This window comes from Cynocephalus volans, chromosome 8 (assembly GCF_027409185.1).
Source record: "Cynocephalus volans isolate mCynVol1 chromosome 8, mCynVol1.pri, whole genome shotgun sequence".
Classification (NCBI taxonomy): domain Eukaryota; kingdom Metazoa; phylum Chordata; class Mammalia; order Dermoptera; family Cynocephalidae; genus Cynocephalus; species Cynocephalus volans.
The window spans coordinates 72,231,925-72,304,013 of record NC_084467.1 but is presented as its reverse complement, the minus strand read 5'-3'; positions in this window follow the sequence as shown (position 1 = coordinate 72,304,013).

Genomic DNA, 72,089 nt, shown 5'->3' with positions numbered 1-72,089 from the left:
TACCAGACAGTTTCATGACAAGTGAAACATCAGTTCCCTAAAAGTGAAAGAGGGCCAGGGGTAGCAACCTCCATCATAGATTCTGTCTTCTTGTCTTGGTCCATTTTGTGTCGCTATAACTGAATAACTGATACTGGGTAATTTATAAAGAACAGACATTTATTTCTTATGGTTCTGGAGGCTAGGAAGTCTAAGACTGAGGGGTCCCCATCTGGCAAGGGTCTTCATGCTGCATCATCCCATGGCAGAAGATGGAAGGGTGAGAGAAAGAGAGAGCGCAAAGGGGAACCAAACTTGCCCATGTGTAAGGGAGCCACTCCCACAATAACAAACTCTCTTTTATGGTAATGCATTAATCCATTCATGAGAGCAGAGCCCTCATGGCCTAACCAGTCTTAAAGGTCCCACCTCTTAATACTGATACAATGGCATTGAATTTCAATATGAGTTTGGGAAGGAATAAACATTCAAACCATAGAAGTTCCTTAAAATCACAAGAGAAATGAAATGATATTGTATTCACCTCCAACAATTTCTGTATATAAAATAAATTACTATTTAATAAAAAAATCATTTATTTAAAATAAAATTAAAATTCTATTTAATAAAAGAAATGACGGTGGCACTAATACAACTCATGGGAGGAGAATAAATGGGAACCATGGAAACTTTGTCACATAATAGAAATCTTTTGATCTACAGTAGATCGTAATGAGACCATTCATCAAGTCAGTTTGGCCACTGATTCTCTTGTCGCTAATGTGAGCTGCACTGTAAATTAATTTAACACTCATTTTATAAATTTCAGTCTCAGTACTATTCAGAGTAGTGAACCTGACTTTGCCTAAAAGAACTGCCCTTTCCAGTACCAATAATGTCTCTAATCAGTCTGTTAATGTAGGTGCCCCCGACTTTTAGTTTCAGCCAATTACTTATAGAAAAGTTGATGCACTGCCTCACTTAAGACTGAATAATAGCGAATAGCACCAGGGCAGATAATTTAAATCTAAAGCTTCTTAAGCCAGCTGCTTCATTAAGAGGTAAGCCAGTAACTGATATTTTTAATTTAACACTCTTTTCTGGAGATCCTCCATCAATTAGGATGTGTGCCAGAGTAATACCCTCATAAAGGAAGAGGTAAAACAGGCTGGAAACAGTGCAGTGAAGAAATAAAAGAAATTGATCTAAAGTTATTTTTCACAATCCAAATGATTCAGTTGGTAGTCACCCAATACTAAACCTAAATTCAAATGCTTTGAAAGAGAGGAATTAAAAGATTGTAAAAGGGGATATGAAGGCTATGGAAATTCCAGTCAGAAGCAAAAAGAAGGGAATCATGGCCAAAAATTGGCACTCTCTGCAAGTAAGCAGGATAAAGAGAAACCCAAAGATATTTCTGTATATAAGTTTATTATCTGTTTTGTAGATGACTCAGACATTAAAAGTATATTGAGGCCACATTATTATGCTATGAGTTCAGCATAGGGCTGGATACTATAATTGATCCAGATGGAGATAAAACTGAGGAAGAGGGAACAATTAATTAATACAAGATGGGATGCATTAACTTGCCGAGATAGATGCACATAAACAGAATACGTACAATCACAGTTCACAGAAGAGACCGCATAGACTGGGTAGGTCTTAAAAAAAATGATTGCTTACATACTGGCTAAAAGACTCTTCATCATGCTTAATTGGTTGCATAGAATACAGTTTCCGGTATATTATAAGAATTAGCATTTATTAAATGAAACAGCTAGATCATTTTGCTGAAAGTGTTCAAAAGAATCTAAATAGCACGGCAATCTGATATCAAACAAATCCATTTTAAAAGTTACATAAGCAAGCTTTCCTCTGAGTCAGAACTTTTGTATTTTTTTCACTCCTTGAATGCACATTTCCATTTTGATTACCATACCAAATTGTATCTTAATGTAACATATTTTATACTTGTCTTCCTTGTCACAAAAATATAAATTGAAATTTGTATTTTATTAATTTTCTTTTGACTTTAACAGTTATTAATATTACATATTTGATCAAACAATATTTCAGTAGTTATCTACTAAATATAAAAAGTAAACTTTATTAGAAATAACTTCATGGGCTGGTGGATTAACTCACTTGGGAGAACATGGTGCTAATAATTGCAAGGTCAAGGGTTTGGATCCCCATACAGGCCAGCCGCCAAAAAAAGAAAAAATAATAAAATAAAATAAAACACAAAAAAATGAAAAACAAATAAAAAAGAAATGACTTCTTAATGAAACGGGTAGAATTGTCATTTTCAATTAGCACATGCATCATAACAAAATACAACTTACTGATAAAATATCCATGGAATTATTAATAATTCTATTCCTATTTTTGGTTTGTTTGCTTTAAAAATATATGTGTTGAGAAAAATTGTTCTTGTAAATAAGTAGATTTGCATAGAAGGAGTTTTGTCATGGCAACACCACTCAATTCTTTGGACAGTTTCTGAGGTATGTGTCAAAATTACATTGTGGTCTATTATTTTTAATGATCATTCAGTTGACAACTCGGGTAGGTCTTTCTTCAATTTTGTTGAATGCAATGAATGTTTCAATAAATGCTTGTTATTCAGTCATTAGAATCTTTTACTTTCTCTGCTTCAGAAAAGGGTTTACTAACACATCAAAAACTGTTTTTTAGATCTGTTTCTCTTCCACTTAGAGGCACCTCATTTAAAATGATAACTACAAAGTTAAAAAAATAAATTAAAAATGCTTTTATGTCATCAAAAAATATAAATAAAAAATTATTTTATGTCATCATTCTTTTATGTATGTTTTAAATACAATTTCATCAAAAGCTTGGAGCTGCAGATTTAGTTTATTCAGTTTTTAGAAAATATCCACCATAAAATGTAATTGGTATAAAAATAAATACCAGCTAGAGCTGGTATTCATTTTCCAACCAACCAACCAAGTCGGATTTAATTTCCAGTACAACAATCTGACTTTATTTTTTAATCCAAATAATATGTTAATATTCATGCCTATGACAAGCATCTAACTTCTGAAATCTCCAAGTTAATAGGTAAATAGATGACAGATGACCCATAGATAAGGCATGGAACTCTGTCATAAGTTGGTTGTTGGACAAAATAAGTCAGTTCAGTATTTCCAGAGCTTTCATTGGTCTCTCGCTGAAGACTGATGCAGTCTTTAACCACAGTCAGGAGATGAAATAGGCAAGGTGGTTAGAGAGAAATTGCCACCATTCCCACAGCTCCTCATTCAAATAAGACATACAAACACATTCTAAAATATTCCAATTCTAAGTCTACATTTTTCCTTTAATAGAAATATGTATGACAGGAATAATACATAATATTCTATGCCTCTACATATAATTTCATTGATGTTCTACGATTCTTGATTATCCATGTCCATTAAGGGAGATAATGACAGAAGAGTGCCAAAATGGCAAATGAACTAAATATGTCACCTTGGAATATATGATTTAATCATTAAAATGATTATACTACTATTACTCTACATGTGCAGAATGCTTATAATCTGTAAAGTCCTTTCCCATCAGTATTAGTCAGGCCCAGCAAAGAAATAGAAACTCTCTTGGTCTTTCACAGAGAAGAAATTTAATACAGTGACCTGGGTATATAACTAATGGCAGAACTGAGAAGTCATATAAGAGATGGTGAAGGAACTAAGAGATGGGCAAATCTGGAAGCTGCTACCCCTAGGGCTGAAAGGACAGCAAAAAGAGGTGGTAATAGCAGAGCCCAGAAGAAGAACCATCTAGCAAGAATCCAAACCCCTTGGGGACTGTCCTGCCAGAAATGGGACCATGGAGGAAATGGCTGGCTGGCGTGAGTTGGAACCATGGAGGAGCCACAGGCAGACATGCCAGCTAAAGAAGAGAGGAAGGAAGAGAAACACTCAGGCCTTTCTGCAACTCATGTCGTTGAATTTTCTAAAAGTGCTTCCCATTGGCTGAAATGGTGCAGAAGTCAGACTGCAAGGAAGCATGAGATTTCAGTTTCCTGCAGTACAGAGGAGCAGGTAAAAAGTTGATAACGAATCAGGAAGAGACAGGTATTTAGTAGTCACAAGATCAATTATTTCAGTTGATTCTTACAGCAATTTCATAAGATCATCAATGTACTGCAAGGATTCTTTTGTTTGTGCTCTTTTTTTAAAAAAAGATGAGACCATTGGTGTTTGGAAAGGTCAAACTGCCGAAAAGAGTTGAGTCTGATCTTCACACTCAGGTCTTTTATTGTAGGGATCTTTCAAGAACAGCACAGAACTTAATATACCATCTTGATCTCTCAGATTTAGGCTTATGAGGGGAAATGTGCCTTGTGTATATGAACATGAGTTCAAAATAGGGAAATGGACAGGACAAAGTGAACCTAACTGTGTTGAGTTTGTTGGTTAACTGTATGGAAATTATCCATTGCTGCTTACAAATCAATTACCTAACTTTAGAATTAGTAAGTAAGTATATGGTAAACATTTATAGTGTTAAAGAACTTCTGTCCAGGACTATTGTTTGTCTTCTCAGCAGAGAAAGTAAAACCAGACTCACTAATGACTTAATGCTGTCCAGCATTCTAACTAGGCTATCACCACAAAAACATGTTCTCATGGGTATTCTCTGAAATAATATAAAGGTGGTTAACTATTGAGACAGATTGGGAACAGTTTCTCTTAGAAGCTCTTCTCTCTGCAGGAAAATGTAACAGTCTACAAGAGAAGAAATAATATTAACCATAATAATTCTTAAATAGGAACCTAAGTGCACCTAAAATTGTGTGTGTGTGTACTTGCTTGCATGTATGTATTGTGGCTATATTTTAATTGCAATCTGCAGTAATTATTGCATTGTTAGGGTGCATAGCAAAGATTCTATATTGAATAATTCTTTTGCTTTTATCACACATTTCATTCTGACCTAAACTTGGGAAATTTTGAGTTCTCCTATAGAGAAGAAAAAAAGGAAATGTCAGATACTGGTTGCTCATTTCTTCACTGGTTCACCATGCTACAGACCCCACCCAATTTTATACGACATAAAACCATTCTCGGCTCTGGACTCCCAAGAGTTGTTAAAGGCGGGTATCCATATGATTCAATATCCTGCCAAGCAGAGTCTTCTAAACCAGGAGAAGCAAGGAGCAATATCACTGGTGCTCAGAATTGTTGTCTAAATCACATCCATTACTGTCTGCTGTTGACACTCAGGGGCTTACACTCAGGGAATGGTGAGTTTGTGGAGAGGGTAATGCAAACATTGCTGCAATTAATTTTTATCCTTTTTGAAGGGCTTTGGGAACAGAACCCATTGTCAGAAAAGCCTAAGCCCCCACAGAATGCAGCTGCATTCAACATTTTTCCAACGGTGTATGGGGCAATGCACAGTTTTTTCAATCAAGGAAAGGATTTTTAGCATCCCTTACAAGCCTGAAACCTGTGAGCAGTGAAGACAATTGCGAGACATGCCTAGCCAATTTCTTGCAAAGTCATTTGAGAATGATTGGTAGCGTCATTGTCAAAGATAATAGCATCTGTCTGAACAACAGAAGGAAGCAAAATGATGAAACTCTTGTTTTCCTTTTTAATTAGCAATATTACTTGGGGCTACATAATTTTTTTCATTTACCACAAATGATATCATGTTTTGTGGGCTGTTATAAGTTTGCAGCCAGATTTCATTAAATGAGAAGAGTGACTATTCTCAGTTCAATTTATTCTGCATGGATCAAACCAAGTTGTTTTGGTATTAGTTTTCTAATGCTGCTAACAAGTTCCCATAAACCTTAGTTGCTCCAAACGACATGAATGTACACTTCATAGTTTCTGTGGGTCGGGACTCCAGGTGTGAGTTAGCTGGAGCCTCTGCTGAGGGTCTCACAGGTGGAGTTGAAAGTGTCAACCAGACTGTGATCTCATCTGAGGCTTGCGGTCCTCTTTCAAACTCAAAGTTGTTGGTGGGATTCATTTCCTTGTGGTTGTATGACTGAGGTCCCTGTTCCCTGTAGCTATCTGCTGAGGACCATTCCTGAGGCTGCCCTCAGATTCTTGCCATGTGGGTGCATCTTCTCACAACCTGGCTGTATACTTTCCTCTGGTTCAGCAGGAGAAGATCTGATATTTCTCCTTAATGTAATGGGCTCATTTGATTGCATCAAGATCACCTGAGTTGATCTTGATTCACTCAGAATCAACTGATAACGTAATCATGGGATTGGTGTGTCATCATATTCACTGGTCCTGTTGACACTCAAGGGAAGAAAATTATAGAGGGTGTGCACACCAAGAGGCAGCTATTTGGAGGCTGTGTTAGAATTCTACCTACCATAGTTTTCACAAAGAATTTTTCAGATTGTATATCTCAGTATTTACAGGAATAATTTAAATATCTCAGAAGACCTGATATTTCAAATACATTTTTACTAGATAATATATTACAGTTACCTATAAATTCTGACTTTACTTAAAGTTTGAGATTATTATAAAAATCATAATGACATCTGAATATATATATACAGAAATATAATTGACCGACATATAGCACCTGATAGGTTCTGGACACGACCCACCATTTTACACACACTCAGCACAAAATGGCCACCAGCCTTTCCTTTACGAGAAACCTTGTGGTTTCTGAGAAATAGAAACTTCTCCACGCCAGCACCAAACCCCTCCCTGATTTCATCAGCCTTCCCTACAGTCTATATAAGCTCTCCCACCCCCTCACCTGGTGCTGAGCTCCATTTTGGGTGCAGCCTGGCAGATTCTTTCCTTTAATAAAGCTTGATCGATACCTGGCATTTCGGCTCACTTTTTTTCATTTTGGTGCTGAAACCCAGGAAGGATTCTGGCTGATATTCTTGGATGATCCCCACCTGGGTTGATTGACCCTTGGCCACCCTTCCTGGAGCTGCAGAACTAGATACCTCCAGGACTCTCTCCTTTTGTTGTTTCAGACCAACACATCCAACATCAGCCTCAATTCAGGGTGAGTCAGTGGGTCAGTCCTGCCTCCATAGGTTCCCCTGACTCTCTCTCTCCTCTTGCTCCCAAAGCCCAGGTGCCTGGCTGAGGGAATCCCTCTCATGCCCCCCAGCTATTGGAGGATGCTCCTCTAGCTGGTCAGTGGCTCCTCTCTTGAAAAGAAAGTGTGCACCAAAGAGGACGCTCCTTGGTGTTACCCTTCTTCTACTGGGACTGATCACCCTCTTTCTCACCCTCAAAATGGAATCCTCACAATCCAAACCTCCACACTCTATGCCCTTGGGCTGTCTCCTGGCCAACCTCTTGGCCTCCAGGGAGATATTAAACTCAAATGCCTTGTTTTACAATCAGGTTTGGACTAAGTACAAACTAGACAATGGATCCCAGTGGCCACAAGATGGCACTCTCGATTTAGATACTCTCAGAGATTTACACAGCTTTTGTCACCGAAACGGCAAAGTCAGAGAGATTCCTTATGTTCAAGCCTTCTTCTATCTCTGATCACGTCCTTCTCTCTGTCACAACTGTCCTGCGTCTCAAATTCTCCTAGCTCATGCCCAATTTCCCCTTCCAGACTCAGATCAATCTTCTGATCCATCAGACCACTCTGCTCCCTGACGACCTACGCTCCAGATCCTTCACCTGCCCCTTCACCTTTTCCCTCTCTTCCCCCTATCTGGCCTCAAGATGCTCATCCTTGGCCATCTAACCCCTCACCTTCTCCCCCTTCATCAGGTAACAACCTCACCTCAGCTCCGGCTCCTTTATATCGCCTCTGTGAAGTGGCTGAGATGTAGGGAATTGTCCAGGTCCATATCCCCTTTTCTCTCTCTGATCTCTCCCAAGTCAAAAAATGACTAGGATCTTTCCAGTCTAACCTGGACACATATCTTAAGGAATTCAGATCTCACTCAGTCTTATGATCTCACCTGGCATAAGATTTTTATGATTCTCACCACTAATTTGTCCCCCGAAGACAGGGAGCAGGCCTGGATAAGGGCCCAACAACAGGCAGACAAGGTACATGCTCAAAATAACCGGTGGCCTGTGGGAGCCATTGCCATACCTCACATGGACCCAAATTGGGACTACCAGGTTGGTCACAGGGATCAGGATCTCTGGGATAACATGATCACACACTTGATTTATGACTTCTAAAAGGCTACTCACAAGTAGTTCAATTATGACAAGCTTAAAGAAATCACACAGAGATCCACCAAAAATCCCAGCGAGTTCCCAAACCGCTTCTTTGAGGCCCTACATAAATACACATGTATAGATCCAAACTCCCCTGCAGGCAGGGCCCTCTTACACTCTCATTTCATTACCCAATCGACCCCTGACATTCAAAAAAAGAAAAAAACTAAAAACACTTGAGGATGGTCCAAATACAAGCCAGCAAGACCGCAACACAGCTTTCAAGGTTTTAACAGTAGGGAGGAAGAAGAGAAGAAGGATTGTTACAAAAGAGATCAGGCCAAATACCAACTCCTGGCTAATGCTATCTGTAACTCACACACTCCAAAGCCTGCTGCCTCTAGGGACAAGCCACCCAGGAACTGCTTCAAATGCAGTCAACTGGGTCATTGGGCATGGGCCTGTTCTAAGTCCAGGCCCCCACCTGGGCCCTGCTGTCCTCACTACAAACAGCCAGGTCACTAGGGGGTTGACCATTCTACTCGCCAGAGAGGGAGTGGCCCACTCCCCAACCCACAGCCTTTGGCTTCAGGGCCATCCCTACCAGAGCTTTCCAGCTTTGCCCAGGAGGAGGACTGGTGATGCCCAGGGCCTGAGGACCCCACAGAGATCACCATGCATGAGCCCAGGGTAACTCTCCTCATAGCAGGTAAGCCGATCTCTTTTGTCATCAATACAGGGGCCACTTACTCTACCCTTCCTGAAAATGCAGGAACAACAACCCCATCCTCTATCACAATAGTAGGGGGTCACAGGATCAGAATACTGCCCACAGATCACTCAACCCCTTTCCTGCACCCTACATCACACCCAATTCACACACAAATTTTTAATAATGCCTCAATGCCCAACCCCCCTTACTGGGAAGGGACATTCTTTTCAAATTCAAAGCTACTCTTACCCTAAACACTTTAACTCCAGCTACAATACTCCTGTTATAGGCCACCCCAGACCTGGCCCCTGAGGCTTCCACATTTCCCTTCCCCTTGGACAAGGTTAATCCCTAGTAGGAGACACTTCTTCTCCCTCCATTGCTATGCACCATCCCCCTATCCTTGTTAAGCTGTGGAAACTCTCTTTGTTACCTAATGTCCCTCAGTACCCCATCGCTAACAAACACCTAATAGGCTTAAAACCCATCATACACAAACTCCTTTCTTCTCATCTCTTACGACCTACCCACTCGTCTTTCAATACACTCATCCTTCCAGTTATAACGGCTAATGGCTCATACCATTTAGTTCAAGACCTCAGGGCTATTAATGCTGCTGTTTTACCCATAACCCCAATCATTTCTAACCCCTATACTCTTCTATCCACAATCCCAACAACAACCCACTTCCTCTCTGTACTTGACCTCAAAGATGCCTTTTCTTTTTCTATTCCCTTAAACCCTGCCTGTCAAAACCTGTTTGCCTTCACCTGGACTGATCCTGATATGCATTGTTCCCAGCAACTCACCTGGACGGTACTACCTCAGGAGTTTCGAGATAGCCCCACTTCTTGGCCAGGCCTTAGCTCAAGACTTATCTGAACTTCCCCCAACCTCTAGCACTTTAGTACAATATGTGGATGGCCTCCTCCTTTGTAGCCCCTCCTATGAGGATTCACAGGCCCACACTGTTGCTCTCCTTAATTTCCTGGCCTCCAGGGGATATTGAGTGTCCCCCAGCAAGGCCCAAATTTCTTCCCCTTCAGTCACTTCTTTGGGAGTCCACCTCACCCCCAACACCAGAGAAATAATAGTGGATCACAAAAGTTCAATTTCTGAACTACCAACTCCTACCACAAAGAGTGAAATTCTCTCTTTCCTGGGGCTTGCAGGATATCTCCACATGTGGATTCCTAACTTTGGTGTGCTAGCAAAACCACTTTATGAGGCAGCCAAAGGGGATCCTGCCATTCCCTTAGATCCCACAAAGCCCATTCATTCTTCCTTCCAGTGATTAAAGGCCACTCTCCTTGAAGCCCCAGCTCTATCCCTCCCAAACTATCTCATCCTTTTATCCTATACATCACTGAAACCCAAGGATTGGCAGTCAGGGTTTGGGGGCAAGAGGCAGGAGATATTTTCTCCCCACTTGCATACCTCTCTAAACAATTGGACTACACAGCTCGAGGATGGGCCCCCTGTTTACAGGCCTTGGTGGCAGCTGCACCTTTAACATAAGAAAACTCTAAACTAACTTTTGTACAATAGTCATTTGTTCCCCCCATCATTTTAAAGACCTTCTCAACCATAAGGCCATGTCAATTCTCTCCCCTTCCTGCCTACAACTTATCCACCTTACCTTCGTTGAGAATTACCAGTTTTCCTTCAAACCGTGCCCTCCCCTAATTCCAGCCACTCTAATCCCCAAAACACTCACGACCCTTAGAACACAATTGCATGGAGGCTTTAGACCTCTTTCTCAATCCCTTTCCACACATCTCCCCACATCCCATTACGCAGCCCCAACATACATAGTTCATAGATGGGAGTGCCACCTCCATGCCTGCCCCCTGGGTGGGTTATGCCATAGTAAATCTAACACAAACTATTGAGGCTGCCCCCCCTCCCCCTAACACCACTTCCCAACAGGCAGAACTCATTGCCCTCACCCACACTCTCACTCTGGCAAGTAACAAATGAGTCGATATATACACTGACTCTAAGTATGCTGACCACATCCTACAGTCCTGTGTGGCCATATGGAAGGAGAGAGGATACATGACCATTCAAGGAGGTCCCATAAAAATGGACATGGTATCAAGGTACTTCTTGAGGCTGCACAACTCCCAAAGGAGGTAGGGGTTATACACCGCAGAGGACACCAAACCTCCAATGACCCCATAACCCAGGGAAACAAACTGGCAGATCTAACCATAAAACAGGCTGCTCAATCACCCAGCCCCCACTCTTCCTCTCATGCTCAGGTCCTTCTCATGGCCCCTATACCCTTACCCTAATACATACCCCAAGAAATACAACACCTCCAACAGTTGGGAGCACAAGGAAAGGACAACTGGTATACTCGCTCTGGTCGCTATGCCCTCCCTACCACACAACTGAGCAAATCCTTTTAGATTTCCATAATTCAGTTCACATAACCCCTACTACGCCTTCTTCAGCCCCTATATTACTCTCCCCACATGGCCAAGTTACTTAAACAAATCACTCAAAATTGTCCTTTGTGTACTTGTTGCTCCAATCATGGTGGCCTCCAAGTTCGGTCCTTTCCCACCCACCAGGCCAGACGATACACTCCTGGGCAGGATTGGCAAATTGACTTTACTCACATGCCTCCCACAAAAGGACACACTATCTTCTAACCTTAGTAGATACCTTTTCAGGTTGGGTTGAGGCTTTTCCCTGCACTTTAGAGGATGCTACCGCAGTAGTACATGCTCTCACCTCAGAAATCTTCCCTTGTTTTGGGTTGCCCACGAGACTCCAGTCTGATACGGCCCATCATTCATTTCCCAGATTACACACTCACAGCACAGGCATTACATGTCAAATGGGACTTACATATACCATACCGGCCTCAGTCATCTGACAAAGTAAAAAAAGCTGATCATCTGATAAAAACACACCTCACCAAGTTGTCCATGGAACTTCACTTCCCTTGGACCCAATTTCTCCCTCTAGCACTCACTCACCTGAGAGCTGCCCCCCTCAAGTCCACAGGCCTCAGCCCCCTTGAGCTAATGTATGGTAGACCCTTCACTCTAACACCTCTCCCTTCCAGCTCATTGCCTTTAGGCCAGTATCTCCCTACTCTTTCTCTCATTAGGGATCTTCTTAGGAAACAGGTCAATCTTCTATTACCTCATCCTTTCCCCACCACCCTCTCAGACTTTAAACTGAGCCCAGAACAGCAAGTGTATATTAAAACTCGAACCCCAAAGCCCCTCTCACCATGCTGGGAAGGGCCTTATAGAGTACTTCTCACCACCCCCACAGCAGTACAAGTACTAAGAAAGGCCACCTTGGTATCACTTATCCTTGGCAAAACTAGCACCTGAGACTTTACCCAAAGAATCAGTTAACACAAAGCCAGAGGGGTCCCTCTGCTCAACCCCCAACCCAACACCTCCTTACACTTCATCCATTTTAGGACCCTCAAAATTGAAAATCTCCAGGACCTTCTTTCTTCCCCCAATCCCAGAAGAAGGATGATCTTTGCTCCGTCGATTATCTTCTCACTCTCGCAGGCCCGCTTCACGTCCTTCACACAGGAGCTGCTCCAAGACTGGTCCCAACCCGCCACCTACAGTGTTGAAGACATCCTTGAGTGGGTAACTGAATTAGCCTGGCAGGGCAGCCTCTGAAATTACACCCCTGACAAGGTTACCCTCTACTCGTTTTTCCTACCCTCTCAACCTCTCAGTCCCTGAATGCTTGCCTTTTCTCTTCCTCTTGCTTCTTTTCCTAACAGAGACATATGCCGCACCCTGTTCACAATGTATAACCAAGGTCTTGGTGGGTGGAAGGACACTTTCCAACCTCCTGGGTCAGCCATGCAGAATCTTCAGGGGAACCCCACAGGACACATTCACATCCCTGACATACATTCTCACAATATGCTATGACTAGACAACTGCTACATCATGTTCTTACGGGGGTAAAAACTACTGGATAGCTCTTTCCAAAGGGGATTCTGCTGGAGTCCAGTGCCCCCCCATCAAAAACATTTCTGCTTCCCCCAAACCACTCACCTAGGCTATAGCGATGGGGGAGGATTTCAGTACAAAACACATTGGACCCCAACCATGACAGGACTTATCCTTCTTCTTGGTCCCTGCCTCTTTGGGTGTTTCTCTAGTTTCTTACAGGAACATATGCAGGCTTTCACCAACCAAAAGGTCACTGGATTCTTCATGGGAGGAGGATATCAGCCCCTCAGAATCAGTGACCCTTCCCCAGAAGAATACAGCCCCCCCCATGAAACCATTACCCCACCACCTAATTGTTTTACCTGCCAACATAAATATTTTATTTTTTCATATCTTTGCCCATCACCAGCAGGAAATAGCTTCAGAAGAATGAGATCTCCACCCCTTTTCCTTTCTCCCTATACTTAAAAGGCAGGAATGATAGGTTCTGGACGTGACTGGCGCCATTTTACACACACTCAGCACAAAATGGCCACCAGCCTTTCCCTTAGGAGAAACCTCCTGGTTTTTGAGAAATAGAAACTCCTCCACACCAGCACCAAACCCCTCCCTGATTATGTCAGCCTTCCCTACGGTCTATATAAGCTCTCCCACCCCCACACCTGGTGCTGTCCTCCATTTGGAGGGCAGCCTGGCAGATTCTTTTCCTTTAATAAAGCTTGATCAGTATCCAGAGTTTCGGCTCACTTTCTTTCAGTACCTATTCCAGATTAAACCAAGCTTATAAAAGGATGAATGCAAAGTATCAACTATATATATATCCATTTTTCCTATGATCATAGAAATCTTGTATTACTCATTATCTCTTTTAACATACACAATCTTAAACACAAGTATCGGCTCTATTACTGTGAGTGTATAAATGGTCGCTACTTGGTATTGTTTGGTTGTAAGCACGTTTATACAGAGCAAATGGTAAATGTGTGCATGGTTTTAAGTTCAAAGAGGAAGGACAAAGCTGAAGGAAAGTGAGCCAAGATGCTGGGTACCGTTCAAGCTTTATTAAAGAAAGAAATCTGCTAGGCTGTGCTCAAAATGGAGGACAGCCTGGGCTGCCCTGAAAATGGTGGACAGCCCCAACAATGGGTTTGCAAGAGTTTATATTAGCTTTGGGGCATAAAATGTACGGGGGGTGGGGGTGGGGGACCATTAGGTTGATGTGACTGGGTGGAGAACTGTGCTGATACAGAATCCAGAAAGTTGTTTCTAAGTCAGGAGGCTTCTCATAAAGGGAAGGGAGAGGGGCTTGGTGCAGGAGTAGAAGGCAAGGCCAGTGGCTATTTCGTGCTGGTGCTTATTGTGTGCACAATGGCGCTGGCCACGTTCAAAATCCATCAAAAGCTACAAGTTTAACTCAGAAGGTAAAATCCTTAATCAAAGTGTGGCACATACTACATTAACACAGACCCCCGATTTGGTCTGAATGCAGAAGCTTTTGTTCTCATTTGCAAATGTTTGCAACTGACAAAAGAGTTAAAATGGTAATTTTCCATCATCTGAAATAACTGTTTTGCATTTCAGTGTTTTTATGGTACAGTGTGGCCTTCTAAGTAGCACTTATCAAAATGAACAATATTTTTAACTAATAAGTCTCATGGAATAAAAATAGAATGATACCTTTCCTATAACTTAGAGACTGTGTTGATATAGCCCATTGTGGTAGATGCTAAAACAGCAATATATGAAATATGAGCTTTATTTTTTTGTAACATCTTCTTAGGAGAAACAAGAGGAAAAAAAGTGATTATTAACTATATCTGTTATTCGAAAAATAGAAAGACAATTTGCTGTTTTCAAACAGGCAAGAGAAATTAATTAGCATTTTTTAAATAGGCAAGTAGTAATTTTGGACAAGAATTCAGGTATGTGAAAATAGTCCTGAAGTGCCAAGTAATTTTTTTAACAGTATAAAATGGTAGGTGTGTCTATGTATACTTTATGGAATAATTTAAGCTCCACTGTTTGTGCAGTGCCCACTCACAGAGACTGATGAAAGAAGTTTTATATAAAAGTTTGCTACTATGGTGCTTGCTAAAATGCTACGTGGTTGCTGTAAGTTGATGATATTTAAACATTTTTCTCAGTAATTTTACTTCTCAGTTGAAAGGAAGATACTTTTTAGCAGTGCACTTTTTTTTTTTTTTACTGCTTTAAACTAAGTGCTCCTTATAATACAAAACAGCACTCAGTGATCCATGCAGGCTTCCATTTATAATATTAATAGAAGACATGCTCCATGCTAATCCATCTCATTAATATTAAAGAAAGAACTCCAAGACTGGTGAGCACTTAATCATTTGCAATTAGCACCTAACTGTTAATTCTATGGAGGGCTCTTAGGGAGAGAAGCCTGAGAAGTAGCTCCCGTTTGCTAAATGTTAGTTGATTTAACTTAGAGTATTTAATTCTGAGAAAACTCAGTAATTAGAACAATTCATGTAGCTAGACAAGTTTAATTGATCAGTTAAAAATAAAAGAGTCCCCAACTGAGAGCAACTACAGATATACATTTTGGAAATGTCCATGGCATAGCCATTTTGCTAATTTATTTTATTAGGTTCTGTGTACTTCTAGGCCAATGAATTTGGCATCTGAGTAGAGGTGAAAAAATTTCCAGCTCAGGCTACCTCGACACAGATCCCAAAATCCAATTAGCAGAATGGGCAGGTTGTCTGGTTTGGCTCCAACTAGAGCAGCTTGCTTCTTCAATGTCAACTCAACCTGAAAAAAAGGATGCCTGTGAGGTTCCCATTTCTAAGACTGAAAAGCACTCCAAGGCACAGAATAAGAACTCTGTGCCAGTGACTTAGAGCAAACCAAGCTGCATATTATGATGTGTCCCCTCAGCTTTCCTTCTGCATTGATTCAGCCATGTAATGGCCCCTCTCTCCCAGCTCTGAAATGTGCCTCTTTTATAGGAGCAGATTCTATTATCAATCATTTGTTGAAAACTTCTTGGAAGAATCAAAGGCTTTGGGAGAATCTATTACAGAGCACTGAAGGGGAATTGACCACAGGGTAGATATGATTTGAGAAAAGGGATCTGTCTGCTTGTGCCATCTTATTGACCCAAGTCTTCTTAAAGCTGCTTCCAGCACCATTTTTTTTTTTTTTAAATGGGAGAAATGCTAAGGTTGGCAGAATCTCTTAAAAGGCAGCAGGGCTCCATGAAATGAGCAGAAGACAAACCTGCCCATCTCTTCTCTTAATGTCATTTACTCAATTAGTAATGATGGAGTGCCCCCAGGACATACCACACCAAATGTTGATTGTGGCAACATTTAACACCAGTTCAGCTGCCAAGTCCAGCAAATTAACCAGATTTAACTAAGCACAATTCTGACAGTTTCTAATTACTACGATAATCAAGGCACGTGAGTCTCTCTTTATATAAAATTTTCAAAAATTTTTGTCCTGCTATTTCACCATCTTCCCCAAACATTTTTCTCATTTTGTAATGTTTTATCTGTCAGTTGCTCTTCTTCCTTCCTATACAGTTGGTTGCTGTTGTGGCCATCCTCTTCCTAGTCTTAAACTTGCCATTCCCCAGAAGCTTAACTCTGCTTCTACTCACATTTGATAGCAAAGCCATCTGCTACTTCTGCCAAATGTTAGGCTCTTGTTCTACAGCAGCTCTCCAGATGTGTGCAGGCATTGCAGCTGCATAGCCATTACAAATGGATGGAGAAATCTGTTTTCAGCCTTCTGCCTTGCAATATACCCTAATCCTCACCAGCTGTATTGAAGTGCTTTAGCCTTTAAGGATTTGGATGAAAGAACATGGGTAACGCAGCAAGAGTCATCACCATCAGATACATACCAGATATAAGACTCCCTCACAGCATAGGATACATCAGAAGAAACACTAAAAGTGAGTCCTGTAGAAGAACTACATGCATTTACAGAAGAGCAGTACAGTATGTAGCTGGCATCTGAAAACAGACTCTCTATATGGTAAATCACAGGCACCAGGTTTTGATGTTCCAGGCTCCTCTGGAGATACCCCAGAGAGCGCATTCATTCCAGTGACAGATTTGGAGAATCCTTGTGAGATTCCATGATTAAGAACAATATATACTGGGAGGCGGGGGGGGGGGGGTTAAGATATGTAGAATCTAACAGATAATGGATTGGATTTTGTCTCTGCCACCTACTTGCAAGTGTGCTTTGGCAAGGTACTGACTGCATTTGAAGCAGTTTCCTCATCCGTAAGATTAAGTTATCTTAATAACGTTTGCATCACAGTGTTCTGTGAGGCTTGCCTAATGCCCAACAGTTAGCAATGTGCTTGGTACATCACAAATCCTTTATAAACAGCAATTACCAACATTGCTATTATTTTAGGTTAACATTTAGATATGTTTTCTGTCATTTTTTCCTTGATATTTAGCAAGCCCAGAAATCTTCTCTCAAATATTCTTTGAAAAACAAAGATAGGAAATAGTTGGTTTTCAAAAGGCACTTTTGCTAAGTGAAAGCAACATGAAAGGAAAAAGATGTCAACCAAGTAAACAAGTAAGGAAAAGTATCATTAAACTGGAAAATAAGACTGTTCCTGGAGTGGCAACTGTCATGAAGTCCAGAACTAAATCTCAGCATGTGTGTATTTGCTCAGTTTTTGATATTTATGCGTCTTCTGTCTCTCAAAATGTTCACTAGCCCATGATTCAGTCATTGTGTAGACATAAGAAAATGAATAAAATTAGGATTTCTTTTTTCTCTCTAATGGTTTATATTTATCAAGATTAGGCAAGGAAGAAAAGACGTAGGAGTCGGAATTTAAATTCCAGTTTAACTGATATTAGCTGTGGGATATTAAACAAATTATGTAACTGCTCTAGGTCTCAGTTACTTCATCTATAAAATGGGGAAAATAATGTCTATTTTGCAACAGTTATTAAAAAGATACAGAATTCTTTTAAAATGCCTAACTAGTTTTCTGGAACATGATAATGTCTACTAAGGGATAACTATTATTATCATAATCAATCTTTATAATAACTGTTAGTTTTCCATTGTTGTGCAACAAATTACCACAAATTTATCAGCTTAAAATAACACCTACAGTTCTGTAGGTCAGAAGTCCAGGCATACAGAGTCTTACAAGACTAAAATCAAGGTGTCAGATAAGCTGTGTTCTCATCTGGAGCTCAGGACCCCTTCCCGGTGCATGTGGTGGTGGCAGAATTCAATTTCTTGCTGCTGCAGGACTGAGATGTCTGTATTTCCTTACTGGCTATCAGTCTGGAGCTACTCTTAGCTCCTAGAGGCCACCCGCATTCCTTGACACACAGCCCCCTCCATCTTCAAAGCCAGCAATGGAGGATCTCCTTTGCATCACATTCCTCTCTTTTGCCAGGAAGAGACCCATTGCTTCTATAGGTTTACCTGATTAGATCAGCCCCATGGAGCATAATTTTCTTTTCTTAGTCAACCGATTCAGGACTTTAATTATATCTGCAAAAATCCTTTACAGCAACACATAGATTAGTGCTCGACTGAATAACTGAGAGAGGTATGAGTACACGAGGGGGCAGGAATCTTGAATTCTGCCTATTGTGATAATCTTGAGAGACAAATTTTATCCATATTTATACCTTTGATGAAACTGAGATTCCAAGGGTTTAGGTGACTTGTCCAAGGACATCCACCTCAGAATTGTTTCTTATTAGAATATCTCCAGGGGATATTTGGCAATGTTTGGAGACATCTTTGGTTGTCACAAATGGGGAGAAGCTGGAAAACTTTTAGCCAGCCAAGGTTAAAATTCTATTAATTATATAAGAAGAAAGGAACAGACACTGGGGACCAATGGCAGTCTCTGCAAAAATTATGCTTTTTTATGCCTGAGAATGCACCCAGCTTCTACATCCACAAATACATGCCAATGAGAAGCTTTCACTTTGATACAGCATTTCTCAGACTCAGCAATACTGACAGGTTAGGCCAGATAATTCTTCATCATGGGAGGCTGTCTTGTTCGTGCCAGGTTCTTTAGCACCATGCCTGGCTGCTGTTCACTAGATGTCAAATACTGCCACCCCCATCCCCCACCCCTAGATGTGGCAAACAAAATTTTTTCCGGGGGGTGGGGAGGAGAAGCTAAATCACCCTGAGGTGAGAACCACTGCTTTAAAAGAGAAGAAGCAAGGCTTCTTCCCTCTTCTCCCTTTTCCATCAACCTGGAGGCAGACATGGTGTCTATAGTCTAAAGCAACCGTCATAGAGCACATGTTGGAAGCAAAATGCTGTGGATACTGGAGTCAAATCTCAAAGGAGCCTGACACTGTGGTCTGGACTGCTTACACCGAAATTGGTACAAGAGATGAAAATGACCTTGTTTAAGCCACCATATTCCAGGATTCTCTGTAATTGCAGCTGTATTTTTATCCTAACTAATACACATTTCCTGGGAAAGTCACTTGTGCAGAGCCAGTGAGTGTTTTCCATATTGCCTGTTACCTTAAAATCTTGTAGCTCCGTTTCCTTTTAGTTATCCAGCACATTAGCCTTATGATATAGCCTATCCCCAAAGAGCCAATACTTACAATGAGAAGCTGTACTTGATTCTTCAGTAAATACATACTTTGTTTGACCGGGTTCTAACAACCCAAATGTAGGTTTCTCTTGTAAACATTTGTTTCACAAGCAAACACATCCAAATTGAAATGTTTCTTTTCATTGTTGCAGGGAAATATCCATTTGCTTCTAGGCCATTAGGACCGCTGAATGCTCTTGTAAATGTTTCCACAGGCTGCTGGCCACTCCAGGCTCATCTCTCTCCCACTGCTCAAGAATCTCCTAATGGTCAGAAACTCCCTAGAGACTCACCCAGGAGTTCAGTGGTTGCCTGATGGAAGCGATCGCCAAAATGATCCTGTGTTTGAAGCAGTTAATACTGAATTTTTTTTTTTTTCAGAACTACTTGTTGTCCCAGTGAATACATTTCTCTATTTGGATACAGTAAGCATAAATTAGAAGCTATATTAATGCATTCAAGCCATTCATCAATAATTTACTAAATAGTATGGGTGACCTTAAGAAATTATTTTCACATCACATGTTGGAGATAGTTTTTCTACTGTAACAATCAAATTATTTTTTTGCTTGTCTTTTTCTTTTACTTTTTAATAGTTCTTTTTAAGTAAAGATGAAAACATAGTTTGGATACATCTATGGATGTGTGCTGTTTGCTGTGTGCCTCCCCTAGAACTTGTCTGAACACCTCCCCCTCCATATCTGCTACCCATTCTTGCAAGCTCCATCCCACTTTCTTTTTAAATAACTTTAAGTCTCGACGATCATGTCAGTTGCACAAATCTCTTACAAGGAAGGTGGCCCAAGTGTGTGTTGTACGTATGTGTGTACTTTTAAAATACATATATATATATTTTGTTGTTGTTGTTGTTGAGATTGTTCTTTATTTATGCAAAATTTTACTACTTTCTTTTCTGTTATATATTGATATAAAGTAGCTCTTTGCACCTTCTAGACAAAACCACTTTACCTTTTTTTTCTGGTTAATGGTATTGTTTTTATTTTTTGTTTTTTATTAAAACATAACTGATTATACATATTTGTGGGGTACAGAGTTGAATATCAATACCTGTGTATAATGTGTGATGATCAAATCAGGATAATTAGCATGTTCATCATTACGAAATGTAATAATTCTTTGTGTCCATTAACCAATTTCTCACTAACCCTTTTCCCCTTCCCCTTCCCACCTCTAGTAACCACATTTTTAAAAATATACATTTAAAATGTATATGTAGGTGGAAAGTCTGTGATGGTTAAATGTGTCTTAATGCCCTGGGAGCATCTGATTGGGCAAAGGATTATTTTAACAGTCAAAAGCAACTATTTATATATATGCCGAACAACTATCACCAAAGCATCTTAGCTGAATCTCTGTCCACTAGTGGATGGTGGCAAACTAGCCAAATAGAAGCTTCTTTTTGTAAAGAACAAATACAAATTCAGGGTCAGGTTGTTATGCCCTGAATACCTGATGAAAATCCTCTTCTTGAAGGCTTTGGGAACTCTTCAAGTGACAACATTACTAAAGGGAATGTATCCCCTGCTGTCCCATGTCACGGTAGACTTTTGAAATAAAATGTCAGAAAACCCCAGTTATCAAGGGAGCATTTTTCTGTTTTGAAAACATATACGGATTAACATGTGGATATGCAGTATAGCATTCATCTCTTAATCTGTCTTCCATCAAAGTTAGGTAAAAATCAGAAATTTAGAATATTCAGAAATAACAGCTAGCATCTGTTTGGCATTCACTATAAGCTGGGCCTTACATTTATTTTATCATTTAAACTTTACAGCTCAATGAGAGATAGGATTATTATACTCATTTAACTGATGAAGAAACTGAGACCTACCAAGGTTGTGAGTGTATGTGTTTGTGTGTGTGTGTGTGTGTGTGTGTGTGTGTGTGTGTGTGTGTGTGTGTGAAATTTTTCTCAATATTACACAGCTAGTAAGTGGCAGAGCTGGGTTTCAAACCTAAGCAGTCTTCAAAAAATAAACACCAACACAAATTTTAAAATATGCTATGTAATAAAACAACGCTAAAATAGGATAAGAGATTTATGGAATCAAGTGGATAAAAACGGGAGACAAATGAGTCCTAAACATAGTCCTCTTGATGGCTTCCAGGACCTTGTCTACTGGAGAAACTCAAAAGTGGAGACCAAAGTGCAAAGAACATGTCAGGACCTTGATTTATTTGGCAAGTTCAGGACCCTCAGGCACCTGGCTATGCACTTTACTCAAAGCCAGGATGATCGCAGGTGAACGGGCTTAGATGCTGTACACCTCTGGTCTTGCCTCTTTCAGACAGTCAAAGGTGGGGCTAACTCACTTAGCTAACTTACCCTCTTCTCAGTAGACTCGAACGACCTGAATGGCATTCCCAACAGGTATACGTACATCTGGACCTTGGATCTTGGTTCTTCAACTTCCTGTGGAAGACTTAGACAAGCTTCCTAAACCTCATGTACCTCAGATTTGACAGGTGTGCAGTGCTGTTGTGAAAATCAAATAAATTAAGATTTAAGGTATTGGTCATGTAATGGAGTCCATAATGATTAGGTGTGTGTCAATAGTACCAGAAGCAGCAACAAGTCATACATTGTATTTTTACCCCCATTGCATTCAGCATTGTGAGCAGCCCTATGAGCATTTGGCTAATGTTTAAGTAAAATCAATTTACCACAATGTTTAAAAAGTTTCCACAATCTTCACTGTCATTGAGTCTGCACTTCTATCTCCTGGTTAGATGTAAGTTGTGTGATGATACTTCTTGTAGTAGGGTTTTATCTGCATGTTTCTTCTTTTGTATTAATACAATGCTAGGGAAAACAAGAATAAACATATGCTAAGTGATGAATCCTATGATTTTAATCTCTTGGTTGCTCTCAAGCTATGATTTCTTAACTTTATACATCTCAGATTGTTATTCAGTGACAGGTTTGAAGATTTCTTTTTACTCTTTAGCAGAGGATGTGATCCTTAGCCACATTTCTGTGAAGAAGAGAAGTTAATACACTCAGACCTGGGGAAGGTGTTCAATTATTTCGATTGTGTTTCCTGAATGAACATGTTATTTCTTAATGGGCTTGACATTCCAGGCAGTTCAAAGAAAAAACGTAAATGCAGACAGCCAACATGTGACTATTCTATCTCTGGTGGTACTGCATGAAAGGTGATATAGTTTAAAATACTGTTATTGCTTAGCTCAGCTTTGAAAATTAGAAAAAAAAAACTGTAACCTTTCTGTTTTGACAGTCACTTGGGCAATTGCTCTAGGTATCTTTTGTATCAGAATGAGAGGTATGGCAGGACAAGGCCAAAGTTGGGTAGGTCTCCTGTAGAAGGAACTGTGATGTAAACCTAGTATTTTATTTTTTTTAAAAAAAGGGGCAAAGAGAGAGTAGTGGAATACGTACATGGCCAATTTAAAGCTATTTCTTTTCCAAGCACCACATCCCACTCCTGGATCAGCGTCACGTCAATCTTAGACTGGCTGGATGTATACTCACATAGTGGTTAAGAATGGATGCTTTGGGACAGAAATCTATGGATTTGGATCCCAGATTGCCACTTAATAACGGTTTGACCTTTAAAGAGGTATTTATTCTCTTCGTGCCTAAGTTTTCTTACCTATAACATAGGAAAACTAAAATCACCTACTCAGAGTTCTTAAGAGGATTAAATGAGCTAATACAAACAGCGCAGTACCTGGCATGTCTTAAGCATATTAGCATACGTGTGCAAGCTAAAAAACATTAGCTATTATCTCTCTGAATCCAGTGCCATTACATTTTTATTTCCACATTACTTGCCAGTTTGGAATGCATGCTGTGTGTGGTATCCAGGTTGTTGGCTCTCTGAGGCATTGAAAGGCATATCTGTCATTATCAGTTTTGAGGCTAAGAGAAGGGTATGGGGGGGGTGTAAATGTATATCTACAGGCAAATATGGAAACTTAAGCAGCTAATTACTCTGTTTATATTCATATATCATCATGGATAATGGTCCACCTGCTTTTTCCATAGAATAAAAGCATTTGGAATATCTTTCTGCCACTTTTGTATTAGCTCTAACAGCTTCATGGTTGGCAAAAACTTTCCATCTCGTGACCCATTCATGACCAGACACAAGGGCTGTGTTTGATGGCTGTATCTTGTGCCTTCCAAAAGAACTCCAGGCTTTGTTTAAACTATTGTTTTCTAGGAATGATATTAGAATGAGCCAGTGAAATACAGGAGTGATCGGAGCAGTAAATAATTCATGCACGAATATTGCAATAACAAGAAATTAATGCAAACTGCTGCTTCTTTTAACTGAAGCTTGCCACTGGACCACTGTGAGTTTTCATTCATAATGTAAACTTTTCTACATCTATTAAATTGTATGAAGTGCTTTACAGAAGAATTTTAAAAAGCTGAAATTTTCTTATAGTAAGTATACATAATCTGAGAGCATAGAAACATGTACATGTCTATTAACACACACATAGCCAAAAATAATACAGTAGAAGATGCTGCTTTATTCACTGTGTCGCTGACATGTCTGATTGATGAATCACTCATAGAACTTTTCTCATTAAAAACATATAAAGCTGTCTTACTTTGCTGAAGGACCTATAACCAACCTTAACAGATCTACCTTTTCTTCACCTACTTTATTTCGCAGTTTATATGAATTTTACTGTTTCCTTGAAATGATCCATCACATAGTTCCTGATCACTCCATGATAACCAGTTTGTCTTCTGGTCTTATTTTTCAGCACTTGGTAAATGAGACAGATTGTCTCATGATAATTTGAATGTTCCCTTCTGCTTTTCTTGCATTCAGTAACATCTAAAATGGTAATAAAGTTTAACCAGAATGACTTGATAAATGTCCTTGTAAAGCTTATTATTCCCCTTATTTAAGTCTTTTCTTTGCACTCCACCAGGTACATTCTAAGAGCAGAGATGAAGTCTTATTCACATTTGTATATTCGGTGCCAAGAGGCTTGATCCTCAAGAAATTTTTGCTGAACGGTTTACTTGAAATGAACAATTATCTTAATTTTTAGATATACATTTATTCAACCTTAAATATACTTGTGCTCTGAGCTATGTAGCCAGAATACTTAAACAATCGTTGTCTACTATTAGCTTGCATGAAGGGGGCTTGAGATAGGAGTGCACCATTTTGCAAATTATCATGGAAAGAGGGACACTGCTTTCCTCTAAAGCCCTTCGAGAATCTACTTTCTTCATGAAAGTAAAAAGATTCTGGCTGAACAGTTTTCTTCTGCATGCCCATAATCAAGACCAAGTTTTATAAAACCATTTACTAGTGTGATGTGTAACCAGAAGAAAAGAACTATCTGGGCCCCCTGCCCTCCCCCAAGACAGAGACTCAAACAAGCACACTTTCTTAAAAGTCATGTCTTATAGTCAAAATCCAAAAGCTTTAGCTGGGTCTTTGTAGCTTATATATACTAAACAGATACTTGCCTGGACAGTGTCAAGTTTCTTATTCCCAGAAGGCTGCTTGGCCGCACATTGACAGGAGAGGCAGATATAAACAAAAGTGTCTAATACTTCTCTGCCTACTAATGCAAAGTGGTTTCTCCAGGGTGGGACAGGTGACTGCATAATACAGGTACAGGAAACTAATTTTACATTCTGCCTCCTCAATAGCAGCAATACTAATAGCACCCATTGAGTGCCAGACACTAAGTGTATTACACATATTCATTCATTCATTTCTTACAGCATCCCATAAGAAAAGTAATGATTTGAATCCCCATTTCACTTTTTACATTTTTACAGAGACGCTCAGGCTTGAGTTTAGGAGAACAAAATCAGAAACTGGAGAGTGCCCAGGAATCCAATAATGAGATTAACTTCTTGAGTGTCTTTTCCTTAAATTATGAGAAAGTCAAGTGGAGTAAGCACGTTTACACTTTTCTTCCTTTCAAGATGAGTATAATTACCTTTAGTTGCACTAACACATTAAAAAGTCAAATCTTCAGGCACAGACCCAAGTTGAGATATTGTGAAGAGTAGATGGCTAAAAAAGTAAAAGCACATGTAACCTACCTTATAACCCACCCCACCCCCAGCCACCATATTTCAGGTAGGAGCAAAATTTTAGAGGGAGACTGTGTCTCAGAGTACTGATGGAGACAGCAGGAAGGGAGAGACAAATCTACCGCTAAGCTGCAATAGCAGGGGACAGAACACGGCTCTGAAGACCAAATGCTTAAACCAACTCAGCAGAAAGACATATCTTTCCTTCACAGTACATATTATAAGTTAGAGGAGGTGCTATTTGCTATGGGTGGGTGTAAAGGCTGACACTTGTGTTACATGTTACGAAGTCATAAAAGTAACTAAGAGAGCAGTCTGATATTAAAAGATGTCTATGTGCATGTTAGTAATGGTTACGGGCGAAGGGAGTATGAGGGACTTTTATTTGCTTTTTGTGCTATTGTGCGTTTCCTAATGTCATTATGATTTATAAGTACCACTTTTAATATCAGAAAAATGCTATTAAAAAGGACTTATAGCTACATAATCATAGCCAAGCATGGTGAAAAATCATCACATTTAGAAAGACACATGTTGTCTCTTAAACACAAAGGGACATTGCACCAAAAGCCTTTTACTTTGAGCAAGTAGTTTCACCACTTACCAGCTTTTGACTTTGAGCAAGTAGTTTCAACTTTTCTTGCTTCAGTTTCTTCATCTATAACATGGGGAGGTATTAATTTCTCATATATAGGATTGCATGTAGGATTAAATTAAATATCACATGTAAAGCACTTAGACTAGGACCCAATATACAGTAACTAATTGGTAAACGTTAACTATTCTTTTTTAAATTATTGCAATCTCACTAAAGAGGATAATAAAGCAGAGAAGTTTCAGTCACTTGTCTAATGTTACAAAACCAGGGAAATGTTGGGATCAAGATTTGAATACTGATATGGCTGGAGCCAAATTAAATGTGCTGCCCATACTCTATACATATATATATATATATATATATATATAGTTATTGGTGAAACACTCAAAGACCTCTTGCATGATTCAGTGAGTGATTCTATGGCCCTCTGATTAAAATAGAAACACCCTTTTTCCTTCCTCCTTTCCTTTCTTCTTTCCTCCCTCTCTCCCTCTCTTTCTCCCTCACTCCCTTTCTCTCTCTTTCCAGTTTTTATTTTTCTCTCTCTATTTTCTGTTTCAAAGGGTTAGGAATATAAACACAGATAATGATAACATTGATGTTGTATTAGATTCAGATGTTTAATTTAAAAAAATATGCAAAAGACAGAGCATTAAGATAGATTTTTATTTCTCTCTCACATAACAGTCCAGAGGTGAGCAATACATGCCTGGGGAGGGCAACTCTACTGTCCTCAGCACATGGCTTCTGAAGTTGCTCCAGGAATCACTGCTTTTTTAGCCAGCAGGAAAAAAAGGCAAAGAGAGCCCATGGCAAATACACTTGCAGAGATAATTAAGAATTTGCACATACCACTTTTGCACTCATTATATTGATCAGAAAGACCAAACCTACCTGTAAATGGGAAAGACAGTCTATAGGTTCTACTACCAAACAATGGAGGGGAGAACAGAGGAAGGAAGGGGCGATTTCAAGCTCACCCATAAGGAGTGCAGCAAGCACAGTATATGATTACTAATGTCTCTAACTCTTTCATAATGTGTATTTGTGTCAATGACTGATAGAAAGTTCCATGGCCATTGTGGAAAGGCTCCATCACAGATTTTGTAATTGATCATTGCCATATTTATAAAACCAGCTCCTTTTTGCTATTACAATTGATGCTTTTTCTTCCTGCTTCAGTATTTCCTATGTGAACAGTGTCCCCGAAATTGTGCCATGCAGCAGCACTGGTAGAATTGTTTTTTATTAAATTGCACTTGACTTTTAAGTTCACTAGTTACACTGAGTGACAGTATAGGAAATAGCCCAATGAAACATGCTTGCTTTTATGCTTTCAGGGATGAGGGGTGGGGATGATATTGAGATGTGGTTGACTCAGTCATTCCCACTCTATGAGGACTCTCAAGAGAAATTTCTCCAGTGCCTCAGAGGTGGTCAAACCTTCTTTTTGACAACTTTTTCCTCCTATAAAAAAATGTGGATCATTTACTGTTTTGTTTTGGTTGCTAGGAAACCCAGAGCAAACTCCACAGGGGCTTTCATAAATTTATAGGTCTGATGTGTTAAAAAATTTTTTTCTTTTCTTATTATTCTACATTATTTTTCCTTACTTTGATTTCTTTAAATTTTTATGTTTTTTATAATTCACCTGTAGGAATGAATGATGTGTACATAAACGTATAAACAAATGCTGGAAATTTCATCATATATGGAACTGAATCATAATTCTGTTATATTCATTTACTATGTAATTGCCTACAGAATTAAACCTGTCTGAAGATAGCAGTTTTTATTTTAACTTAAAGCAACTTTAACTTTTAAAATGACAGAAAATTCATTAATAAGTTTGATTATTCTCTTATAAAAAGACATGAATGTAAAACTGCGATTCGGTAAATTGAGAACTTATTTTTAGTTTGGAACAAACTGCTCTCAGTTTAACTTGTGCTTCATTAAGAAAAGGTAATACTTACCTATGGCACTATGTCTTCAGTAGATTTGCAAACTAAAAAGGATTTTGCCTATGATAGATAACTGAAATGCCCATAGTGACTCTAACATTGTTTTCTAATCGTGAGGGTAAAAAGATGGATCACTTTGGGGGAAAACTTGTGGCTCATAATGCTGGTTTTAACACCTTTTCTGTGATTACCTACACCTCTGGCAGAAAAATCTTTTCTGACCCTGTGGGTCTTTGCCACGGTTTAAGCCAATTGGGACTTTTTGGAATGGTGGATAATCAATTTAGCCTGATTAAATGCAGTTCCCATCTTAAATTATGCAAAATGTAAGGACCCAAGTGTCAAAACTGAGGTAGAATTGAGACCCGTAGGCATTCTAGCAGTTAAGCCATGGAGGGCTATGGAGACCATGCTATGGGAATATGATTCTTTGTTGAATTGCTTTGAATAATTCTTGCTTAGAAGCAAATGATGATGCATGCTGCTAAAGTCCAAAGAAGAAACATAGTTTAATGATTTAGATTATGAACATCAGTACGAAAAAACCTGAAATGTAAAGCCCCTTTAGTCGATAACAGGACAGTTTTGTAAACCACTTAAGGCTGTGATAAAATCCTACTTGACTGGCCCACTAGCAGATGTGACAAGTTGAATTTATTTCCTCTCTTACCAGGAAGCTTTGCAGGAAACTCTTAACATATGGTGCTTTTCGCTTCCATCTAGAGCTATAAATGTTATTGGAAAAGGATGTTCCCAAGAGCAGTGAGTTTCTGACGTCTCTGCCAAATGGAGTCCAAATGATCCTTCTGTGGTTCTGAATTCCCCGAGTTCTTAGGAGTTGGCAACCAAGGGTCTCTGATCTAAACACAGCTCACTAATTTAATTATTTTATTATAGATTGGTGGAAGCTCTTTCAAACCAGTGACTTAGCATCTGTATTGTATCTGGCTATACAGGAAACCCTAGTTAGAAGGGTGTAAATATTTTGTTTCTTAACGGCTTTCATTTGAAAACTTGGAAATCATTTCATGCAGACACCAGGCACCACACAAACTGAACACAAAAGAATGTGAAATTGAGATAAATCAAATTTGCAGAAAGTTTTCTCACATTTGGAGCTTTGCATATTGTACATAGGTATACTGTCTATTGCTACATAGTGATAAAGTAGCAAATACACAGTCACTATCATACAACAATGAAATATTGCTGAGTAAAAATCATTGAATCTATGTATAGTTTATAAGACTCCACAAAATGGTGAATATGTACCAGAGGGCACATCCTTATTTAATGTCTTTTCAGAGTATTTCATTTTAATAAATTAAAAGGGCAAAATTGATGCTTTGACCATTAGAAGTTTGCTGCTAGCTAAAGCAACACCATTATTGCTAAATTGAAACTGATGTCACTATGGCACAAATTAGTTTGTATTTTCAGCTTGAGATAGCAAATATATTAAGTAAAAAAAAATTGAAAATTGACATTTTTGAAGTTGTTTAATAAGCGACTAATATTATATAATTTTCGATTGATTATTCAGTTATATATATGGGTGTATACATATATATGTATATATAAAACATTTATATGTATCTTTAACATTTTATAGCATTTTAATAACATTTTAGCACTTATCAAGATAAATTAGTTTATAGTCATAAATATCAGGTATTTTCTAGCATACTTTATAGTTCCAAAATATATGAAATGAGTCTTAAAAACTCAAGTTCAATGTATGTATATATATATGTGTGTGTATATATTATATATTTTTGTATATGCATTACTGTGTACAAATAGCTGTCATATGGGTATATCATGAGTTTAGATACAATTTACCAGAAAGTACACATATCTACTAACCTACAGTTCTTATGCTATAGTAAAAACATTTTGAAAATTTAATTGTAAATATAATTTAATAGGTGTCTGTAGTAGATTGAATTATGTCCCCCCAAAACTCACTGAAGCTTGAATTGTGTCCCCCAAGTTTCATGTATTAGAAACTTAGCCCCAACTGTGACTGATAAGAGGGTGGGAAATCCTATTATGGTTATTGAAAGGTGGAGCCTTGAAGAGGTGATTGGATTGGAGGAACCTGCAGTAGTGAATAGATTAAAAATGGTGGTCAGGGGCGTGGTTCTGGGGACTTTAAAAGAAGAGGAGAGTCTGTCTTTCTCTCTCTGCTCCCTCTACTTCCACCATCTTGCAATGTGAGACCCCTGGGTCACTGTTGCCACCAACAGATGAACTTTGGACTTCCCAGCCTCAGAAACTGTAAGCAATAAATTTCGTTTTCTTTATAAATTACTCAGTTCCAGTATTTTGTTATAAGCAACCGAAATGGACTAATACAGTGTATCTGAGGACCCAAATCATCATTTGAGAATTTGAACTCAAAGTAAGTCTTAACATGCTAAAGGAAGAAGAAAAATTTATAGTGAGTCAATCGCTATCTATTTAGGAACATTCGATTGCAAAATTAAATAAGTTAATCATATAAACTAATCAGCAATAGAAAATATTTTTTAAAATCACTTTTAAAATCCTTATGTTGGGGAATTCTTAATATTTAAGAATCAATAAATAACTTTAAATGATCAATATGTTCACTCATACTGAATACCTTTATTTAAATAATGATATTAATTTCATCTTTTTGTCAATGCAATACATATCACCAAGCTCATTTTATTACCGTATTTTTAAGTGAATTCCCTAATTAGCACACTTCCCCAAAATTCTTATAAAATACTATCTTTTTCTATTGGTATTCACCATTTTCAGGAGACTATGCTCCTAACATTAATTACTGTGAACATTAGAATTATTTTTTCCGTAAAAGTCTTCTATAGCAATGCCAAAGAAAGAAAACACAACTTAAGATGCCATTTAACTATCATCTCATATATGTCATTAAGCAGATTGGTACCTAAACTAATATTGAGATTACACATATATGCAACATGCTTCATAATATAATGTAAACATACAACCATGCTAAAGTTTATGTTCTCAAGTGCTTACTTTTCAAAATTATTTTTTAAATTTTAAACAAAAAAAGAACTTTATGGACAACTTACCATGACATATATCATAACTTCCCTAATTTTCTTGTGTTCTTTCAGTTTTTGGTATTTTACTTGGTTCTAAAACTAGTCCTACATTCTCAAAATATCCAGAAGAAAAGTGTTTTGAAAGAATTTCAGTTGTTTGGTATCTTTCATGCCATGATTAAATAATCAAAATCAATATGATGGTTGACTGAAATTGCCATATTACAAAAACCTAAATCAACTCATATAATTCTATTGTTTAAAGGAAAAAAAGAAAGAAACTATAAAATTGAGTGTGGTTGAAGACAGCTTTAAAAAATAGCTGTTTTCTAGACCAATAGCCATTTTAGAAAGAAGGAGGTTTAGATGTCATCTAACACAAAACCTCAATTTACAGATGAAGGAAATGAACCCAGAAATTATAAAACACATTTTAAGAGCTACAGAGACCAATACCAAATTATGGAATAAATTTAAATCATGGCAATCCTGGTTGTTTCATTCAGGTGCCCTGAAGAAATCAAACTGCTAATATCGAAAGCCCCTGCATCTTGGATCCTAAGAAGTTGCTCATTCACGTTGACACTGGGTTGAGTGAGAACAGTTGGAATAAAACATCATTGAGCTTTTATGTTGGAAGGGCAAAGATTAACAAGTCCAGTGCTCTCTACCAATAAGTGAGGCTCAGAGAAATAGCACTAATTCCCAATTAAGTTTGATGTACCTTTAACTTACTCCAATTCAATTTGCCCACTCAGGTTTGTCACCCAGGCAAACATAGAAAGCTCCATGAAATATAAAAGTTAATTTTTTTTTTCTTTTTTGTGGCTGAACCCTTGACATTGGTTTTGTCAACACCACACTCTAACCAGCTGAGCTAACTGCCCAGCCCTATAACAGTCAATTCAAAAGAAGAAATTTGAACTTCACTGAAGAACAAATGTACTCCTCTTTACTTCCATGAGTGTGAATAAAGAGTAATGACAAGTGTCTTTAAGTGTATAAGGTTTCCCACCCAACCTGCCAAAGAATAGATTTGATTTTCCATAAAGTGCATCATTAAGTCATCTCTGATTAGTTGCTACGTTGGCTTAGCTGGTTATATACCAGTCACTCATCACACATTATGTGATTTTTCCCTATCTCTTGCCTCACATTAATATTTTTCTTGATTTCCATGTGTCCTCTGGTCTTCCATCACATTTAATTTATGGTAATCCCTCCAGGGCACTTACCCTAGCTATAATAAATGTTCCAGATACTAAAAGGGGCCAACAGTGAGAGTACCCCACTGAGAACTTGAACATGTCCCTCTGAAAGTTTAAATAGCAGTTTTGACTTGCACTTGAACTGCACTGTTGACACGTACACAAAATTAAAAAGAGACAACATTAAAAAATTAGGTCTGGTGAAAAAACTGCTTTACTAGCCAGCAGAGAGAAAGGAATGTTAGCTAGGTTGATGTGTAAGAGGAGGCAAAGGAAAGAGCTACTGTTAACATTCTCGTTACTAAGGATAATTTATCCAATCTCAGCACAGCCTGGAAAAGACTACTTATTACCACTATTTTCTGCTTCTAGTCCTCTGAACATTTCTGTTTGCCCAGGCTATGACGACATGTGGAAAGCTGTCTGTCTTAAGTCAGTCTTTTGAAATGGTCACCCAGTAATATCAAGTACCATAGCTATGACATGTGGCAATCAGTTGCTACCCACAGTAGGACAACAACCTTCTCCAGCTTTGTCATTATCGACATAGAAACCTAGTTGAGTATAGCTTAAATGTAACTCCCTCTAAAACTGGTAACTGAGGAAAGTCTTAAAACACACAAGAACTGAACCTCAGAACACATAGATCATAGTCTCTCCTCATCAGCCTATTGTGTCCAAGACCCTCAGTTTGGTAGACAGGTAGCCTAGGCTGAGGGTCAAAAATAAAGCTTACATACTATACATCCCAGCACAATGTAGGTGGAAATTTTCCCCTGCCTTTTTTTTTTTTTTTTTTTTTTCAGGGTCAGGGGGAGGGCTGCTGCTGGCAGGTATAGGGATAAACCCTAGATCTCAATGTTATCATTACCAGGGTCTAACCAACTGAACTATCTGGCCAGCCACCCCCCACCCCCTTTTTTGGGGAGTGGCTGGCCAGTATGGGGATCTGAACCTTTGACCTTGGTGTTATCCCATCTTTATAATCTGCTATCACCTTGACAGGTGCAGACATGTAGACTTGTTTGCTTCTCACCATGCCTGCTTGTCCCTGCCCCACAATGAGACAAAAATGAGAGTGGTGTCTGTACTGTCTACTGTATTAACATCAGTCAACATCACACATAAATACCTTCTTTTAATTCTTGTTTTCTCTGCTTTCAAGTAATTGTTAAGATAAAGCTGATGTACTCAAACAATCATGCTTCAAAATTGATGCTGCATCTGCTTATCAAGTACAAATTGACAATTGTATTTACAAAATTCATGAGGATAATTAAACATGTATTCATTTTTGAACTAAGAATAAGCCAGCTGTGTAAATTAGCACATGCCCACCGGTCCCAACTGTGAAAAAAACTATTGAAGCATCACACTCCAAAGGCAGATAACACACCTTCAACTTTGACCCAGGGCAACAAACCTCAAGGGACTCTGACCTTAGGAGCAGATGGCTTGCCCACATTTCCCCCTTCTGCTATTCACTCTCTTTGTGACTCCAGGTAAATTACTAAACTGCTCTGATCTACGGTTTCAATATCTTCAAAAGAAAAGTGACTATGGTTTTTGTAAGGATTATGGGAATTCTTGTTTATGAAAATGGCCTTGCAATTTATAAAATTCATCTACATATTTGAAAGCTTGCTGCAGACTATACATCACAGTCCCTGTGATTGTATTGGCAAAGGCTTGTACAAAGTTGGTTTTAAAACTAACAAACAACAACAATAAGAAACTTGAGTTAAAGCCAATCCCACTCAAGATCTTCAGTATTATCGTTCTTGTCCCTTTTCTCTTCTAATATGATTTGAATAGAAGCTGCAATAAACTGAGCAAAACTCCTACTATTAGGAGTTTCTTGTGTATTCACTTCTAATGACATCTGTTTCTCAATCTCATTACTACCCTCTCCACCCATCCCCTGGTAGCTCACTATTATCTCAGTTCATCAGTCCTCTTCTGGCCTCATTTGCTTGCCTAACCAGCCTTGACACTAGGGTCAGCCATTTTATTACATTTTCACACTTTCTTGCCCCAGAGCTGCCGTTCCAGTCCCCAAGAACGGGTAAATACCACCATCTGCCTTCTCAGCTCCCAGTCCCAGGCTGCCAAACATTGCTGAGCAAGTCTCAACACCAGGCTGACTGGTCCCGCTACAGTTCCAGGCTATCTACACCCTCACTGTTGCTTGACAATACTTGTTCTCATCAATAATTTACAGCCTTTTGTATTCCCCATAGTGTCAATTCCAGGATCTCTTCCCGCCCTCAGTTTCTCATGGGATATGATCTCCCACTTTCTAGAGAAAGTCAAGACCAGTGCTTGAATCCTCCTCTTTTCTTCTGTCCCTCTGAAGCTCCACTTTTCCTTCTGATCTCACAGGAAAGTGCCCTCCTCTCCCATGCAAAGCCTTTCACTTGAGCTCTTAGCCAATGCCCTCCCTCGTTCACTAAGCCTTTATCGCACACTTTGTCTACATGTCCTCATCCTGAATTTGGCCTGGGTACTTCCTGGTTTTGCCATTTTGTTTCTTTTTTGTAAAATTTCTTGAAAAAAAAAAAAAGGGCAGAAATGCAAAGGTCTTCCGTAAGAAGGGATATTTGCAGTTACAAGCATATCCAAATTTATGGTATTGTACATTTCCAAAAATCTTTAAATGACCCGATAATGCAACCCATCAGATGATAAAAGTCAAGTTTCTGATACATTCATGCTCTTCATTTAGAGATGGGATAACAGCACCCTTCCTGAGTTTAAAAAAAAAAAAAAATGCCTCGGGGTTATCTGTTTAAGTTGTATACTTCAGTATTTAGGGGCAGGTTCCAGGGTCAAATCAAACAGACCTGGGTATTGATTCCAACTTAGCTATTTACTAGCTATGTAACCTGGGAATGTATCCTGAGCTCTGAGTTTCTTCCATTTTCTCATTTATAAAACGAACATAACAACTACCTTGCAGAAATGGTAACGAGGATAAGAAAGGATATATTAATTTGAATGAGACAACGTTGGAAACAATGTTCACAATAAATAGTTATTATTACCTCTTATATATAAAATAAGGAGGCTGAACTACACAAACTTTAAAACCTCCTCCAGTTTGAACTTTATAAACGTCGTATGTTGCCATTACTAAGGTCCCCTTTTCCATAATAGTGGCTCTTACTTAGAGGTCCTGAGGAAATATTAAAAGGCGAGACAGCCAATCTGATTTGTCTAATCTTAGTGATGTCATAGAATCAGTAGACATTTTGGGAGCTAAAATGCAGACATTAGCCTATCTCAGGAAAAAAAAGTTATTCCCCATTTTAGCATCCTCAAATTAGTGTGTAAATTTGGTCCTTGCTTCAATTTCAGGACCTTTTTCTCATTTCTTCTTTGTTTTCACTATATTTTATGACATTCATGTTTCTTCTTATTCCTAGATTAAACAGCAGCTGATATTCCATTCGATGAAAAACTTTCTAAGGAAATACAGGTTTAGATTATCAGTGTTAGCCCACTTAACTTATCAGGAAGTGCAAAATGAAAGAGAATACAGAATTCCATTGTACTAGACGCTAATAGTGTCACTCAGACCCTTCAGGATAGAGGCTCTCATATTCTCCTGGATGCCAGGAGTGTCAGCTACTGAACCTTATGGCTGAGGTCCTCTCTGGCCTCACAAAAGTTTACAACCCCCTCCCCAAAGGCAGCCTATATTAGTTACTGATACCTTCAGGGTTTGATGGCCTGGCCCTCTTTCCTTAATTAAAGGCAGCTCTAAAGGGCCATCCCGGCTCCAGAAAGCCCCATGGAATTGGCTGAGGTCTCTCTTATAATTTTTCCCTCTCCCCAATCCTGTCTCCTTCACCTTCATAGGTATTGTTTCCTATAAATAAAGCATCTGCATGCAACTCCCACATCAGAGTCTGTTTCCTGGGAAACTGTCTTACCACATGTACTATTATCAAATATTGGAAGATAATAGGGACCACATGTTCATCAGATAGCTTTAAAATAAAAAACTCCCTGCCTGAGCTCAAAGCCCAAAATCAGTCCCCCAAATATTTCAAAGTCATCCTCATCCACATGCCAGATTTATGCTAACTTAGCCATTTTCTACAGAAACAAGAAGAGAAGGAATGTAGAAGGCATGGAACAAGGATCCTATCTTGTTTTTATATGGCACCTAATATAACCTAGGAGAGCTGGGAATAATTAGGGAATTTGACACTCTCCATTTGTAAGGTGGTTGACTTCGTTAAGTTTGCCTGTGGATGGAATGTGGGTTATACAGAGAGTGCCATGTAGCCTTGCAAACTCCATGGCGGGGTGATGTGTTCACAGGAATGTGACATGCCTGCCAATCACAAGGGAAAATAGCTGCAGCCATTTGGGCCCATAGGTAAGCAGAGTATCCAGTAAATGAGTTAGCATTTGCTCCCCCTTCTGAATTCTGAATTCACACATCTGGTGAAATGACCACCTTTTTATTTGCCAGGTACCTGCTTATCCAGTGGCCAGGATATAGACAGTTGGTACCTGTACCATTAAGATAAACTATCAGTTAAAAAATGATCCATCCAGTTAACACAATTCCTCTTACCAATATACGGTTACACAGGGGAGAAACCTGCTCAAAGAAAAACAACTTAAGAGTACTAAGCCCAACAATGTAAGTTAGAAAATCACGAAATGAAAAGTAAATATCTAAGTCAGCAGTTCTCAGATCTTTTGGTCTCACGTGCCCTTTATACCAAAAATTTATTGAAGAGTCCAAAGAGCTTTGGTTATGTGAGTTATACATATCAATATTTATCATATTAGAGATTAAAACTAATAATTTTAAAAATATTTATTTGTTAGTTTATTTAAAATTACAATAATAAACATAACAGGAAAACACAGTAACATATTTTTATTGAAAACTTTTTTCCAAAATGAAAAAATTATTTGAGAAGAGTGGCATATCTACTTTTGCATTTGATCTTCTGAAATATGTTATGTTGAAGCATGTAAAGAAAATCTGGCCTCATGCAGATATGTAGTTGGAAAAGGAAAGGATATTCTAAAGGCTCTTTAGATGACTGTGGACATTCTTCTCTGACATTATACCATAACTTAAAATAGGTTATTTTCTTAAGGTTAGTTGCAATGTGGAATTTGAGACCATATTATGAATTCTCACACTCTACTATATCAAAAATTATTTGACTAATTTGCACTATGAATGTATCTTTTACCCATGCATAATTTTGTAACATAATACATTGGTGATTTGGAAAATGCTGATTCACAGAGTAATACATATTTTCCAAATGTTGACCCATTTTCTCATACATTGGTGACTAGTAAAGTGTTGATTCACATATGGATTTTCCAAATGTTGATCCATTTTCTTATGCAGTTAAAAAAAAGAAAGCACATTTATAAATACCCCCACCCATCTCATCAGAAAAGTATATAAGTATTAGGAAGCTATCCAAATTCTAATCGTTCCCAAATTGTATTTTTTCCTTGAAAGCTCAGATTTTACCATTGCCAACAAATTTTGTACTATTTCCTTGGAGTGACAGGTTTACCTAGATCATTTGCAATAAAACTTCTACCAAATAGCAAAGTATGAACAAGCAAGTTTGTCTGCCAATTGTTCTTTTAAGTAAAAATGATGTTTCACTGAAAATGCACCTAGTTCCACTCAGAGCTCAACTATGCAAGTGCATTTCCTGAGACAACCGTAATGCTTCGGTGTACGGCGTACTCTCTTTTGCATCCTTTCCATTTTGTCACACTAAATATTAAAAGGAGGTATAATATAGGGTAAAGGTTAATGAAATTAATAATTCTTACTGCTGCATCAACAACATTTATGAATGAAATTAGCACTGTTTTTATGGCAAGTACCTATCGGTAAAGAATATGATGTAACCACTATTGTTGTTTGGTGCTCCTGCCCTAGTTCCTTCTAGGGCACCAGCAGTCTTATACTCCATTGCTTTTACAGCATCAGTACAAAAATTATTACAGTTGAAACAACAAATAACATCTTAGCATTTATATAAAAATAGCTTTGACCTTGCAGACTCCTAAAAATGTCTCAGCTACACCCATGGGGTCCTTGGACCACATTTTAAGACTTATTGCTCTAGACCAGGACTGGCCCAGGGGCAAACACCAGTATTTTGGGTGAACATTGGGCATTATCAGAGTTTCATATCTCACCAGGGCAAATGGGAGAGTAGAGATTCCAATCCCAATTACCTTCCTCTGTCCCTGTTTCCACCCAAATCACAAACACAAAACTGGGGTTGAAAGTGGAAATCCAAGGAAAATAAAATTAATGGATATAAACAAATTTACCCCTGTGGCCACAGCCTTATAAAATATGTCCATTAAGCCTTTTTTCACTTATCCCTTTTGAAAGTAAAAGTGGCTAACTAGAGTCTGTGGCTGGTTCAGTCTTGCTCAGCTCCCTGCCTCTAAGGCCAAGCAAATGCCTGTCATGTTGTGGTTTCATACACCTTAAAGAAAAACGATAGCACCAATTCCTTTCGTGGTGTGCTTCTGTGTAAAACAACATTTTTTTCTCCAAACAGAAACCTAAGGCTGCAGTATATATTTCCCTCCTTACCCTCTCATTAGATCCATGAGGAACAGCTAGTCAGCATGCTCATTATAATAGCCAGACATGTACTTAAACAGATTATATGTCACCCTTCAGCCTTCTTGCTCCTTCAGGCTAAACAGTCCTAGCGATTAACCTTTCCTCTCAGCCTTTATTTTCCCACCCTTTTATCATTTCTCTTGCTCTTTGTTGGACTCTCTCCAGTTTTGCCACATTTCTCTTAAAATGTTGAGAACAAAACTAGACACCATCCTTTAATAAGGTCGTCACCAGCGTCAACAGAGAGGAAATATTACTTCCTGGACTTGGCATGTCATGTTCCTGTTAATATATTACCATGTTAGGCTTTTAAATAACAACACTGTTTTGCTGATGGATATTCAGTCTTAGGTTTGCAATCATTCAAGACTTTTTTTAGTTGTAGTCGTGCTAATGCAGACAGCTCCTATCACTAATCTCTGCATTTTATTTTTGTAGCTTCGGAGTGCCAAACCTTTCCCTTGCCCTATTTTACTTTCCCCTTGTTTTTCCTGGCAATTTCCGTAATTTATCAAGCTCACACTGAACTATTCATGGTTTCCAAGATGTAAGCAATACCAACCACTTAATGTCATTCACACACGTGCTCAATTTCGTTCCAGACATTCATTTAAAATGAATTTGATTGGGGGCACATTATTTTCTGGTTATAGAAGAGAGAAGTGCAGTAGCTAAAATGAGCTTCCCAAAGTAACCCCCTTCCTCCTTTTTTCCTACTCCAAAAGTATAGAGGTGCTTGCATGCCACCAAAAAATATAAATAAGAAAATCACAGTATTAAGAATTCTACCACTGGTAGGAGTGTAGAGGTTAGACTAAGCTGGTATGTAAATGAGACCAAAATACACATTTGCTTATAGAAAATAGAAATTAATTCTTTCTCTCACAATAAACCTCAGGTAAGCAGCCAGGTTAGAGGTTAGGGTCCAGACCACATGTTCATTCAGGACCCAGGTTTCTTCCATGCTGTCGGTCTAGCACCCTGTAGAACAGTGTCCTCACCTACATAGTTCAAGCTGAGTTATGTACAGCTTGTCATACAGGAAAAGAGCTTAAAGGTGTGTATACCAAGCATCTCAGGAACCAGACTTAGAAATGGCATGTGTCACTTCTACTTGCGTTCCATCTGCAAGAACCTAGGTACCTGCAAGGGAGGTTGAAAAGTCTATTCACATCACTAGAAGATGAAAGCATAGATTTTGGTAGCTTTTGCCACCAACAGTCTAGATTAATTTAAATAGTAGTATATTACACCCAGCATGGGCCCTGCCAATGGTCATGAAAAATATCCCTTCTCTCCCATGGGTGTTTATCAGTCTTCTTCACTAGGCTGATCATAAGCTACATTTAAATCCACCCTCTAGATGAGTAGATGAGCCAGATCTCACCTATATGTGCTGTCTGCTCAGGGTCTCCCAGGCTATTCTGTGACATCACAGGTGGAACCACCTTTCACTCCTTTCTCATGCTGATTATTTCATAACTTGCAATTCTCTGGAAGCCCAACCAGCCTAATGTTCACTTACCATGATTTTACTTAAATATAAATGTTGGAATGGGTCCACACAATATGATTTGTTATGACTGGCACTCCATAATGCAGGTCTTATAGTATATTTATTTATACCAATATCCCCTTCTTGGAGAAATCTACTTAACAGATTCCAAACCACTGGGTTCATTGGCTACAGATTATGTTCCTGTAATAAATAAACCTTTGTTCTTGTCCAGGTAGTAGTAGCTTTGCTGCTTTTACTATCTCTTTCAAATTAGTTAAATCCCAATATTCGAGCCTGATATTTCTAATGATGTAATAAGTATGTCAATTTTCCAGGATTCAAATCCAAAGCCCGTGCTCTTTTCAGTACTCAATATTTTCCCCTCCTGTGTTTATATTTGAGCCTGGCAAGTTTTGTGATTGCATTTTCCTCAGATCCAGAGCATAATCTACCAAGGACAGTGCTCCTGTCAGTGGACATGTATTAAGCAGAACTGACCAACTAATTGGTCCTCCAGTTATAGATGGTGAGATGCTCCAGTGACTTTTTTTTCTTCTTTTTCTCTTTTCCTTTTGCCATTTAGATTCTATACAGAGGCATGCTTATGCTAAATGAATTATGTCGGGCCTTAAAAACTAATGCCACCTTAAGTGACATTACAAGCGGCGCCATTATGGGCCCACAAGGGCATATTAATGTGGCAGCCTAAGACAGCGCCAGGAGGAAGTAGGGTGAGGGTGTCTGCGGGAACATTGCCTTAGCCCTTATTGGCCAAATACGCGCTTCCGCGCTCGTGGTTGTAATAGCTAGGCATTGAGACAGGATGCATGCTCTCTTGACCTTTAAGCTGATAAGATTATGTAAAAAACCTCCCTTCCCCATTTGCCTTTAAAAGCAAGTGCTTGTGTGATAATAAAAGGAACTGCTCGACAGAACCCCCCCTCCCCCCCACTGCGTCTGAGTGTCCTTTAACCGGGCTGGTTTGGGGCCGGTGGTGTGCTCACCTCTCTTCACGGCTCTCTTCCCCGGTCTCCTTCCAGAGGGGGCAGGAGGGAAAGAGGAATCCCGGGCCATTCGCTCACCCACCAAAAGAACAAGGCTAGGGCTGTTCCGGTTGGCCGGCGGCAGACCCAACAGAATTACTCAGTTTCCAGAAAAATTGAAGTCCCCAAAAGTGAGTTAGGCCCAGGAATTGGACTCAGTGTGGTGTGTCTGTCATTGGAGAGGAAGCCTAGCCCCCATTATTTTGGGCCTGAAGGGAACACTTTGATTTTTGGTGTTTCAGTCTCATCGCCTGAAAAATTACAATCACTTCACTTTTTCTAATACTTCTTGAGATTATTAAATGCAGACAAAGGGTTAAAAACTCATGGTGATATGTTAGTATTCCTCTAAAATGGCCTATTTCAATCAGGTATAAATAAAAACCACTTTAGAGCAGTCATCCCACCCCCTTTCTGCTTGCAATGCCCAGACCCTTCTGTAGAATTACTGAGAGGGATGATGAGGTTTGGGATGAGATGCCAATAAGTGATGGCTGGTTTTGATTATGAAAATAAGTATATTATTAATTGTTGCCAGAAACAGAGGGACCACATATTCACATGAGAAACATCAACCCACTAGGGACCAAGCTGCTGGCCACCTGCAGGAGCATTGTGGACCACACTCTGTGAACCACTGCTCCAGAATTGCTAAAAATGGATTTTAAAAAACCTTGAAGAAATGTATCTGGCCTATTGTTTGAGCTCTTTCCAAAAGAAATAACAGTGCATGATTACTTTTTGCATGCTAATTCAGCTGTTTATTTTTTTATCCCCTGCCTTGGAGTTCCTTCTTAAAAGTGTTAAGACATAATGCACTAGGTTATAGTGACCTTCTTGTTAACACTGATTGGGCATATTTGGGTTCTTTCTTTTCTATCTTTTTCTCCCCATCTGACTAGCTCACCTAATTACACAGTTAAGTCATTGATTCTATGACATAGGAAGAAATGTCTTCCAGAGCTAGTCGACTGATGCATTCATTTCGCTCAGGGAAAACTTATCAAAGGAGACAGGAAGCCCTAAATGCAGCAGATATTTGATGCTAGTGGTAAGCTTATATTGTTGCCGTAGCAACCTTGTCATTAAGGATGTTTCAGTTTTTCCTATTAACCTCTATTTTCAGAGGTTTATAACTTCTTGGTAAAAATTACCTCCAGGCTAAAATTTGGCTTACATGATCTCAGACGTGCCAGGTGTCAGTGAATATATACATATATAGTATCCATTTTCTCAAAGAAAACCTGGTGAATTTCCAAATGAATTCTCTCATTTTTCATAGGGTACAAACTCATTAAATTTAGTGCTAACTTGATTATTTTTAGAAGATTCTTACTGCAATACGGCTAAACACTTGTGAGATCTAGTGTTTGCCGTTGCTTTCTCTTTACCTCACTAGTTGGCAAAGTCACACTGATTTATCTCAAAAATCACTGAGAGACTTGACTGGCTGAAGATCAGTTTTCAGCTCACCTAAACAGAAGCAGTTAGAGGTGGTCACTGTGTATATCTGGAGTTCATATTTTACTTTGAACAGAGCACAAGGAGGAAAAGAAAAATTTGGCTGGTTATGCAGAAGTAGGGATGGGGGAACGGAAGAAGCAGGGACTAGGATCTGAATCCCCCCCACCTTACTTCTCCCCTCATGCAGAAGAGGGCCACATTTTCCATGATCCCAAGGAAGAGCCCTGCAGTTTCTCAAGAACTAAAAACCAATTCTGCCCTCTCATCCTGGTTTTAGAATTGGATAATGCCATAGTCAAGGTTTGATTTTGTTTTGTGTAAGGTAATGTCTTAATGCATTTTCCAATTTTCTCATTTTTTCCTAACTTTTTATTTTCAAGAATTTTAAACCCACAGAAAATTTGCAAGAATAATAGAACAAACAGGCATTTACCTCCTGCATCAATCAAGTGTTAACATTTAACCGAACCATTTGAGAGTTCACATTATTAAACTTCAGGCCTAAATATTTCAGCATGTAACTCCTAAGAATAAGGACAGCCTCCTATGTAACTGCAAAGCAATGATCATACCTAATAAATTTGACATTAATACTGTACTATTATATAAAATAATTGTTATTCAAAACTCCTCAATTGTCCCACATATCCTTTTTAGCTTGGTTTTCCACCTAGGACCCTATCAAAGATCATGCATTACATTTAGTTGTCATCACTATAGTCTCCTTGATTATAGAGTATTTCTGTGATCTACCTTGTCTTTCATGGCATTGAATTTTTTGAAGAGTTCAGGTCAACTGTATTAGAATTATTTTATTGTTTCCTCAGGATCATACTCGGGTTAGCATTCCAGGCAAGGATACCCTTCTCAGTATCACATCAAAAGGCACATGATGCCTATCTGTCCCATTATTGATGGCCAATTTATTTCTTAAGTTTTATAATTCTTTTTTAGTCCATTTTATTTCTTTAACATAATGTATCAAACCTTTCTCTCAGTGATGGTGATTTATTCACTGTGTCTAGAGTTTTATTTATACATTTTTCCCTGTGTCACACAATTTTCCTGACAATATCAAGGTACATAAACTCTTACTTGATTTTTGTTTTCTCTCAAAGGGAAAAATTCCTACAAGTGAGATTGATATGTCTAAGAATATTTGTACAGCCATGAGCCACATAAAGACATTCCCGTCAAGGACAGACATCACATACGCTGGTGGTCCCATAAGATTACAATAGCTGTACTATATAGCCTATGTGTGTAGTAGGGTACACCAGGTACGTTTGTGTAAGTACACTCTGTGATGTTCGCACAACAATGAAATTGCCTAACAAAGCACTTCTCAGAAGGTATCCCCTTCAGTAAGAGATGCATGTTTGTTCTTTAATTTTAACAGAGGTTGCTTGATTGTTTTAAAGGCTGTACTGTCCACATGCCTACTACTAATGTATGAAAGAGACTTCTTTTTACATATCCACAGTTAACAGTATTTTCAGTTGTTTTAGTATTTTCTTCTCTGATAGGTGTAAAGTGATTCCTCACTAATAGTTTATTGCCTTTTTTGGACTACTGATGTGTTTGGGAAACTGCATATGTTTACCAGTTATTTTGATTTGTTTATCTGTGAATTACGTTTTCAGATCTTCGGCTTATTTATTTAATTAATTAATTAATTTGTTTGTTTGTTTGTTTTTTATTTTGGTGGCTGGTCAGTAAAGGGATCTGAACCCCTGACTTAGGTGTGATAAGGCTGTGCTCTAACCGAGCGAACCGGCCAACCAGCTTACTTTTTCTAAGGAATTTTTCAACTTACTGAGTGAATTTGTAAGAGATTTTTTTATATATTAATCTCTGCTTTTCTTCTAATTTCTTTATATCTATGTTTTTGTCTGTTGATTTTATTTATGGTATCACTTGTCTTTCAAAAGATTTTTAAAATTTTTATGTAGCCAAATACATCTTTCCTTTGTTTTACAGCCTCTGTATTTCCAGTTTTAGGAAGTAAATGCCCCCCCCCCTTGGATTTTATGTGTAATCCCTAAATTATTTTGCAAAATATTTATTATTTTATGTTTTTCAGACTTTAATGTAGCTATAATTTAATTTTATGAGGTACAATATACAGTTTAATTTCATTATCTCTAGATTACTGGCATTTGACAGTTTTTTAAAATCGCACAATTTATTAAATAATCTACTATTTTCCCACTGAATAGAAATGCCACTTTAATCATGTTAAATTTTCATATGTATTAGAATCAGTTTCTCAATTTTTTTTTCTTTCCACTGACCTACTTTTTTAATATGCATATAGCATGTGGATTTTAATACATCTCCCATTTTAAAGTATGTATTCTGATTTATTGGTTGTTTAGCTGGCATCTGTTCTTAATTATTTCCTTAGATTGGGGTTTAAAGGTAATATTTTTATTAATTATTGCATATGCACAAAAATATTTTTACCCTAATAGGTGAATAATAATTTTTCTATTTATAGGACTTTTGGATTGAATTCCTGGCTCTCAGAAATCTGTAATGTACTCACTTGAAACTTGCAATGTTGCAGTTGAGAAATTTGATGCCAGTCTGCTTTTGTTCCTTTGTCAGAAACTCATCCTTTCTCTCCAGAAATACGTAACATGTTCTCACTGTTTTTGGAATTCAAAAAAATTTACCTCCCTTAAAATTCCCTTTGGGGCCTAGTATAAATCTTATAAATATTTAATTGTCTCGGTAATTTATATGCTTCCTGTAGGATAAAAAGTACAATGTACAGTTATTAAACTAAGCTTTTGAGTATCCAGTTCTCTATGTCCTTTGCGTATGTATGTAAATGTTCATTTGCTCTGAAAGAAATGAGTTCCAAATTGCAACAGCAATCATGGTTTTTCCAATCCTTGCACTTCTGAAGCATGTTTTGATAATATAATATTTGTATGATCATTAAAAAAAAAATTACCTGTATATGGTCATGCATGTGTTTCATAACCTGAAGCAAACATAGTGGGCACTTTCAGTCTGTAAGTTCAGTTTTTTTCCTCAACTTTGGGGACTTTACAACAATTTGTTTAATTATTGCTTATCATATATTTGTTCCTTTTTATCTTTTTGGAACTTTGATTAACCTCGTACGAAGTGTCCTTAATCAATCCTACAAATTTCATATCTCACACCACCCCACCCCCTTTATTTCTCTATTTTTCTTTATGTTATTTTTTCTTCTTTTTCTTCTTCTTCATTTTTTTTGCTCTGACTTTTAAAATTAAAACTTATTCTGTGTACTTTCCCAAGTCACTAATTCACATATCAGCCACACCCACACTCTTCTTGTACAAGTTATTCAGATAGGAAACCATGATTTTATGCTCAGCTAGTCAATGCATGCATGTGTGTGTGTGTGCATCTGCATGCTACATGCATCTCCTAAGGTGCTTTTACTTTTTTCTTTGCCAGTTCATGCCTATCTCCCCTAACAGTTCTGAATCAAGGGGCATGTGGTATATCTGCTCTGACTGATAATTTTCTCAGGTTACGAACTATCTAAAGATGTACTAGGGTACTTCGAAAAGTTCATGAAAAAGTAGAATTAAAAAATTCTGTGAGTTTTTTGAAGATCACCATATGATAATCTTTCTTTCTAGACCCATTGGCTGTTAGTCTGGGTGTTATAGGATCCTAATTGATGGCATTCCCAAAAATGAAGAGAGAAAAGTAGTTCTTCCAGGTGCAGCCAGGTAGAATTAGACAGGTCTCATATACAAGGAGATGCAGTCACCCATTCAGCTGCTTCTTGGCTTCTTGAAAGCAGGTACCATAAACACTGCAGTGAGACCAATCTCGAACTTATCCTGAGAGAGGGGGATGCAGGGGGGGAGCAAGGCAGCTACCTTCAGGTCACATTCTCTGCTAAATCCTTTGTATTTGCTTTTCCACAATAACTTTAATGCTACTAATGTTTACCTTAAAATTTTACAAGTACATACTTGCATTTCTCATTGGAATCAGTTTAAAAGTTTTCCACTTTTTTCGTGACTGTGAAGATGTTTGACACTTTCCCAACCCTCCCCCTCAGCATACACCTTCTCACAGGACTTGTTTCTCACTTGAATTCTGTGACCTCAACTTTTATTTTTTCAAGTTCCAAAGGAAAACTAAGTCTTAATGATACTCAAAACAATATTAATACTTACCTCAATATAGTTAACAGATTTTATTGCTCAACCTGTCAGGTATTTTCAGCCACAATGTTCTCATTATAATTGGATTTGTATTTCATCATTTTAGATGAGGTCTTCTGGCAGTTCAATAGTTTACCCTGAATAAAACACAAACTGGGTGGCACAGTTTTAAGTCCTTGCACATCCAGGAATTGCTTTCTCCCGTTTTCATAATTCTTGGGTCAAAACATATTTTTCACGATGCTGTGGTAGTTACTACATTTTCTTCCATCCTTTAGGTTTGCTCCGATGTGGAACTATGCCTAATTTTTCTTTTCTTGTGCAGAAACTGCTTTCCTGCTCCTTAGGTGCTTGCAGAATTCTTCTCAGTCTCTGAAGTTTCCAGCTCCACTGGGCCATTTCTAAATACTGTTTTATTTTTAAGTTTGACTGGAGCATGATATGTACTCTTGGTTGTTGGAACAAACAGTATCTTTAGAATTGAGAATAATTTCTTCCATTTTTAGATGTTTTTCTTTTTGTATCTATTCTGTCCTTTAATCCTAATATGTTTATTACTCATACTTTGGACTTCCAGAATATGACCTTTATGCATTTACACATTTTCCCCATTTTTTTTTTTTTTCTTTTCCTGATCTTTCCTGTTGGGTTCTGTATATTTTCCTAAACTCTGCTCACAACTTTTACTTTCTAGCATGTACAATCTACCAGAAAACAATATTGTTTGTCATCATAATACAGTTCTTTCTGATGATTTTTCTTGTCTGCTGGTTTTGGATCCCTTTGTTGCAAACATTCCAGATTAACCAAACATTGACATTGAAACATACCTAAGAGTATGTTATAAAGCATTACTGTATGAAACCTAAAAATGCCTGCTTTTTCATCCTGCTGCCTGAAACTTTGATCTGATGGCTGAAGCTTCATGTTGATCCATGAAATAATCTCGGGATTGAAGACCAGGCAAGATGGACTGATGAGATCTAAGAAACCTAGGTCCCTAAGGATTTGATGGAAATGAGTCACCCTGCTAGCTGTAAACTGTATATTTCTGAATTTTATGTAAGTTAAGTCATTTCTTTTTTCTTTAACTCACTGTTATTTGGACCACTTTTAAATGCCTCTTTATAGGATCATAGAGCCGGGCTGCTCAATGCACTACTGTGTAACTCATTTTTTGACCTTCAGGCAAATTACTCAGTCTCGCTGTGCCTCAGTTTACTCATCCATAAAATGGGAATACTAATAGTACCTGTGTCATTGTTTGTTGGGATTAAATAAATTACTGAATAAAGTTCCTGGCACATAGTAATTACTACACAAGTGTCTGTTATTATCTATAGCTTTAATGTAGAATTTATCTCTGTCTCACACATCATGGATTATTATAGAGAAGCTGCTGCAATGGTTCTTTCTTTGCTGTGTATGTTTGCAAAGGACTCTTCTTGTCATTGGGTCCAGGTTCTGGTTTGCTGAAGTACTCTACACTGACCAAATATCTGGGTCAGTCTACTAAGGTCCAAAGGCTGCAAAAGAGTTCAGCTGGTACACTTCTGGACAGCCTCTTACCATGATATTATCTCAAGCTCTCCTCCATTTACAATAGCAATGTAAAAAGTGATTTCCAGAGACTTCTACATATCATCCAGACTCTACAATCTTCCTAAAATGTGGAATCTGCGTCTTAATATCTTACCTTCAAAATATTTTTCCATATGTGCTGTATCTTGCAGAAACTCTTCAGATTGATAAATAGGCTTCTATGCTTGGCCAATATCAATTTAACCAGACATGAATTTTTCCAGTAACGATGTAGATTTCTTTTGCTATTTGTAAATTACATTTCAATCATATTTGCAAGATGAAAAGGTGAATGTCTGTGTTCATAGTGCTCATAAATTCAGGGCAAGGCCACTAGTTGGGAGTGTTTATGAGGGGTGGCACCTCACCCACATCTATTTCAGTGTATCAGGTTCTCCCAACTTCTCAGATCACACCTGCATACTAATGCCTGTTGGACTGTAGATTTGCCTCTCATTTGTCCTCAGGCTTGATTAGATTCATTCATAACAAGAGTTCATAAGGTTTTTCAGAGAGAGAGAAAAAGGAGACATTGTTTAGTAATTCTGAATTGTATATCCTGGGCACAAACTCAGCATAGGCTGTCCTGAGCCTCAGCCTTACTCTAGATCTAGTGGGTTGCACAGCGGTAATTGTGTGGTCTGAGTACAACTACAATAAATAAATGAATAAATAAAAACAAAAGCCTTTTTTGCCTGATTTGTAATTGAGTATTTTGAATTTTTCACTTTAATACTAGTCACTCTATATTCTACCATACATGCATTCTAAGGAAATAAAGCCCTCTCCACAGAAATGCTGGTCAAATGGACTGGGGTTCATAATTAGGCCTAATTTAGGGCAGGGATTTATAGAGCTTTAGAAAACATTTTCTCCTCATTGTAAGGCTGTTATCTCAGGATTTGGAGCCTTTTTTGTTTCTGGCTTTATTCTAAAAATCATTGTGTTTTGAGCTGGTCCATCCCTGCTCATTTGCATTATTGATCCAACAGTTGGGCATTGTCTCTATCCTTTGGGGCTGTTATAACAAAATACTATAAAATGGGTAGCTTATAAACAATAAAGATTTCTTTCTCACAGCTCTAGAGGATGGGAAGTCCAAAATCCAGGCACTGGCAGATTTGGCATCTGGTGAGGGCTGGTTTCCTGATTCATAGATGACAACTTCTGGCTGTTTTCTCCTAATCAAAAGGCTAGCGAGCTCACTTGGGCCTATTTTATCAGGCACTAATCCCATTCATGAGGGGTTTGTGTCCATGACCTGATCACCTCCCCAAAGACTCCATCTCCAAATATCACTGTCTCAGGGGTTAGGATTTCAACATACAAATTTAGGTGGGGACATAAACATTTAGACTATAGCGGGCAGTCATGATAAAAATAATTCTTGGCCCAGGCTTTGAATAATAATTTTAATCTGGAGTATAGCTAAATGCTGAATTATAAAGTCAAAATCTCCAGACTATAACCCTCATAAACATATGAAACAAATGACCTAAATGTGTTCATTCTGGAGTGATGTCATATATTATAAAGATTCATCACCATACTGGCAAACATGAATTTAACTCTTTAATCCTATGTCTTTACAGACATGAAAGTGGTTCCAGATCATGACTGTAGTGGACTAAATTATGTTCCCCCAAAACTCATTGAAGCTTGAATTGTGTCCCCCAAATTTTATGTATTAGAAACTTGGCCCCAACTGTGACTATTAAAAGGGTAGGAAATCCTATTATGGTAATTAAAAGGTGGAGCATTGAAGAGGTGATTAGATTGTAGGACTATGCCATAGTGAATGGATTAAAAATGATGGTCAGGGTGTGGTTCTGAGGGCTTTTAAAGAAGAGAGAGGAGAGTCTGTCTCTCTCTTGCTCTCTCTGCTCCATCATTTTTGCAGTGTGATACCCTGCTCTCACTGTCACCGACACCAAGACTCTCACCAGTTGTATTCCTTGGACTTTGGACTATCCAGCCTCCAAAACTGTAAGCAATAAATTTTGTTTCTTTATAAAATACCTAAATACATGTCTTTTGTTATAAACAACAGAAATGGACTAATACAATGATCTTCTGCAAGTTTTCATTTTCTGCCTCTGGCCAATTCTCTTGCCCTAAATAATTTATCTGGCCAAACTCCCCCCCCCCCACCAACTCTGTAATATGAATTTTAACTTAACCAGCTCTGCTAAGTCCTTCTTTTCTTCCACCTGAAATTTCCTCTTTCTCAACCACTTCTCAAATTTTGTATCACAAAAGTCAAGAAATCAGCCTGAGCAAAAAACAAGTCTCTTCTGCATGGGGGATAAGAATAGGGTAGAAATTGGACTAATGAATGTAAGGATTCTCTTTGCAGGCAACATATCACAAGGTCACTCTGTACAGCTGTGCAGGTTGTACAATGCATGACTGTTCTATTCACAGACTAAAATATGAACTTAATACATTTCATTCCTTTACAATAAAGAAAAATTATGAAATTAGTAAGTATTATTTGTTATTCCTGGTCTACATGACTTTGAAATCTATGCTTTTTATATCATGCTATGGTACTTAGCACTTAATTTCCTCACTTGAGTATAAGTGTGTAGTATCCAATACATGGTATGTGCTCAAGAAAAAGTTTTTAATTTCATGGCTGGATTAAATACTAGGTGTGTTCTGTATTAAGGCTTTCGAATTCTAGAGAAAGAGAACTGACATTTGTCTAATAAGATTATCCTGCAGAAACTATACTAGATACTTCAAATAAAGTGTTTTATTTAGTTCTTACAACAAGTCTGAAGAGAAGGCCATTTTGCAGATTTTACAGATAAGGAGATAAAGAATCAAAGAGGTAATCTGCAAATAAATGGTTGTATCAGGATACAAATCTAGATTAAAACCCAAAGTTTCTGTACTCTTCAGTTTCCTTATAGGAAATATAACCAAGCTTACCATCCTTACGAAAGTTTACTAAGGAGAAAATAAAACATTTTTTAATAGCTAAAGTGGTTTCTGAAGTCACATCTGTTGATTTCCTCAATATCCTAGGTGAAATTGCTAGTTTTATGGCATATAAAGCAATAGCTATGAAACACTGGGCTTTAAACGTCATCTCAAAATTTTTCATATCCCAGATCTTTAACCCACTCATGAAGATCACATTGGTAATAGCTGAAAACAATGCAGGAATGTTAGGAATCTTGAAGTTTAGAAATCCTGAAAAAGAATTTTAAAATGTGACCTGACATAATAAATATTATCTGCTAATTAATAAACAATTGTGTTGATAAACGAATTTGGTCACTACTTTTTCAGATACTCTTGAGCTTGAAAGACAATGTGATATTGCTAAATGAGCCCTACAAGAGTTCTGATTTCCTGCCTAGATTCAAGTCTCAGTTCTGCCAATTAAATAACCAACTAACCTTGAGCAAGTTGTTCAGTCTCTCAGTTTCAGCTTCCCCATTTGTAAAAGGAAGAAGATAACATTTGCCTGAATGTGGTATATTAATTACAGCAGTATTGTGGATGTAATCTTAATTTATTTGCTTCCTGCTGCATTTTGAATCAATTCCTTTCCTGCTTCTATGTCTCATCCTTCCTTCTACATAGAGTGACTTGTTTACTTCTAAAGGACAGCAGCTTCCTTGGAGTCGTAAAATCACAAGTCTTTCTTATTCAGCAGAAGAGAATGGGGAAGAGTTTTAGAAATGACATATCTTATGTTTTCTCCTAAGTTATTTTAGTATAAAATATAAAAATAATCCCTAAATTTGCTTTGTTATTTAGTGGGTTTATTTGAAAATCATTGTGATGTGAACTTGGATGGCTCTATATTCCCAAGAATGTATTGCTAGAACTATAAGAACTCATTGTAATTGTGTCCCTTGTATAACCCAACTGATTGATATACACCTGAAGTATTGTACCAGAATATTTTAATATTTTCCAGGCACTCTTTTCCCCCATCTGAATTATTTTAAATATTTTTACAAAAAGTTCATGATTCATGTTTTTTATTATACTCTCAAATCAGTTCTTCCTGCCACCTACCTCAGACTACATCCCCAATTTTCTCATGAAAGGTAAATTGGAAAAATGATTCCATACATAGAAACCATATGCAATTAACTTTTTTAAAGAATGTTTTTATCTGTCCCATAGGTATTTGAGCCTAATTAGTTTGGTAAATTTGGGCTGACAGGGTTGAGAAGTCATTCTTGCTGTCTTATTCTCTACAAATCATCTAAACTTGTTGCTGTGGTCTGAATGTTTGTGTCCCCCCAATATTCATAAGCTGAAATCTTAAACCTAAAGGCAATGGTATTAGGAGGTGGGGACTTTGGTGGGGGGATTAGGTCATGGGGGCACAGCCCTCATGAATGGAATTAGTGCCCTTATAAAATGGGTCCAAGTAAGCTTATTCACTCCTTCCACCATGTGAGGACATAGCAAGAAATACCATCTATGAATCAAGAAATGAGCCTTCACCAGACACTGAATCTGCTGGTGACTTGATCTTGGACTTCCCAACCTCCAGAACTTTGAGAAATAAATGTTTATTGTGTATAAGCCACCCAATTTATGATATTTTGTTAGAACAATCTGAATGGACTAAGATAAAAATTGGAACTGAAGAGTAAGGGTGCTGTTTTAATAAATATCTAAAAATGTGAAGGCAGCTTTGAAACCAGTTAATGGGTAGAGGCCAGAAGAGTTTTCAAGTGTATGCTGGAGAAGTCCATATTACCATGGACAGACCAAAAAGGGAGGTTCTGATGAGAGCTCAGAAGAAGAGGAGAGCTGTAGAGAAAGCTCCTGTCTTCTTATCTAATATCTCAGTGGTAGTGAAGAGAATGTTGGTGGAAATAAAAACAGCAAAAGCCATTCTGATGGGGTCTCAGACAGAAACGAGGTACATATTACTGGAACCTAATGGAAAGGTGACCTTTGTTATAAAATGTCAAAGAACTTGACTGTACTATGTTTGTATCCTAGTGTTTTGTAGAAGGTGGAACTTGTTAGTGATGAAATAGGATATTTGGCTGAAGAAATTTCTAAGCAAAGTATTGAAGGCACAGCTTGACTTCTCTTGAATGCTTATATCAAAATGCACAAAGATAGAAGTGACTTGACAGAATTTTTAATAAAAAGGGAAACATGACTTAAAGATTTGGAAAATTTTCAGCCTGTTCATATTTTTTAGAAACAAGAAAGCATGTTGGTGAGAGAACACACCAAGGATGTGGCCAATCAACCATTTGATAAGATTAGTATGAATGAGCCCAGTGCTATTCATCACAACAATGGAAAAATGAGGGGCTGACTGGTTAGCTCACTTGGTTAGAGTGCATTGCTGATAATACCAAGGTCAAGGGTTCACAACCAAAAGAAAAAGAAAGAGAAAACCTAGGGGGAAGAAAAAAAGACAATGGAAAAATGAGAACCAGAGGCATTCTGCAGATTATTGGGATTGCCACTTCCATCACAGGCCAAGAGTGCAAGGGCCTGGGGGACAGTGTGATTTCAAAGAAGGGGCCACGGTGCTTGCAGAACCTCAGCGCTTGCTGCCTTTTACTGCTCATGGCTCTGCTCACCAAATGTCATCACAGCACTCCTTGGTTACCTCAGATATGGCTCCAGCAGACTTCGAGTACTTGCTTGGAGTCTTTTGTGAAGTGATTAGGTCATGGGGGCAGAGCCCTCATGAATGTGATTAGTGCCCTTATAAAATAAGGGCTCTTATTAGTTCTTTTCACTAGGAGTACGTGAGAACACAGCAAGTCGACAGTCTGCAAGTCAGGAAGAGAACCTTCCCCAGAAGCTGCCCATGCTGGCAACTTGATCTTGGACTTCCAGCCTCCATAAAGGTGAGCAAGTTTCTATTGTTTATAAGCCACCCAGTTGATGATATTTTGCTATAGAAGCCTGAACAGACTAAGATATCTGTTGATAGCACCTCTCAAATACTTCTGTAAATCCATCCTGCTAGAGCTATGTCAATTTTGTACAGAATTGCCACTTATTTTAATTAAAACAGGAGGCTCTGAATGGGTCTTTACTCCAGTCATGCCTCTCTTCAAACAATATTATTTCTAAAACACAAATATGATTTCACTACCCTGTTTCAATGACTCACCACTACCCTCAGGATTAAAAACACCTTGGCATGATATCTCAATGTCTTTATATTTCCTGATTTTGTTTCTGACTTCCTTTTTAACTGCCACCTCTCTCCTTTCTCTCACAATCTATGCCCTGCCCCAGTGACACTAAATATTGCCTAGTTCCCGTAACACAATGTGCTTTCCATTGCTCTGGAAAATATCTCATGCCTTGAGTTGAACAACAACCACTTCTCAATGATAATTTTATTTAGTTTTACCTCTCCTGGGAAGGTTTCCCTGAGTTTCCTAAGCTTGTTATTGTCCCATTTCCATGCACATATGCGTACCCCACTCCATAGTGCTTATTTATCTCTCTGTCCACCCACGAAACTATAAGCTCTATGTCATAACCCTCATTGTATCTCCAGCCCTCAGAATAATGTTCAGTGGTGTAGATATGTCTACCACTTGCCCTCCAGATCCCCTTAACATCCTTAAAACCTTGCTCTATGTCCTGGAGACTGATGCATATGGACGATACCAATGGGCTCCCTTGCCATAACTTTTCAGCTGGCTGCTGCTGTAGGTATGAGATCAGAGAGAGAGGGTGGGATGTAGGGGGTTGATGCCCCTCCCTTGTCACCTTGGATCCACTATGCCTCTCCAGTAAGGGCCACAGCTCATTTCATCTCTCTTTCCAGGATCTGGCAGCCATCCCCTCTCATTTCTCCTTTAGGTCTAGAGGCGGTAAACAATATATATTTATTTAATTAACTTTAATTAAATCACTTTGTGTGAAATAGTATTTTTCCCTGGTGGATATGCTTTCTACAGTAAAGAAAGCAAGTGAGTTTTCTCACATCCGATTGGCCATTAATTGATCACTAGATACAGCAATATTTTCATGCTTCTTTTGGTACTTAGATGGTACAGAACATAATATTTTATATTTTAATAATCACTTATTTTAATATATAATAGGAAAAGTTAACCATTTATTTTAATACATAGTAGGAAAAGTTAACTAGCTTATCAAAACCATGGTTTCATGGATATTATAGAGTAATATACATTTTTCTTATAGAATACAATTAAGTGAAACATTGTCAGTTTAAAGAAAATACTAAGTAAACAAAACTTAGTACTGGTAGAAATAGATATGACAAAGATATGGGTGTGTTACGTGGTTGTCTGGATTTTGAATACTATCAGCATTATCCAAAATTATTTTGGATTAAATTGTTTTGAGGCTGCACCTTACACATGCAGAAAAGATTGAGATTAATTATTGATGTCTGCCACAGACATTGGAAAGGCAAAAAGTATCCCACGCCAGGTAAGTTTTGTCTAGAGTCTTGCCCTTTATACCTCAGTAATCTGAGAGAATTGATGGTTCTGATATCTTATTCACCTGTTCTGCTGGAGCTTGATATCTTGAAGTAACGTTGCCAGGTACAAGGGCAGAAGAAAATACATTTCTGCTTCTGCAGAAATCCATGTGTTCCTATTACTCCAAAAGTTGAGCTGAAGCTCATTCAACTGCCCCAACTGGCATAAGTACTCATAAATAATTTGATCCTAGCAAAATAACAAAGATCTTGAAAGAGTTATCAATGTTATCATTGTAATTGTGTGAGCAGAAAAAGTACTACTTCTATCTTTGGAGTAGACAGCAAATAATGACATTGTATGTTCATAATTTTGATTCTGGTCAAAAATCTGTAGATTGTTAGCATCGTGATTATAGTAGTATGGAAAAGGAGAAAATTGTGGGCAACTAAATTTTTTATAGGAACTGAATAATTAAAACCTAATTCCATGGCTATTCTCCTGGGTGGTGACTGGGTTTATGACTGTAGGCACATCATACTGGGAGTGAAACATTTAGTAGGTCCAACTCTGCAGAGATAAGTATTTTTTTTTTACTTGTTTATGTATAATTTATGCCCCACCTGCCTATAAAACATGTGTTACACCAAAGAAAAAGTAATAATAATGTACACTTGATTGGTTTTGGAAGCACAGTAACAAGCTGTATTAATTAATTGTACTCAAAATTTCCATCCCATTTAGTTTGGATATGATCACCCAAAGACTATCACAGTTTAATAGATCTTAGAGTGCCTCCAGACAAATAAAATGGTAAAATAAAATGCTTCAACAATAACAACAGAACAGTTTGGGACCTGACTGATTACGTTGACATGACTACACTGACAAACCACTCAATAATTCCAAATATTCTGTTCGTAAATAGTAAAAAGCAGTCATAGACAAACACCTTAGGAATTCAAAGGGTTAAAGTAGCAGGGTTTTTTTTTTTTTTTTTTCCTGGTTTGGGGAGGGGGGAGCAGGTAGAAATAGATATCTATCCTTAACATCAGAAGTAGCTCCCATTAAGTGTTGTCCAATTTCTTATTGTGGTCTAACCTATTCAGAAGAATAAAATCTGACACAGCTGTTCCCAGTTTAAAAGACATGAGCTTAGTTTCTTAATGCTCATTACTCTATGTAGAAATCCATTTCTCTCTTTGCTGTCTCTTTAGGAAATCTTTGTTTAATAATGCTCAGTAAATTAGGCCTCCGTAGGCTTGGCTTTATCCCACCCTGGCAGTGTCTTTTCCTTTTTGTACCTCTGTAAAATATCTGCTTAGTCTCTGATTTGAAATGTTAATTAAGGTGGGCCTGGCCTCAGGTTACAGTGTACATCCCTTTTTACATGCAAAGGGAATATGCTAACTAGGTTACTTAGGATCTGGGGGCCAAGAGGGAGGTTTCCAGAAGACAACAAAAGTCCATGAAGAACCGTGCACTTCTCAGCAACTCTCAAGGAAGCAATCGGTAAGACTGTTGGCTGAAATGAGTTATCTAGCACACAGAAGCGTCTGGTATTAATTTTGGCCACGTTTTTCCTTTTATAATCTCTTAATGCTAAGTTTGTATCCAGCTAATATAGATGCAATATGATTTAATTAGATATTCAAAAAAGCCAGATATGTGAATAATGTTGTATCTACTTGAATTCAAGATAACAATCTCAGGATTTTAAGGTTTCTGAGTGGGATATTCACTTCAAATCTCATGAGCCACACAGAAAAACCTAGAGATGATGCCTATATTACACTGAAAAAAGGGTGTCTGTATTTCTGCGTGCATTGTGATAGTGAGTGTGGGTATGAGTGAGTGTGCATGAAAATAATGTGTATGGAGCTGTGAATGCATTTCAGACACAGCTCCTCTAGGAAGCAATATTTAGAAAGGCAAAATCTACATTTGAAAGCAAGGACACTGTAGATGTTAACTTTAAATCACCTAAGATGTAGCACAAAGAAATAAATTAATATTGTTGTGTAAAAAGTACCCTAAATTAGCCTCGAGAGACATGAGTTGCAAAATAAATGCACACCTTTAATTACTGTGGTGGAACCTTTGAGATTTTGAAACATTTATTTGTATAAATCACTTTCATAGTTATTACGGAAAGTACTTTCAAACTCTTTTGATTATAATGTTGTAGATGAGAAATGCTAGTTTTATTATTCTCAAACTTGAGATGTTTAACGTTTTCCCTTTTATTAGCATGAACACGTATCATCTGCAGAGCTGTAGAGGACAGCTATTCGAGCACACACACAAAAAGTATTAAGCAAGGAACATTTTCTCTCCGAGGTCAATTTTAACTCCCTTTTCTTTTCTTCCCCATAAGAGTCTTTCTTTCTTGCTCTGTAGCAGGAGTTCATTGTGTTGAACTATATGCCCTCCAATAGCCATAGATGCTGTAGAATCCTTCAGTTTTTAAATCAAGTGACCAATCGTGTATTTTCAGCATCTCCTTAGTTCTTAAAAGTTAACTAGCTAACCCTTTCATGTAAACTCAGTAAGGATAAAACATTTGAATGAGTTAAACCATTAGTATTGTGGGCGATGTATGAACAAAGGAGACAACGTAAAACAACCAGGGACAGAGGAAAACTTCTGCTTTTTACTCCCACTCTTCTTATTAAAAATAACCTGGACAAAATATATAAATAAGGTGTGTGGGGGAGGGGGCTTTAAAGAGAGCTGACAGTGAGCTAGGGAAGTTTATAACATTGGCAGTTGACATAGCACACTGATCTGCTTAAATATGAAATTTCAGAAAAAAAAGAGCTCACTTTGGAATTAATTTTTTTTTTTTTAATGAAAGACAAATTAGAGCAACTTGGAGAAGTGTGATATCTTTTGACAGCCGAAGAAAAGCAAACTAATTTCCGACTGAGATTTAGAATTCTTTTCTTAGCAAATCTTTCAAAAATATGTCTTTCTTACTGTACTATTCAGTGTATAACATGTTTTATGCAGCTAGCATGATTCTTTGCTTTACTTCCTGGCTACTGCTGATGATGCAATCTAGCATTTTTGACTGAGTTAGAGAAAATAAAATTCAGCAGTTTATTTATTTTGTGACTATCTGGCAGTCCCTCTGACTATTCTCTAAAATCAAAATACAGTACATTTAAATAAGAGGTAAAAATCCAGAATTTTTCCTCCATTTCATTCACTTAAAAATATATCATCACTGCTTTGCAAAATACCATTAAAGTCAATAGTACTTCATGTGATGTATGGTAAAATACAGTCAGTCATGACAATTGTCATCGACTGTGTACATCGACACTGCTATCATTTTCTTTGTGGAATTTATAAAAAAAAATCTCATTCCAAAGTAGGCCACATTACTAGAATGTATAAGCTTACTTTCCCTTTCATGGCTTCCACTGACTCCTTAGGTTATTACTTTCCCAGTTGCTGATAATGATATAGCCAGACTATTGCACTTCGCAAAAAATATTTAAATAAAATTTCTTCAAGCACAAATGAGATGCAGCATATTTACATTTTTATTTGATGAAGGCTGTTCCTGCTATCTTTGTTCTTAATTTGGTCTCAAAAGAATTAGCACTAAGAGGAAAAATAGTCTGTAAATATGTATGAAATCAAATATAGAGGGTAAGCTAAAAGGTATTGACTGCCAGCAGAGCTTAGCTGCAGGAGGCAAAATTTTCTCCATAGTTTTCTTCTTGGCTGGAAACACATTGCCTTCTATCTAGATTATTTAATCCTCAAAATGCACATCAAAGCTTCTCATCAGGTGGCACATGTCTTTATAGGCAGTTGAATGTCAAAGATCTAGCTTAAAGATTTTTGAAAAATGTAAAAACATAATAGATCCCAGATAATAACACAGCAGTGGAGCTCCTGTCCTATTCCTTCCAGCAAAGTACCAGCATCACAGGCTGTGGCTAATCTCTGTGGCAAGGGGAAGAGCACATTCTTGCTGCCTGAGAATGTGTGACATCTGTCCAACTGCTAGAAATGAAATGCTTAAACTGGGTTCCAGACCAATATTAGCTTGCTGACAATCACAATCTCACTCTACACCTGCGGCTGAGGAGAACTCAGCCATAAATTCGGTCCTGCTCTCATGCCCAATCAGGCAGTGGAACAACTTATGCAAATATATGTAAGAGGTATTTTCTGTCCTTCTACGTGAAGCAAGATGCAGGCTTCAGCACTAGCTCTCCCCTTTTAGAACTCATTTTTCAGTCTTTGGCAAGGACAAATTACTTCTAATGATTACATCAACTCCTTTAAATGATTATATCATTGTGAGTTTAGTTTAAAAGCCCTTTAACACATTTATTTTGCACTTCAAAAGTTGGCTTTTGTGTTAGAGAGACAGCCCCGCATATGGAAAGAGACAAAAACCCCTATATTAGTTGGAATATGCCATCCACAAGGGAATCCGGGGTTTAGAAGGTCATATGCTAGGTGTAATAGAAACTGCCTGAAATAGTTTCACATGGGGCTTGGAGTTGTATTCATCTCTTTAATGATGTTTAGGTGAATAAGAGCCTAGCCTTTGTCTTCTTACTGAAAGATGTTGCAAGAGGTTAACTCATAGTCAACATTATAATCCATACCATCATCATCATCCAATAGCTCTCCACCTCTTAAAGAAAAATATCTGGATGTTTGTTCATGTTTGAAAAAATTATCTGGTTTGCAGCTTGCCCACAGAATAGTCTCCTACAGACTTTTCAGAGAGAGAAAAGAAAATTAGAATCTCTGAGGAATGCCAGCTACCAAGCACCTCCCCCCTTAATTATGCTACCCCAAACCCCTTACCATAATCTGCCCAGCAACAAGGCACTTCCAGCTACCTCTGGGGAAAGATCATTATAGCATATTAATTCAAAACTCCTAGTGATCTGGGACCCCATAACACCGCACAACGGTTGTATTAAATGCATTATTTAAGTCTGTAAACTATTTGGGGATGCATTTTGGCATGACGACACTACATAAAATAAAGCTTTATTTTATTAACAGAATCATATGGGAGAAATGGGCTGTGATGTTCCAGGTGCAATTATAAGTATGCCTCCAAATTTTGGCCAACCAACACTCTTCCTCCTGTTTTCCTCAGCTGGCTGTCTAATTGCATTCTAACACTTACCAGGAGAGGAAAACAGGTTGAATGTTTTTGAGGACCCCTGATGTTTTGGATGCTGTGGTGATTTATAAAAAAAGTGTTTCCACAACGTTGTGTTCTTTCTCTTCCCAAACATTATTATACAAAGGACACAGGGGAGAAGAATGGTTAGGAAGCCCTGTGTATGAGACACCAACATTCTCACACTGGTGGCTATTTGCATCTCCGCCCAGCTTGAAAATGTTGTCTGTTGTGCCAACACAGCTTCCTTACTTGTAAAAAATGCGTCTCTCTGTTGGAGGGCTCAGAAAGATATTCTTCGTACAAAATCCCCTTACAGAACCTCCAATCCCTTTGGGGCATAATCTGCCAGTTTATGGTAGGTGATGAACTGTCATAGGTTCCTCCTTGGTCTGTGAGATTGGGACCCAGAGAAATGGCTGTGACCGTTACTTTTCTCTTTGGGGATTTGCCTTTTTTTCATTTGGTTGGAGACTGAGACTGAGCTTTGTTACAGAGAATTATCCTGTGGCAGTGGGTTGGGGAGATAAGTCTTTGTTGAGACATAAAACACATAGGGACAAAAGTGTGAAAAATTGAAATGACAAGGTTGCTAGGGTGTTGTTTCTTAAGTTCGGTCAAATGTTCAGACATAGGAAGTAAGGTCTTCTCTGGCTCATTGCTGTGTGCTAAAGTAAATCAATATTCCATGATTCCAGACGGGAGGTATTGTATCTTAGGTACACAAGCCAAGCATTAATACAGTATCACAGTCCTTACGTTATCTTAACATCTGTAAGTGACCATTGTCTGTTTTCATTTTGGTATGATAGAGAAATAAGATAAATGCCAATTTATAAGAAGCCAGGCAGATGAACCAAATGAAAGCCAAGTTTCTTGCTGTCTATTGTTATGATAATTGTACAATTCTATTCTGTGTTGTTCATACACGTCAGCATCAGCAGGGGTTTTATGTGAAGAACAGAGATGATATTTGTGTCTTACTATTAATTTAATATATAGTCTGATATTTTTTGGAATACCTACTTTCATATTTGTCTTTGGGAGAGGTAATATTCTCATTTCATTCAAATAAGACATTCATCGTTAAGCCACAGGCTTAAGATTTTTGAGGTCCACATGAAATGAATTTAGTTGCTGCGCAGAATGTGTTAAATACTAAACAGTAACAATAAAAAACAAACTATAAAAAAGCATTCAACTTCTCTTCCTTAGAATGAGAGAATAAATTTAAGAGTAAAAAGGTCATAGAAAAGAAAATACTATTACTGTGTTTATTGTGATTTCAAAATTCTTGTAATTTCAAGTGCCAATATTAGTAAGTGACATAATGGGACATTTTTCATTTGCTTTATTTTATGGAAGCAGATTTTTTAAAAACAAGATAATATATAGCAACTTTTCTCCTGAAAGTACTGAATTTTATCTTAATACAAAAATTCAAATAAAAAACTGAGTGTAGATACATGTTTAAATGAAGAATTAATGTGAAAACCATAAACTTACACAACATACTGGAATTGTTTCTATTTCAATCACACCAATAACCAAATTATACCTAAATATTAATAAAATTAAGTACACGTGAACTTTCCAGCAAAAATGTAAGACAAGCAAATAAAAATCTACTGGAATAAAGGTCATTGTAAAGCACACTATTAAAATATTTTCTGAAAATTTTTAGTATTTTCTTTTCTATAACCTTTTTATCCTTAAATTTATTCCAACTTCAGCAATTTTTAAGTGACAGAAATTACATTTTAAACTATCTTTTCCTTTTTCTGAAATTGGTAGTCTGAATTCTGAGAAGACCTAGGTTCTAATCCTGTGGCTTTGTTCCTAATTTGCTTAGTACAAAAGCAAACCATTAACCTCTCTGTACTTTTTCTGGACATTTCCTCTTCTTGAACATTTTCAATTAAAATTAGAATTTCTAAATTCTTTTCTAATTCTCATATTCTGTGACTTTATTCTCTAATTTTTTTTTTCAGTTCTAGGCAATCTTTTGGAAAGGATATTGTCATCTTAAATCCTACTATAAGAGATTCCGCAGTATTTTAGCAGTACTTTTAGCCTCTTATTTACTCACCTAGTGAAATGGCATAGCGTTGCTGCCAAATCGTCTCAAATTGGCCCAAAATGAAAAGATCTATACCAATTATATTCAATGTCAGGGGGAAAAAATGACATTTATCTCTTTTGTGTTTGTTTTAAGGATTTCCATTAATTTAAATTTATGATATCATGATATTTATTTCACAATATGCTAAATCATTAACAAAGTAACTTTTTGTGGTATTTAAGTTGGATAGCCTTATTAAATCCTCACTCAGAACTCTTAAATTTCTCTAGTAAGACTTTTTTGTTATATATTTAAAAATATTATTTATTATCTAGCTACAGATCATGTATTTTAGTTTATATTTATTTGTAGCTGGTAGAACATTTTTTTAAAAAAAGTAAAATAAATAAGTCAAAACAAACCAGAGAATATTATCTAGCTATAGAGCATGTATTTTAGCTTATATTTATTTGTAGCTGATAGAACATTAAAAAAACATGTAAACTAAATAAGTCAAAACAAACCAGAGAATAAAAACCACTTGCTCTTGATTGAACAATATTTATTATAGAAAAATTACTGTTAGGAGTTCTGGTAGAAACTAATAATAAAAATAGTTCATATTTATCCTTCAGTATATCCTGCACATTTTATATGTGCTATTTTATTTAATTCACAAAGCAACCTCATGAGGTACTACTAACGTTCCATTACACAGATGAATTAACTAAAATGCAAAGAGGGGTATGTTAAATTACCTAAGCAAGGTCACACAACTAGTAAGTGGGGTGCCCATGATACCATTACATGGCCTGTGCTTTGAATCACTCACCTCTGTCACATACGTCATACAGTTTGTAAAGTGTCTTCATTTATTAAGGTAGAGAGACACATTCTCAACTATCTAAGATAAAATGGGTAAAGTTCTTTAACGAAAGCCTAGGTAAATTTTAGGATTAAAGGAGACATTTCTATATATGCACACGTGTGCTTTAGTAGGAGGAGTGGGAGATATTAAAACTCAAAATAAAAACCCACTTCCCTGAGAAAGTGCCATTGTTAGTTGATACCCCATGATATAACTCACTCCATTTCCGAGTGTGCAGACAGAGCTAGGTAATGTGTATAGCACAGACCAGAATGGACTCTAACGAACTCACCTGCTGTCCAGTTACCCCAGTGACAGCAGTTCTAGCTGTTTCTCTCTTACTACTTGGCAGCATTTACTAGTTTCTGGCTAGGAGGTTAAACTTAAGTTTTGCGCAGAATTGATGTCATGGGGGATAATCTGAAGATGTCCTATACTGGGGTAAACTAAGAAGATTAAAATCTTGCTCCTTTCCCCATTTCTCTCAGTTGTATTTCATAAATCTGTTTGGAAGTTTACAAGGTTTTGTTTCATAAACCAAAGGTCTAGTTAAGCTATTTTTTTTTTTTTTCCTTTTATGTTTCTGGTTGGTACAATTTCTGTGAAACTTCCTTAATCTTTTTGGACAATTACCTAAAATCAAATTTGAAACCATAATTGCGTATGGGAATATATTTTCAGTTGGTTATATCTTATTTTCAGTACTATAGACAAATGGATTTTTGGCCTATTAATGTTTTGTTTTGTTTTGTTTTCTTAGCCACTTAAAGCTAATTTACCATTTTTTTCTCCTGTTCAATTATATTCTAAAGTCATATAAAGGTTTAGTTCTTTGTGGTAACTTATCTCTGCAGAAGGCAAGCTCTAGTCTTGTGTTGTGTCAGAATAGTGTTGGGTGGGATTGTGAGTACAAACCTGAGGCTGTACAGAGATACAACACTATTTTTTTTTTTTTTTTGGTGGTTGGCCAGTATGGGGATCTGAACACCTTGACATTGGAGTTATAAGGCTGTTTTCTAACCAGTTGAGCTGACTAGCCAGCCCTTACAATCTTTTCACCTGAGACTTACATTATGCTGTAGATGAGAAACCTACACTTCTCTTGAATGCAGGGCCATGAAATATAATCCTATTTTGCTCAGAATTAATTATTAGGGAAACAGACTTCCTTTATTACTACAGTTCAAGCACAGTAAAACAAAAAATATTCAAATAAAAATATGTGATATAAACATTACTGCTCATGCAAAATACTCACATTTGAAATATAATCAAGTCTCTTTTATGGTAGAGTATGTTTCTTGCCTCAGATATTATATGTTTCAAATACTGAACTATTTGGAAATAACTCCTTTACATTTAAAAGCGAAAATACCTTGTCTCTTCTCTGACACATTTATTTTAAAGAAGAATAAATTGATTTACATATGCAGATTTTTTTCTAGCTCTCTGTCGAGTTTACCAGAAACACAAATCTGCTACCAACATGAAGGATATCAGAAGTGGATTTGTAGGAAGGATGATCTTGTTATTGGGAAGAGAAGAGCTATAAAAAAAAATCAGTTGCTAACTAATCAGCTTGGATTCTTAAAAAAAATAAAAAAAGAAAAAGAAAAAAAAAGAAAAGGAAATTGTAACTAGAAAGAATATGGAAACTCTGTGAACCTTCAAAAGGTACAGCTGGCTGGAGAATGTACAGTCCCCTGAGATTGCAGGATAAAAACCTATAAATGCACCCTCTAAAGTCTTCTCTCCTGACCTCATGCCAAGGTTAAGATAGAACATTTTTTTTTAATGACTTTGAAGCAGAGTTAAGGTGAAAGAGTTTGATGAAAACAGATGACAAGCCGGGACCCTTTCCATTACTCCAGGGAAGAAGTCGAGGAAAGAAGCCAACTGCTGCTGTCCCAGCATTCTCCCATCTGCATCTTGAGTTTGTGTTGTACCTGTGCCTTTAACTCCCACAATGACGTATGCAAATCAGTGCGTTCTGACTGCAAGGTAAAGGGTAACATGCTGGAGCAGGTACTGTGTGGAGCTTCGCATGCTTAGTTTACAGCCATCTCTGCTTCAAAGCGGTCCTGTCCTCTGTCCTCGTCAAAATAAGTGCCAGAGAAAAGGTACCAGAGATTTGTGGAAAACAAAAAAAATACTGCTGCTAAATTCCAGAAGAAGTTAAAGAATATTCGGTAACGTTCTCTGTTTGAGGCTGTCTGTGCAGTGAGTACCACATGCACAGTTACACTTTGTTTCATTCAGGATGCTGTGTTCAACAATAAAATGCCAGCAAAAGAAGGACACATTTTAATCACATCCCAAACTGTATTTGTCACCTTTTCTCCCTTGTCAGCTGTTTTAGTTCTGTTCTTCTGAAACAGTAAAAATATTCCAGTAACAATTTTTTTTATTAAAACTCACTCGAAGGAAGCTTTAATGACCCAAATACCCGAGAGGATATAGATATCCTTTCAGATTCTAAATATCTTCCTTAAAAAAAGGACAACAATACAATTGCCCCAAACTTCAGCCTTTAAAATATACCTCTTTACCTGTGTCAACTAGGTGACATTCTTCAGTCTCTTATATGCACTTGGACTTGCCAGGAGCCCGCTGTGCCTGGAAGGATTCTGCCTGCCTGCGTTCCCGGTTTTTTTTTTTTTTCTTCAGGAAATGCTTTACAAATTCTTTGAGCTAATTGACTAAATCAGTCTTTATACTAGCAACATATTGCCCATGTTATTAGTCCCAAACGAATGATATGTATTTTAAAATCTAATTTTAAAAATAGACACAAACTATTACAATGTGGGTCTGTCATTGAAAGCAAGCAGATGTCTAAGGCGGAGATAGGAAAAGGGGGCCCGTGTTGGAAGGGAGAAAGCAAGGTAAGCCCTTCATCCTGTTCCCTTTGTAATGAGGTGGATGTGTCTTCCACATAATTAAGCAAGGAGAAAAGCCAGTGAGAAAATGCAGTGAAGAGACCCTCAGTATGTGCAATACATACCTGCTTAGGAATGTATTGATACTCTGGCTGGGAACTCAGAGGAACTGATCCCCTACAGATACTCAAAGAATCTCTTAAAACCTACCAATGATACATTTTGTTTCCAAGATTTTGCATTTTATCCAGGGAAGAGCCTGTGCACTGTCCGAGGATTTGATTTTTATTATATGACTCAACACCAGGGAGGAAACATCCCTAACACTTCCTAAGGGTGGGGACCAAATGTAACAAGAAAGAAAGTGGCAGAAGAAACGTAGATGATTAAGCAGGAGAAGCAAAGAAAGGCTGAACTAAAAAAAGAGACAAGAAATGATAAAATAGAGGAAAAAAGAAAAATCTGGATTTAAACTGGACTCCTTTCAAATGAGATTGGTGATGGTAGCCCTTGAGTGAGCGCCAAGCCTCACTAGAGAAACTTACTGCCTGGCTTTCATTGTTAATCCTACATTCTAGAAGTCTTTGTGATAAAACTAAAAGCTGTTTGATTCAGAGCACAATCTTTGCATATGAGATTGCACAGGTTGTGAGAAGCCTGGAGACTTAATTGCTTTCTTGCATCAATTGAAGGGGATCTTCCAGGTCAGGCTTATGGCATATTGATGGGGAAGTAAAAGAAACCATACACAAAATTAGCGTCCAGTGTGCTGGTTTTCCAGATACCCCGGAATGCTTGATCTCTGTTCCTTCCTCTCATAATTCCTTGCTATTAGGGAGCAATATATTTACCATGGACGCTGATGCTGAGTTGAATGGAAGGGAAGGAAAAGATGAGTAATGCAAAAGACTGGCTCACAATTAGTTTGCTAAAATAATTTTCTGAAAAAAAAAATCTGATCTAAATCAGTGGTCATGCTTTCTAAAGTTTGAGTGTTACTTAATTAAATTTGTTTTATTGTAGAGAGCTGTATTTGCAATTGCCTGTCTGCAGTTTTGAATAGACATCTTGCCTCTTCTATTTAGTTTTTGTGTTCCTTGGGGTGAGTGCGTGCAATTGCTTAGTCATAAAAGTGATTTCTTTAGCAAAGACTCATTTTATACTGTTTGTGTGGTTTTATTTCACTAAATATAGAACAAATTTGGAACTCAAGAAATGCTTTTATGAAAAAATAAATATAAAGTTCTAAGTAAGACAAAGGATACTGCTGGGAAAGAATTCTGGCTAGAGAATGAATGGATGTTGATTTCACTAAGGGAAAACAGCCCAGAGTCAGTGTCTTTTGACATTTCTCCTTCTTTCTACGGCAGCTTTCGGTCCGATCTGCTTTCCCGTCCGATCGGCTTTCCCAGCAGTTCTATATATTCTGAAGGCAGAGGAAGCATGTCAAGGCCTTGTCATCTCTTGTCAGTAAAGTAGTTTGTCAGGAGAGTTTTCAACTATAAAAGCATCAGTAACTCATCAGAATATTTGTTGTTTCTTTTTGACAAAAGAGGCAAGTGTCTGTCAAGAAAATTCTGGGGTTTTCCTGGCTTTCTCTTTAGGAACTTGGAGTCTGCCTTGAATAGCCGTAGACTCCAGAAACCTCGTGTGCAAAATAGATGCATTGATTCCTGTAGAATCTTGTTATTTGTGACATGCAACAGTGTAAGTCAACATGACTTCTCCTATTTGTTACCATGTGTGAAACAGAATGTGCAGCTTTCATTAACGAGGAGCACATTATGTGCCCAGGCTGTAACAGAGGTCTCATTGGAAACCCACTGAAGCGCAATCCACACATAACGATTCAGCAAGAGACAGCGTATGCTTAACAGGCAGCTCTCTAAATGGTTAAATATCGATGTATTGGTTGGATGTTTAAAAAAATTTTCCAGGGCTAAAAAAATGCATACTCATGCTTATAAACAAACTAATCAGTTGCTTAAAGGTTAAAAGAAATTTAAATGCAAATAGCACTTTGTAATGATACCCCAGAGACTGACATTGTAGTCAATTTCTTGAGAAGGCATCATTGTAAACTTAGTTTTTGCTACTGGTTTCCTTAGTAACTGGAACAACATATTGTTCAGGACATAAAGTAATATCCTGTTTCAGCCACTGAGAATCTTGAACTAAAATGTAATTGATTTTGCATGAGGTACAAGATTATCATGCCCTCCCCGTTTGGTGAGGTATTCCAGCACAAAATAAATGTAGTTGGAAATATTTTTCAAACCAGCCATTTTGTTTCTAAAAATCTCATTGTGAGAATACTAAAATTTCTAACTGTGGAATGTTAGTTATATCTTTAAGAGGAACAGATTATTTAATAGAATTATATAGTTGATATATAATTCCTAAGCATACCAGGGTAATATTTATTTCTCTTATCTCACATGCAAAAAGCAGCATAATATGGAAGTATATACATATTAGTGTTAAATAATAGAATAATAGTGATGCTTATTTTGTAAGACCCATATATAATTTAATACCTACCCATGTAGATATTATAAAGTACACATATAGAGGAAGGCCTGATATTCAGTATAATTTTTCAGAAATAACAGAAAATTCTGTTTTAATTTAGTTTCTGCAGCTGGTCTACTATACTGCCTATGCTAATTATTAGATCTCTAGTGTCTCAATATCCTTATCTATAAAATGGGGATAATAACACCTGCATCATAGGGGTGTTATGTGGATAATTACTTGATGTGAGCAAAGAGCTTTGAAGATATAAATGCTAAATCTTATGATTGTTTTAAACCACATATATAGTAATATGTTATGGGCATAAAATTAGAGAGCGGTTTAATGAGCTCAGAAAATTGGAGGTCCCTTGTTTAGGAAAGGAGCGTCTGGAGACTTAACAAAGCTCTGTCTATTTTACTGTTTCTGCAAAATAGCATTTCCTAGAATGATATGGCAAAAGTGGAACTGTCGAGTGATTGATATTTGATGATATCTTTTCTAGAAATACTGTGTTCCCAAGGAGGTGATATCATTATGCTCTGGACACCTCCGCTCTAGTGAACTTTATTTGTAGCCTTTTTTTCCCCAATCCATTGGGAAATTGACCTCCTTCCTAAGCGCTCTGTGGGAGATTTTGGTGACCTCCTTCCTCACTGCTCTGTGAGAGATTTTGGTGACCTCCTTCCTAACTGCTCTGTGGGAGATTTGGGGTCCCCATGGAGATTTTCCAGATGGAACTGCTGCCTACCATAATACCTTGTTAACTTCTTTGCCAACAGAGGGTCAATCTCCCATCACACCAGCCATGGACTGCTTTTCTATGAAGTAGCAGTTTGCCAAAGGCAACACTGGCGTAGTAGGGGTGTTTTATTAATTCATTTACTCATTCAACAAATATTGAAGGTCTACTGCAAACTAGCTAATATTTTAGGAAAGTAGGAATTACAAAAAAAAATATTAAAACACAGTCCCCACCCCTCAGCTCTTTCCTAGCACAGCAGGGACAGGCGCCACGTGCACACATGCTACAGAATAATGTGGGAAGTGCAAGTATCATAAACATTGTACAAAGAACTCTTAATTGGTCCAAGGGTGGCTAAGGTGGTCAAAGACAGACTCTAGGAACAATGGCATTTGAGAGCTGGGCCTCATGGAGTAGGAATGATTTCAAAGGATAGTGAGAAAGGAAAAGGGAAGTTCATATAAGACACAGCACACAACTGCTATATTTTGAGTGAAAAGGGAACAAAAGTTTGATAGACCTCATGCAATTTAACTTGGTAAGACCATTAGATATACGGAGGAGAGTAGCAGGAGATAAAGGTAGAAATATAACTTTCTGTAGTATCACTTCTCATGGTTTGTAACAATATATTAATTGATTAATTGATTAATGCCAGTTTATTCCTCTCCACTGTGTATCCACTCCAAATAGGCACCTTGTCTACTTATGTTTACTACATTACGCTTAGTTCATTAACATCTGTTGAACCAAAGCAGGCAAGGGCCAGGTTGTGAGGAGACTTGATACCAGACCAAAGGGCATGTATTTGTCCAGTGATCAACAGGAGTTATTGATAGCCTCTCCTCTCAGACATAAAGAACAGAAACAAAAGCAGGGAAAAGAAGTATAGCCTAAAAGCAAAAAAACCTATCAGGAAGCTTTTACAATTGTCAAGGGGTAGGTCACAGTGCTCTAAACCAGGGTGGTGGTGACATGATGCAATAGAGATTGTCGTTCAGACGATGCCAAGTGAGAAGCCATGGCTCTGAATTCCATAGCAACAGTGCACTTGGAAGAAATTGGGTAGTCATGGGCAGAAGCTGATTTGGTGAGATATGTCAAGAAGTTAAGTGATAGATATGGTATTAGGTCATTCAGGTCGAGGTGTCTGGCAGACATCTGAAAATAGGAGACAAAAGCCAGAGAGAGTTTAGAAATAGAGATATACTTTTCAATGCCATCTACATAGAGCTAAGACTTGAAAACCATGGGGTCATTGAGAGAGAGAACCTGAAGAGAGAGAAAATGACAAAGAACCCAAAGAGACTGACATGTAAGAGCTAGGAGGAGAAACAGAACCAGGTAAGAGAATTCTCTGTTTGAAGTGTTACCTTTCAGAAAGACAGGAGTAGAACTAGTCATAGAATTCAAAAGACAGAGACTTTCAGAAAGACCAAGCTGATACCAAAAGTACATGTAGCAGGAGACTTGGGAAAAGTCATTGAATTTGAGTATTTAATGTTCACTGTTGATATTTAAGGGTTTCGTTTAAGCCATTCGTACTGAATCTCGATGTTAGAGATTAAGGGGTGAATGAATGAGTGTTGAGGGAGTGAATGAAATAATTGTAAACCACTCCTTCCAAGGGTTAGCCGTTTCAACTGTAGCAAAATTGGAAAATAATCTGAGAATGCTGCCGGCAGACAGTACTGCAAATTTATCACTATTAGGGTTGCCG